Below are 72,089 nucleotides of genomic sequence, written 5' to 3' on the forward strand. Positions count from 1 at the left end.
CATGCCCTATAGGAATATCGATAAAGAGTATTGATATTAAGGGATGACCTGGTGCCTTATCAAAACTCCCAAGTAGGGAAACTTAGGGATAACAGTAGAGACAACCTGTAGACGAATCCACAGAGCGCTGCAGTGTCAGACTCCTGCTGCGGTGTGCATTCTGACACGGCAGTTATGATTGCGCCAACGGCAGCGCTCTGTGGATTTGTCTATATACTTTATCTTTAAATTAACACTGAGGACACAAAAAGGGAGACAGGGGATTCATTCATGTGGAGAAGAAGGAGTTGAAGTAGCTGATTACACATTCCAGTGACTGAAACAATGTGCAAGTGTCCCTTTATGTGTGGAATTTCTTTGCCTCCAAAAGGAATGTACAAATTAGCACAGTCAGGCTATATTAAAGCTGCAGCTTTGCTGTAGTGCAAAGACACACATGTAGCTATACCCTATGGCAGTGCTTCGCAACCTTATCAGGCCGTGACCCCCCAAAATAATCATATTTGAGTTTGAACTGGAGACCCCCCCCCCCACCCAGATAAGCACTTGGAATTGTAGGAGTTGAGGCATTACATTGTTTGACTCGGTTCCACAGACAAATATTGTGGGAAATATTCTTACTTACTTTCTTATATTATTTGACAATTTGGCCAATGTTTGAACAGTTTTTATAGTATAGTTTGTTGATTAATTTTGTTGCTGTAATGGACTTTTTCTTTCATTTTTTTTTTTTTCTCTTTGAGGTATTAAAAAGGTCTTAAAAGTCCTTATATTGTGACTTCACTGTCATCTGGGGACCCAAAAATTATGTGGGGACCCTCCTGGGAGTCTCGACAGGTTGAGAATCGCTGCCTTATACAGTAGGTACTTTATCTTTACAGTCAGATTAATCCATTTATGTGGAGAAAATGTAGTTGAAGTGGTGCATTATGCATTCCATTGGATTTACAAACCTATGTAAATGTCTCTGCCTCTAAATGGCAGATACAAGACAGACAGGGTGTTGAAGGTTGTGGCAGACAGCTCTCCAATTGTAGCAGAAAGATAAAGTAATTATTACTTATTACTTAACCACGAAAGCATCTGTGTCATTTTAGATTTTAGCTATTATATAGAAATAAAACGTTTTCAAAAATGTGTTAGGATTTAGAAAGCATTTTTTGAATCGGCCTCAGGTCTAAATGGGTTAAATACATCAAAGACAACCGTGATCATTGGATTGGACCCACACCAACAGCATTAGCCCAGCTCCTTACAACTATCTATATACAGTATTATCTAGCATCTGGATCATTTCAGTCAACAATAGCCACCGAAGCTGTAATATCACAGCCCACATTTGGCCGTGTGCTTCTGTCCCAGGAGAATCAGATTATTATGTCTCACAAAGGGGGTCATCTGTAATAGGCACCAAATCCTTATCTTTGTCATCTGTTTTCAGGAGTTCATAGTCAGACGCCGTATGCATTTATTAGCATGTCTGAAGCATGATAATAGGGTACTGTAAGTTAAATTAAATAAGCATAAGTTAAGTTAAGTATTCTTTTGGGGATTTTCAAATTGCCCAAGTATAAATGTAGGTGGGTCTGAAGCGGTTTCATACTAATAACCAAAGTAACTAGTAACTAAAGTTTTCAAATAATTATAGTGGAGTAAAAGTACAATATTTGTCTTTGAGATGTAGTGGAGTGGAAGCAAAATTATTGAAAATTGGAAATACTCCAGTAAAGTAAAAAATACCTCAAAATTGTACTTAAGTACAGTACTTGAGTAAATGTACTTACTACTTACTTTCCACCACTGCTGTTCAGTAATCTGTTCACTAAAACATTAGTGTACAAAGATGCATTTAAGAACCAAGTGGAATGTACCGCTGACCTGACCTGACCACGTAAGCATGAGACTGGAATGCTGCTCAGTCCAGCGTTGGTGACAGGGTGTCTGGAATCTAGATGGGTGACATTTGGAAGAATAGACTTTCACTTATAGGTCAACAAGGTTTTTAATTTCCTTCCTTTTGTGTAAGATCAGAGTAAGAAAGTCAGTCTGTGAACTTAAAAAGGATCCAATACGGTTCAGTTAAGTTAAAAAGCCTTTATTTATCCATGGCTTAGTTGCTATAAGCAAAGAACAAAAAAGGGAAACGCAGGTGACCTACGCGTTTCGGCACTACTGGCCTTCATCAGGGTCCACTGGTTATGACAGACACATCACGTCATGTTATAGCAACCTCAAACTGTCAATTATTAAATCATCTTTAGACTACACCAAGATCACATTACAAACTAGAAAAAGTGCTCCTCGGAGCACAAGTCTCCGCCAGGTCAGGTAGGTTATTATGGCCTCCTGGTGGCGCTATAATAGGCCAATGTGAAAAGGGTGCCATTTATTCCTAGGCTGTGCACGGCAATCGGACACTGCATGCATGATTTGAGGCATTTTGTTCTAAAAATGTGTTTTGCTAATTTTGACCTGCTGGTGGCGCTATAACATGGCAATGTTAAAAGGTTCCTCAACGTAGTGCAAATGTGCATTCAAAGTTTCACCACAATCGGACGCTGCGTTCATGATTTGCGGCATTTTGTTCAAAACGGGCCACTCCTGCAAACATTACATGTCAATGTTAGCCAATCAGGATGGAATATGAAAAATCAAACAGATCCGTCTTGATCACATGACTATAGAGATCATGTGTACCTATTTGCGTGAAATTTGGATCAAATCTGAAGGCTTGATATCAAAAAATTTGTTTTACATAAGTCTGCCTCCTGGTGGCGCTATAAAAGGCAAATGTGAAAAATGCAGGGCAAAGGTTTTTCCTTGGCCTCTAGAGAGTGTGCATACAAAGTTTTACACTGATCAGTGTAGTTATAGGTAAAAACACGAATCGGCCTGTTACAGCGCCACCATGAGGCTGATTTGAACATTTTCAAATGGCATTTCTTCCTCGGCCTAATGGGAATGTATGAGCAAAATTTCACGGAAATTGCATGCTGTGTTCATGATTTGAGGCATTTTGTTCGAAGCGGAGTACTCCTGCAAACTTTGAAAGCCAATTTTTGCCAATCAGGATGGAATATGAAAAATCTGAAATTAGCCGTTTCTTTTAATGACTATAGAGATACTGTGTACCGATTTGTGGGATTTTTGGCCAAAATCTGTAGGAGTACTGTCCAAAAATTTGTTTTGCAAAAAGCGGCCTCCTGGTGGCGCTATAACAGGCCCATGTGAAAAATTTGGGGCAGAGGTTCTGCTCTGGCATCCAGGGAGTGTGTGTGCACAGTTTCTCTGCGATCAAGCCAACGGTGCCAGAGATTAGCTGTACACAAAATGACAGAATGACGGACGGACACACACACGGACGGACGGACACACGGACGGACGGACAGGGGCGAAAACATACTCTCTCGCCATGCCTTTCGGCCTGGCGGAGACAAAACTACTAAGTATACACATATTCATATTTCAAATCCCCCCTTGTCCACACTCATGTCCAAGTTTCTGGTAGTGTATGACAAATAACAATAAGAAGTAACTAGATGGCAATAAAATCTGAGCGAAAGGGGCATATAACAACCTCAAAATGGGAGATGACCACAACATACAGAGTCGTTGCAATGCAGTGGGAAATGACCACAAAGTATATAGTGGATATATAACACATGAGTCCATTAGAGAAAGGGAGAGAAATCTATCTCATCATCACTTATATTCAAATGGTTGGGGGATGACTGCACAGTTAAGACGAGTATGTGATGGTTGAATGAGGATCTACTTATACAACCTGTATATCTGGTCAAGAGGAATCTCCTGAACGGCAGCTTAGAATATGATGAGCCAATTGAGAACTACCGTCCATATCCTAAGGCGACAAGATTGATGACCACTATGGTTAAAATAATGGATCTCATGTGATAATGACACAGTTACATTGCAGGCCATTTTACCTGCTGGACCTGTGCTGATTAGCAAAAACCAGTTCTTTGGTATTCTAAATTTTCCGACACCCTGCCCGCCGCTCCCTCCTTTTGCACTATAAAAGGTACTGGTGTCAAACCAGTGCTTCACTCAGCCCTCTCCTCTCCATCCAGAGCATAACCGCCACCAACCAGCTGAACTTCAGTCAACCATGTCTTCGTTCTGTGTGATCTGCAGCTCTCCCATGATGAAGTCTCTGCCATGTGGCATGTGCGGTCATGTTGGCTCCAAGAGAGCCGGCAGCATGTACGGCGGAGCAGGAGGTTTTGGCGTCCGCATCTCCCAGGCTACATCCGGCTGCGCTGAGGTTTCTGACCTGCATGGCATTGGCTACATCAACGACAACAAGAAGGCCACCATGAAGAACCTCAACAACCGCCTGGAGACCTACCTGGAGACGGTGAGCAGCCTGAAGACGACCAATGACGAGCTGGAGCTGAAGATCAATAAGTTCCAGATGGATAAGCCTAAGACGGACCTCAAGGTCTTCGAAGTTACCATTCACGACATTCAGGAAAAGGTGAGAACAGAGCTTCAATTGAGTTAATGCTGTAGCAACGGTATCAATCTCATAAACTCATATTATGCTGGTTTTCAGAACTGGTCACACTCGATTCTCTACTTTCAACCTGGCCATTCACTATTTTGGGCATGTCGTTATAGGCAGATTTTTACAAACGTTTTCCAATCTTCTTAACCATTTTCAATCATTTTCAAAACACTTTAAAAAAATCCTGAAAATAGCAGATTTACAAGCTCACAACACATTGCATGCTCACAACCCATAGCATCAGCTTGTAGATCTACTATTTTCACTATTCATCATACCACAAAGTATACTAGGGCTGTAAACAGAACTGGTCTACAGTTTCATGTGATGTTGGATAGTGTTTGTACAAAAATATGGCTTTGCTTTTATGAAGAATTGCACAATAGTTTGAACAATTCACATATCCACTGGGTATCAGGTGTTTCTATGCAATGGACTGGAAGTGCATGCATACCATGCATATGATATGCAAAACCATTTTTGGTTCTATTGTGACACATTCTGAGCTTGAAGATCGGCTATTTTCACAGGATAAAAACAGGGCTTAAGTGGTTGAGTTTAAATGCCGTAGCTGTAGGCTACTACTACGGTGGGCAACAACCTCTTTTTGATCTACTGTCTATCGAGTTGATAAAAAAAAGCTACCATTATTAACCATTATTTTTGATGTGCATAACACATTTCTCCCCTTACAGTTGGACTTTATCTTAACTGTAATAATTAATATTACATTATTGACAAATTATTTTTTGTGTTTTATGAAATTACTGAAATGTTTTCCAGAAAATTGACCTGAGTAGACTATTTTTAAACCTTTTGGAATGTTAAATGATATGCTTGTTGATCAGGTTAGGTCCATGTCACCAATACAGAGACACTACTAGCCTAAAATATTCCCCCCCTAAAGTACAACTGACTTAATTGGAGCCAAGAGGTCCCACTAACAGGATACTGGTTATGTAGGTAATGAGGCATTGTGCTAGCTTCCCTAGGAATGTTGAATACTAAAACCTTCACCAAAAACTAGTTGCGTTGCCAAATAAAACAAGACATACCAAGTCACCAGCTAAGGAACATTTCTATCTTGCTCTGTGGTTCTCAAAGTGTGGTCTGGGAACTCCCATGGGTCCTTGAGGTGGTAACAAAAAATAGCACTTTAGCCCTATTGTATACATCACAAGCTCACGACGCGTCTGCTATTATAAATACATTAAAACAATAACATTTTGAAAGATTTGGGCTCATTTTGGACATTTTTAACAACACAAATGGCCTCTTATGGCATACCATTTTTTCAGATGCGGGTCTTCGACTAAATACATATCAATCTGAGGGTGCCTGACATGTTTCACTGATCTAGCTGTTCAGCTGTTGACACTTCTACTGCTTCCTCACTTTAGATTTCCAAAGAGGTCCTTGACAACACTAAAACCCAACTGGATAATGACAATGTAAAGCTGGATTCACATGACTGGAAAGTCAAGTAAGTATATGCGGAGGAAACAGATGTCCAAAAGAAATTAACCATTTTAAGCTGTGGGTGAAGACACATTATTATAAATGTCTTGTGGTTTTGGTTGCATTTCCATTGGGTGAATGACAGCATAGGAACCGAGACAGAGAACAAGTAAAAGTGGTATAGTATGTTTGATGTATTTAATGTATTTATTTACCAGGGACAGCGCTAATTAATCAACATTTCAGTTTTCACATCCATGTAAATGAGCCAGCTAGAGTTAGCTGGTGAAATAACTATCAAAACAAAACAAACATACAGTATCAATACAATACAAGACAAGTAAACAGAGTGCAGTTGACTAGAGAACCTAAAGATTGACCTGGATATCGGCACCTGGACTGACTGGGTTACTAGGCTAACCCAGGTTGTCTATTTTCCAATACTGAAAGTTTAAAATAAGGCTAAAGTGGTAAAAACTTGACTTTGAGGCTAGAATAAATCATTTAGCTGGGGACCCCCTGGAACCCCCTCAAGGACCCCACTTTGATAACCATTGATATACTGTACTGTCTCCTTCTCCCAGGTATGAGAGTGAGCTGTCCATGCGTCAGTGTGTGGAGGCAGACATCGCTGCTCTGAAGATAGTTCAGGAAGAGCTGGATGTGGGGAGATCCAGTGTGGAGCTGCAGGATCTGGAGGAGGAGCTGAAGAGGCTGCATGAGCACCATGAAGAGGTAAATGTTTGGAGGTTGAAGATCACGCATGAATACTCAAAGCTAGGGGTCCTCAACGTTTTTCAGGCCAAGGACTCCTCAGCTGAGAGAGAGATGAAGCAGGGACCCCCACTACATTCTTTACAATTGTGTTGCAAATTAAGCCTTTTCATAGATTTCATAGATAGCTTCATTGACTATCATCAGTGTTGTGTAAATTCATGTATTTTGTTCATTTCAGACATTTAACCACATAAACCTTCAATACTTAGTTCTTCATTTGCTCCTTTCCCCCCCTACACCAAACCTCTTTGCCGAAAATAGCCGATCTACAAGCTCACAATGCGAGACGTTGTGGGCTTGTAGATGTGGCTAATGTTCCCCTCAGAATTGATTGATTGATGAACTTTGTTTAGTAAGACATGAGAATGGCAGTACATGGAAGTACAAATTCACAATACAAGGTCTACTAAACTGGGAGTCTCATTAAGCACTAAGCTTGTTTAAGATGAGATCCCCATGCACACATGACATATAAGAGACAGATAGATATACACACTACTATACAGAATGTCATACAATCAGTTTACAGGTTACTGGTATGAAGCGTGAAAAATATGTACAAGAGAAGAAAGAGAAAGGGGGGGTAGGGGGGTAGATTAGGACTTGGGGTAGGTTAAGACTTGGACAGGGGCCATTTTAGAATTGCAGCCTCCTGAAGGTGTATCTTTAGGGCAGTTTTGAAAGTGAGTAGGGTTTTACACTCCTTTAGAAGAGGGATGTACAAGTGGTTAAAGTAAAAAGAAATAACATCCTAACACACAAAGATTTGGCGGACCCCCTATAGTAGCTCTGAGGACCCCCTAGGGGTCCGGACCCCTGTTGAAGACCCCTGCTTAAAGCTGTTAGTTCTTATGGGTGTCCTAGTCTACCGGGGTGAACATTCTCCTATATTATGAACCATTGTACTTGACACTGGCCTGTCTCTGGCTCTTTTGACCCACAACAGTTTTCTTCTCTGTACAAAATGTCTATCCAATTGATGCAATATACTTGTGTATCCCTATATTTTGGACATGTCATCATAGGCTAAATATGAGGGAGGAAACATCCAAGTTGCTTTAAAGATATTATTTAAAAATATATATATTTTTAAAGTAATAAAAAAGAACAAAGAAATAGAGGCTTAAGTTTTAAGGCTTTTCACTATTTGTAGTATGACAAAGTCTATGGGGCTTAAGGGGGCACATTAACCTGCAGGCTTTTCCTTTCCTTTTTGCCATTTTGGTTGGTATGGTGTACCGGACAGTACCGATAAGCTGTCATTTTATTTAAATTTGTCATTTATTTTTAAATAATCAATTAAACCGATTAATTTGGTCAACCTTTGCACCCCTACAATACTGTAAATCATGTGTGGTTCTCCAGGACATGCGGAGGCAGGGTGAGCTGGGATCCCAGGTGAAAGTGGACGTTCATGCTGCCCCTCAGGATGACCTGGCCAAGGTCATGGTATCAATGAGAGAACACTACGAGAAGGTCATCACCCAGAACCGCCAGGAAGTGGAGTTATGGTTCAAGACTAAGGTAGGCTACACTACACCAGTGGTTCCCTAACATCTTCATGTCAGGGACCCCCAAATATTATGTATTTGGCCGCAAACGATCTGAAAATATTTTGTCCCAGGGACCCTCATAAAAGATTTGTGTTGTGAAAATAGCAGATCTGCAAGCTTGTAGATCGGCTATTTTTTAATAGCCAAAGTACAAAATAGGGTTAAAGCGGTTAAACAGTTTTTGCTGGGGACCCTCTGGAACCTACTCAAGGACCCCTGGGGTTCCTCGGAACCCACATTGAGAACCAGGGCACTACACCACACTAAATCCTATTTCACTTTGTTAAAAGTCATCAGATCCTCCTGTTTGTCAGAACGTGTGTTAAGCATGGTATTAACGTTGGTTTTCATCCACAGACCAACAAGCTGAACCAGGAAGTTGCTCAAACAACTGAGATCATCGATTTGTCTAAGAGTGAGATCATCAAGGTCAGACGTGAACTGCACAGTCTGGAGATCCAACTCCAGGCCGAGATCAGCAAGGTAAGACCCGGTTACAGGAGAATGGCTTGGTTCAATATCTCATGTCCTTCAACACAGCCATTTTGTTCATGTTTTTCATTTGCATTTCGATTGCACAAAGAAAAAAACTATAACTATCTCATATCGGGTGCTCCTTACGGTTTTTGTTTCCACTGACTTCATGGGAAACAGTTACCGTTGTGGTGATGACAGGAAAAGGCGACTGAACATTATCTTCTGACATTAATCCTGTTCCCGCCTCCCAGTAATGTTTTACAATCCATTTTATGATTCGTTTAATTATTCAAAAGGCCTTACCAGGCCGAACCGTAAGCCTGAAAGGTACCAAAATTGAACGAGAATTCAGAACTGGACACTTGGCAAATTGAAAGTCCTAAGTGCATGTTTTCCAACATTTGGCACCTAGAAAAGTGCTCTTATACAGTTACTTCCAATAATCCAGCCCCCTCTCTCCATCTATGAAACAGAAAGCATGTCAGGTAAACGTCCTGGAAGAGACCAAGTGCGGATTTGCCAACCTGCTGGCAGGTTACCAGAGACAGGTGTGTATCCTGGAGGAACAGCTAACCCTGCTCAGAGCTGACTTGGAGAACCAGGCACAGGACAAGACAAGGCTGGAGGAGGAGATCGCTGAGTACAGGAGACTGCTCAAAGAATACCTTGAAAACATTGACAGGTACAAAATGGCAGCGGATTTATCTTCAACAAACAAATGCTGGCGTTGGAGAGCTTGGACTCAAACGTTTGTATCAAGTTTCAATTTTTATATATATATATACATATATATATATATATATATATATATATATACTATGACTATTTGGGGGACTTGGCATGGAAAAGTCTGGGAATCCCTGATGTCTTGTACCCATCCTTTGTTCCATTTGGTCTCTCTCGCTGCAGAAACAAGAAAATCACGACCCCCGAGACCACCAAGAAGGAGATCACCACAGAGAAGAAGGACATGAAAACCACGACCCCCGAGACCACCAAGAAGGAGATCACCACAGAGAAGGAGGACATGAAAACCACGACCACCGAGACCACCAAGAAGGAGATCACCACAGAGGTGAAGGACAAGGATGGACACCTACTGTACAAAGACACCAAGAACAGCGTCGAAACCAAGGTTATAGAATAATGATTAATGATTCTTGATTAATGATTAATGATTTTCTTAATCATTTGACCAGTGATGTGTCTGCATTGTGTGGGCCCATTGTAAGCCTGATGTACTGCATTGTGTGTAAGCCTGATTCCTCAATAAAATCCACAGTGCCAGTGCTTCTTTCTTTCGTCTGAATTTGTTTATGAATGACCCTCAATAACGTATTGCAGTGGTTTTCAAACCTTTTTCGCCGAAGGCACATAAAAGGGCAAATTAAAATCTCAATACACACCTGTAATCATATCTCTGCAAAACAGCTTATATAATGTGTGTTGTCGCTCTTGGCACATGTATTAATGGCAATTAAAAAGTCTAACAAATTAAAGCAGCTCTATTATAACTTTCCTCTTCTACCCTATATATATGAGTGCATTATTTAAATATGCCTGGTATCCTCCCAGTCAAAACGAGTGCAAACTTCACCCAGCCGGTACATCAATAAGCCTCTTAAATGAGTGCACCCGCTCATTGAAATAGTAATTATGTCAATAACAATAACTGATGTATGGAATAAATGCATGAAGGAAAATGTTACGCACATTTCGCACAAGAAGAAAGAGACGCAGAGAAGTAATACTTAAGTAAAAGTATCAACACCCTATAGTAGAAATAGTCTGTTACAAGTACAAGTGGTTCTACCGAACTCTGCACTGCACACTTTACGGCTCATCAGCAACACTTATGCCAAGTTTGATGTCGATTGATCGGACGGTGCCCGAGTTATGGCCGGGACACACAGACAGACAGACTGACAGTCACACACAAGCAAGCACACACGCACGCACGCACGCATGCACGCACACACACACACACACACACACAGACTTTGTTAATGTATAGATGCTGTGAAGTTCCAGAGAGGAGGTGGTAGTGGGGTGTTGTGGTTAAGCAGGTTTCCATGTACTGTATGGAATGTGTGTCAGCAGTGTTTAGCTGGGAGGGAATTCGTCAAGAATCATCAAGATTGTGCAATTGGTGACAAGCTTTAGATTGTTGGCATGGTGTTAGGTATGGGCATAAGGTTTGCTAAATAACATACAAACAATGATGGCACATATTCCCTCTCAGCTTCACGCATTTTAAGCTCCCACCATCTTGAAAATTATGCCTTTCCAGAAGTTCAATTTTCCTACATTTTTGTTGGTTATTTAGCATACCCAATAGTAACAGAATACATTGACAAATCTCTTCTATCAATTATTTGGGGTTTCAACCATACCTATACCTATCTGATATTGGATTCATTGCAAACGGACCACTAGGGGGCGAGCCCAACTAGTTTGTGATGTTTTTTGAAAACCTTATGCCCATACCTAACACCATGCCAAAAATCTAAAACCTGTGCATGATTTTTATGAATTTCCTCACAGCTAGTTAAGCTGGAAATGCCAGTCAATCAGCCCTGCCTTTCTTTTTTGTCTTGTGTGTTACAGACACACTGTCGGAATATGATCCTGGAAGAGACAGAAAACTATTTGGTTTGTGTGTTTTGATTCAAGAGCATGGCAACCAGCTGCAGATTCAGAAGCTTAATGGGATAGGACTCATTTCTCTGTAGCAGTTAAGTGCAATGGGTTACCTGCAAGCCTGCAGTCCATTAGCTCTAATTAACCTAATTATTACCATAACTACATTGAATTGTAACAGGCTCCATATATACCCATGTTGTTTTGTTTTGGTTTTTACTTTTACATTGGAAAATTGTATATTTTCCGGTAATAATTATCTGATAATTCTTTTCTCTAGGTCACTTTCCTGTATATTCCTATGTTCTACCTTAAGCAAATTATGAGAATGTCAGTGATTTGTTTTCGTGTTGGCCTTTTCTTTTCACAGCTTAGTCCAGTGGAATTATCCATGGGAGGTTTTATCCCATAGACATATAAAGGTAGACGCCTCCTCCGGCCCTGAGAGGTCTGTATCGCAGGCTCCATTTTGGAGAAGGCAAGCTTCCTGACTACTGGCCAATCACAGCGGGTCTTTTCCAGGACGTGGCGGAATCTAGTTATATAAAAATATAACAGGATATTTTTATACAGTTTCTTTTTGAAACATGGAATAATCATTTGGAAAATGGTTGTGCTTGAAGACATGCGTTGAATACCAATAGGAGGGAGAATTCATGGTTAGTGCAGGAAGGTCAGAAGGACTCAAAATTCTAATGTAGATTCTTATTATAACAGCAGAGAAGGAAGGAAGAAGAAGAGCACCTGGACTTGGAAGAAGAGTCAGGGGTTTCAAGGGTAACAGGAGTTGTGCATGAGGGGGGTGTCACCAAGCAGCGAGATTTATGCACCTGCTGTTCCCAAGTTGATTCTTGGATTGTAGATCGGCTACTTTCGGACAGCTAATTTCTGCATCAGCTTGTGTAGATCAGCTATTTTCATCATTTGGGATATGATTATAGTGGAAATGGTGTGCGGATACATGCCGTGGAGCAACAAGTTGAGGTCAAAGATCAAGCAGGCCTGAAGCAGGCCTCAGAGGGATTGAGGAGGAAGGAGTTGTGAGTGCCGTAGAAGGAGAAGAGAAGACTGCAGCCTGCACATCAGACACCAGAGGTAGCCAGAGAGAAGCTGGGAGAAGACCCGCGAAGACCCGAGTCTACGAAGTTAAGCGAAGCACAGAGCTACGCTGAAGGGTTGAGAACTGATAAACAGTATATGAGAGAGCTATTCTGATGTGTATGAAATATAATCTAAGCTATTCAATGCAATGTTATCTTTGTGATGTATTATTGTGCATGACAAAGGTACAAGGTCATGGGGTCTGCGTCATAGCAATCTGGGAACCCATCGTCAAATAAAAAGGAAAATCAGCACCCTCTGCTGTTTTTCACTTTTCCATTTGACTCTGGGCGGAGCTGTACGGAGGATCCATGCTCACGGGAAACCGGGGTTTTGGTCTGCCCTCAGCCCTCCACTTCGGGTGGTCCGCCTATGTTTTCATTCCCACTAAATATATTTCTCCACGGAACACTAACACCATTTATCCCAAAGAACATGGATCGTTTTGGTTATAAGCCCACTTGTTTCTATGATGAAAGAGCAAGTTAAAATGTTACTGACTTTCCGTGGTTTTGTCAGCTCCGAGGACGCTATTGTTAAATGAGTTTCGGTTTGTTTCCAGTGGGAATAGAGCCGCACACATGTAAATCCCGCCCACTACATTTGATTGGGTAAAGCGCGGCCTGCTTCCCGATCTGAAGGCACGCCCACTTGTAGCCAATGTGCATGGGTTGTCAACACGGCTCCCAACAGATCCAAGCGCAGCTATGGATCTGTTCTTGAGAGATTAGCGTCATAGTAACCTTGAGCATTGTCACCTTCACATTGGAGACACTGACGCAACCCAGTGACTCAGAGGTCAGGAGACGGGGGGGAGAAAGCTGTTTTGAGATGATGCAATGGTTATTGAGGATGACTAAGAGGCAGGTGATAGGTAGAAGGAATAAGGTGGGTTGTACTATTGACAAGGTCATCAGGGGGTAGAAAAGGTGCTGCACAACGGCGCACAACAGGATTCCAACCCCAAGGACGGACGGGGCACGCCTGCCCCGAGGAGGATGAGACTTTAGGAGGAGGATGAGTTTACTGCCATACTTAGAATACTTGCAGATTCACTTTCAACTAAAGATTCTGGCATTGTCCGTCTTTTAGCTTGAATTGCTGTCTCTGGGAATATTCTTAGGATATTTTCAGGTTCAGATTCAGCTAAAATTCTGGCATCATCCGTCTTTTGGTTGAATAGCTGTCTGGCAATATTCACGTAGAGAAAGGCTTATCAACACAACATGTTTGGGAAGAAAACCACCTTTGGGAAGATTAGTAGGCACAGACTCTCAGACTATTCGGCCGAATATCGGGGGGCTGTCAAGGCTGAGAAGGGCCTGTACAACCCTTTATTCACCTATCTAAATTATATTATGTTATCAAGATACAGACTGGTAGGGATATTACTGCCAGGGACTTTCTTTTAATATTTTCAATTTGTAACAATTATTATACTGTCTGATGTATCTTTACCCTGTATCGCAAAATCATTTTAATAAATATTTGAATGAAACCTGAATAGTGTTCTATTCTGTCACAATGGATTTTATCCATTATTCACCATTCTCCTGGTTATAATGTAAAACAATAGTATTGTGAAACTTATGTATAAGCCTTAAAGGTTACCTTGACTAAAACTAATACCATCTCATTACCAAAAGTTTGAAAGGTTTGAAATAAACAATGAGACAACCAACAACTAATCCAAAAGCAGTTAATTGTGGTCATCTGAAGGCAATCCTATCTACGGGTGTTGGGTTGTTTGAAGATTGTAAGGGGGGAACCATGAAACATATATAAAAACATATATGTATATGTGGCTGTAGCACTCTCAGCAACTTTTGCCATAAGGCCTAACATGCCCTATAGGAATATCGATAAAGAGTATTGATATTAAGGGATGACCTGGTGCCTTATCAAAACTCCCAAGTAGGGAAACTTAGGGATAACAGTAGAGACAACCTGTAGACGAATCCACAGAGCGCTGCAGTGTCAGACTCCTGCTGCGGTGTGCATTCTGACACGGCAGTTATGATTGCGCCAACGGCAGCGCTCTGTGGATTTGTCTATATACTTTATCTTTAAATTAACACTGAGGACACAAAAAGGGAGACAGGGGATTCATTCATGTGGAGAAGAAGGAGTTGAAGTAGCTGATTACACATTCCAGTGACTGAAACAATGTGCAAGTGTCCCTTTATGTGTGGAATTTCTTTGCCTCCAAAAGGAATGTACAAATTAGCACAGTCAGGCTATATTAAAGCTGCAGCTTTGCTGTAGTGCAAAGACACACATGTAGCTATACCCTATGGCAGTGCTTCGCAACCTTATCAGGCCGTGACCCCCCAAAATAATCATATTTGAGTTTGAACTGGAGACCCCCCCCCCCACCCAGATAAGCACTTGGAATTGTAGGAGTTGAGGCATTACATTGTTTGACTCGGTTCCACAGACAAATATTGTGGGAAATATTCTTACTTACTTTCTTATATTATTTGACAATTTGGCCAATGTTTGAACAGTTTTTATAGTATAGTTTGTTGATTAATTTTGTTGCTGTAATGGACTTTTTCTTTCATTTTTTTTTTTTTCTCTTTGAGGTATTAAAAAGGTCTTAAAAGTCCTTATATTGTGACTTCACTGTCATCTGGGGACCCAAAAATTATGTGGGGACCCTCCTGGGAGTCTCGACAGGTTGAGAATCGCTGCCTTATACAGTAGGTACTTTATCTTTACAGTCAGATTAATCCATTTATGTGGAGAAAATGTAGTTGAAGTGGTGCATTATGCATTCCATTGGATTTACAAACCTATGTAAATGTCTCTGCCTCTAAATGGCAGATACAAGACAGACAGGGTGTTGAAGGTTGTGGCAGACAGCTCTCCAATTGTAGCAGAAAGATAAAGTAATTATTACTTATTACTTAACCACGAAAGCATCTGTGTCATTTTAGATTTTAGCTATTATATAGAAATAAAACGTTTTCAAAAATGTGTTAGGATTTAGAAAGCATTTTTTGAATCGGCCTCAGGTCTAAATGGGTTAAATACATCAAAGACAACCGTGATCATTGGATTGGACCCACACCAACAGCATTAGCCCAGCTCCTTACAACTATCTATATACAGTATTATCTAGCATCTGGATCATTTCAGTCAACAATAGCCACCGAAGCTGTAATATCACAGCCCACATTTGGCCGTGTGCTTCTGTCCCAGGAGAATCAGATTATTATGTCTCACAAAGGGGGTCATCTGTAATAGGCACCAAATCCTTATCTTTGTCATCTGTTTTCAGGAGTTCATAGTCAGACGCCGTATGCATTTATTAGCATGTCTGAAGCATGATAATAGGGTACTGTAAGTTAAATTAAATAAGCATAAGTTAAGTTAAGTATTCTTTTGGGGATTTTCAAATTGCCCAAGTATAAATGTAGGTGGGTCTGAAGCGGTTTCATACTAATAACCAAAGTAACTAGTAACTAAAGTTTTCAAATAATTATAGTGGAGTAAAAGTACAATATTTGTCTTTGAGATGTAGTGGAGTGGAAGCAAAATTATTGAAAATTGGAAATACTCCAGTAAAGTAAAAAATACCTCAAAATTGTACTTAAGTACAGTACTTGAGTAAATGTACTTACTACTTACTTTCCACCACTGCTGTTCAGTAATCTGTTCACTAAAACATTAGTGTACAAAGATGCATTTAAGAACCAAGTGGAATGTACCGCTGACCTGACCTGACCACGTAAGCATGAGACTGGAATGCTGCTCAGTCCAGCGTTGGTGACAGGGTGTCTGGAATCTAGATGGGTGACATTTGGAAGAATAGACTTTCACTTATAGGTCAACAAGGTTTTTAATTTCCTTCCTTTTGTGTAAGATCAGAGTAAGAAAGTCAGTCTGTGAACTTAAAAAGGATCCAATACGGTTCAGTTAAGTTAAAAAGCCTTTATTTATCCATGGCTTAGTTGCTATAAGCAAAGAACAAAAAAGGGAAACGCAGGTGACCTACGCGTTTCGGCACTACTGGCCTTCATCAGGGTCCACTGGTTATGACAGACACATCACGTCATGTTATAGCAACCTCAAACTGTCAATTATTAAATCATCTTTAGACTACACCAAGATCACATTACAAACTAGAAAAAGTGCTCCTCGGAGCACAAGTCTCCGCCAGGTCAGGTAGGTTATTATGGCCTCCTGGTGGCGCTATAATAGGCCAATGTGAAAAGGGTGCCATTTATTCCTAGGCTGTGCACGGCAATCGGACACTGCATGCATGATTTGAGGCATTTTGTTCTAAAAATGTGTTTTGCTAATTTTGACCTGCTGGTGGCGCTATAACATGGCAATGTTAAAAGGTTCCTCAACGTAGTGCAAATGTGCATTCAAAGTTTCACCACAATCGGACGCTGCGTTCATGATTTGCGGCATTTTGTTCAAAACGGGCCACTCCTGCAAACATTACATGTCAATGTTAGCCAATCAGGATGGAATATGAAAAATCAAACAGATCCGTCTTGATCACATGACTATAGAGATCATGTGTACCTATTTGCGTGAAATTTGGATCAAATCTGAAGGCTTGATATCAAAAAATTTGTTTTACATAAGTCTGCCTCCTGGTGGCGCTATAAAAGGCAAATGTGAAAAATGCAGGGCAAAGGTTTTTCCTTGGCCTCTAGAGAGTGTGCATACAAAGTTTTACACTGATCAGTGTAGTTATAGGTAAAAACACGAATCGGCCTGTTACAGCGCCACCATGAGGCTGATTTGAACATTTTCAAATGGCATTTCTTCCTCGGCCTAATGGGAATGTATGAGCAAAATTTCACGGAAATTGCATGCTGTGTTCATGATTTGAGGCATTTTGTTCGAAGCGGAGTACTCCTGCAAACTTTGAAAGCCAATTTTTGCCAATCAGGATGGAATATGAAAAATCTGAAATTAGCCGTTTCTTTTAATGACTATAGAGATACTGTGTACCGATTTGTGGGATTTTTGGCCAAAATCTGTAGGAGTACTGTCCAAAAATTTGTTTTGCAAAAAGCGGCCTCCTGGTGGCGCTATAACAGGCCCATGTGAAAAATTTGGGGCAGAGGTTCTGCTCTGGCATCCAGGGAGTGTGTGTGCACAGTTTCTCTGCGATCAAGCCAACGGTGCCAGAGATTAGCTGTACACAAAATGACAGAATGACGGACGGACACACACACGGACGGACGGACACACGGACGGACGGACAGGGGCGAAAACATACTCTCTCGCCATGCCTTTCGGCCTGGCGGAGACAAAACTACTAAGTATACACATATTCATATTTCAAATCCCCCCTTGTCCACACTCATGTCCAAGTTTCTGGTAGTGTATGACAAATAACAATAAGAAGTAACTAGATGGCAATAAAATCTGAGCGAAAGGGGCATATAACAACCTCAAAATGGGAGATGACCACAACATACAGAGTCGTTGCAATGCAGTGGGAAATGACCACAAAGTATATAGTGGATATATAACACATGAGTCCATTAGAGAAAGGGAGAGAAATCTATCTCATCATCACTTATATTCAAATGGTTGGGGGATGACTGCACAGTTAAGACGAGTATGTGATGGTTGAATGAGGATCTACTTATACAACCTGTATATCTGGTCAAGAGGAATCTCCTGAACGGCAGCTTAGAATATGATGAGCCAATTGAGAACTACCGTCCATATCCTAAGGCGACAAGATTGATGACCACTATGGTTAAAATAATGGATCTCATGTGATAATGACACAGTTACATTGCAGGCCATTTTACCTGCTGGACCTGTGCTGATTAGCAAAAACCAGTTCTTTGGTATTCTAAATTTTCCGACACCCTGCCCGCCGCTCCCTCCTTTTGCACTATAAAAGGTACTGGTGTCAAACCAGTGCTTCACTCAGCCCTCTCCTCTCCATCCAGAGCATAACCGCCACCAACCAGCTGAACTTCAGTCAACCATGTCTTCGTTCTGTGTGATCTGCAGCTCTCCCATGATGAAGTCTCTGCCATGTGGCATGTGCGGTCATGTTGGCTCCAAGAGAGCCGGCAGCATGTACGGCGGAGCAGGAGGTTTTGGCGTCCGCATCTCCCAGGCTACATCCGGCTGCGCTGAGGTTTCTGACCTGCATGGCATTGGCTACATCAACGACAACAAGAAGGCCACCATGAAGAACCTCAACAACCGCCTGGAGACCTACCTGGAGACGGTGAGCAGCCTGAAGACGACCAATGACGAGCTGGAGCTGAAGATCAATAAGTTCCAGATGGACAAGCCTAAGACGGACCTCAAGGTCTTCGAAGTTACCATTCACGACATTCAGGAAAAGGTGAGAACAGAGCTTCAATTGAGTTAATGCTGTAGCAACGGTATCAATCTCATAAACTCATATTATGCTGGTTTTCAGAACTGGTCACACTCGATTCTCTACTTTCAACCTGGCCATTCACTATTTTGGGCATGTCGTTATAGGCAGATTTTTACAAACGTTTTCCAATCTTCTTAACCATTTTCAATCATTTTCAAAACACTTTAAAAAAATCCTGAAAATAGCAGATTTACAAGCTCACAACACATTGCATGCTCACAACCCATAGCATCAGCTTGTAGATCTACTATTTTCACTATTCATCATACCACAAAGTATACTAGGGCTGTAAACAGAACTGGTCTACAGTTTCATGTGATGTTGGATAGTGTTTGTACAAAAATATGGCTTTGCTTTTATGAAGAATTGCACAATAGTTTGAACAATTCACATATCCACTGGGTATCAGGTGTTTCTATGCAATGGACTGGAAGTGCATGCATACCATGCATATGATATGCAAAACCATTTTTGGTTCTATTGTGACACATTCTGAGCTTGAAGATCGGCTATTTTCACAGGATAAAAACAGGGCTTAAGTGGTTGAGTTTAAATGCCGTAGCTGTAGGCTACTACTACGGTGGGCAACAACCTCTTTTTGATCTACTGTCTATCGAGTTGATAAAAAAACCATTATTAACCATTATTTTTGATGTGCATAACACATTTCTCCCCTTACAGTTGGACTTTATCTTAACTGTAATAATTAATATTACATTATTGACAAATTATTTTTTGTGTTTTATGAAATTACTGAAATGTTTTCCAGAAAATTTACCTGAGTAGACTATTTTTAAACCTTTTGGAATGTTAAATGATATGCTTGTTGATCAGGTTAGGTCCATGTCACCAATACAGAGACACTACTAGCCTAAAATATTCCCCCCCTAAAGTACAACTGACTTAATTGGAGCCAAGAGGTCCCACTAACAGGATACTGGTTATGTAGGTAATGAGGCATTGTGCTAGCTTCCCTAGGAATGTTGAATACTAAAACTGTTGGAATTTAATTTCACCTTATGACCCACACAAAGTACAGATACTTGTAGCACGGAGACAATAAGGAAAAAAACCAAACTCAGACAGGCAGCCATTGGGTATAATGAAACAATTGATTGTATTCAGATCAGAGAGACATTAGAAGGTTACAGTATATCACAGGTGTCCGCAACATCGGTCGCGTCTCTCCGCAGTGTAACAGAGCAAGCACGAGCTTTTAACATTGTCCAGTAACATAAACATATGACATCATAGGATGTGACATCAATCGTCCAGCCGTCGGAGGTGTAATCCTGCCATTGGTGGAGAGCGATGAGGTTCCGTTGTCGTCTGATGATGGTAGATGATGGTAGATGATGATTGTGTGACAGTTTATCTCTGGACAACAGCGTCCCCATGTCTGGGTCAAACACGTTTGACATCTCTGACCTGTCACTGGTCAGTGAAGATTTGGTGACACTAAGGGAGACAGCTGTAGAAGAGAAGAGAACACCCAGATACCGTGTTCCCAAAACAAGATTGCCGCAGAGAAAGCCTGCTTGCGTTTGACCTTGGCTTGCAGACACAGAGACTAAGAGTACAGAGTACTTTTACCATGACAAAAGTACAGGCCCATATGAGACCATAATTAATAGGACATTTTAAGGTTAAGGGACCCTAGACACATTATGATAATTCAGATAAGAGACCAAAATGACTCTATCAATCCTACATCTTATCATGATTTGGATAGGGTCAAAGGTCAAGCTGATTGTACCTTGTGACATTATTCAAAATCAAATCAGACAGGCAAAGATTTAAATGACTTAAGGCCAAAAATAAATGGTTAGTTGGATAACATACACATTTATACTTCTTCAAGAGGACTGTATAATTTATTTATTCAAATAGGAAGCAAAACAGGGCTATAGTTCATGAATTCCCAAGACACTCCACACGTTTCCACAAGTTTTCCCTTTGCAACTTTGCAAATAACTTTATTATAATTCAAAAAAAATCTCAGCTAATGTCACCGTCCCAAGCAAATCTTTTCAACATGTTTGGTTTAACTAAGACAGACAATTTTAGCACAGTTTAATGGCATGGCAGCAGAGAGATTGTAGGGAGGGACAACTCACCAGTCTGTAAGTTTTCATATTGAAATCTGACAAGAGACCTACGTCTCGGGTCATTGATTGTTTCTGTACACGTTCAGAAATAGAAAAGTTACCTTCCTCCTTGTGGAGCTGCGATCCTGTGCTCTTATCAAGATACAAGTATTTAAAATGGAACGGGACACTTCTGTACTATGTAAATTTGTACATCACTTTACACTTTATTTTGGGAAAAAACTTACGTGATATCATCTTAAAACTCAAGAAATACTTCCTGATTGCATGTAGGCATGTGGCATCAAACATCTGTCTATCCAAGACATAAGTTGAAATCTTATAGTTGTCCAGGAATTGGATTTATGGGGGGTGGATTACATTCTCATTCTAAAATGAAACAAACACAAAATGAAAATGAAACACAAAACACAGCATTTAAACATTAAATCATATCATATTTAAATCAAATATTCATCAAACTCCCCTCTATTTGACACCCATATATCTATAATATAGTGTGTGTCAGATGATTTGTTGATGAGAAAGGGGATGAGAAAAAAAATATGAAAAAAATTAAAGTTATAATTAAAACTTTTAAAATTAAAATATAACAATGAAAAATAAGGAATAAACATCTTTGTTCTGAAGAGTATATTGAAATGAGATAAGTACAGAAAAATAGCAAATCTGCAAGCTTACAAAAAAATCTTAAGTTAAAATGATAAAATCTTTTCAAAACTTTTTAAAATAAATCAAAAATGACTTTATAATAAACTTAATATTATAGTTAATGTTTCCCAATATTGATATAGAACAAATTGAATCTTATTGTGTGTTAATTTAACTGATCTATGTTTTAAATGGACTTCAATAGAGACTGAGCTACAGGATTAGGTTGCCATAGAAACGTGTCTAACATACCACTAACACTTCCTGCTGAAGGAATTATGGGAAATGGAGTCTCAAACCAGAAGGAATTATGGGAAATGGAGTTTTAAGAGACCAGAGTGACTTTGTTCTAACTGACTGGAGAATGACTAAAATTTTGACTAAAATGGTTAGAACTAGCGAGACAGACACACGCATTCCAACATTCACGCATGCCTGCATATCACTCATACATAGATAGCAGAGGGAGACAAAGATAAACAGATAGGCACCGTGGAACAGCTGGCGGACCCATAGAGAGAGAGAGAGAGAGATAGAGAGGAAAAAAAACATTCGTTCATTAATACACACAGACAGACATACAAACATACCGAACATAGATATCTTTCAGCAACAAACTAATTTTGGAATGAAAAAGATTTTAACCTGATTGGTTTACTTATTATTTTAAATTATATTCAAAATATTTTAAATAAATTAAAACTTATTTTTTAAGGCAAATATAATTATACTGATGGTTCAATGAATTTAAAACAGTGTTAATATATATATATATATATTTTAAACTTTTACAACAAGCCTTCATAGTTATAGTGTGATTATTATTCTTGTCTGTGGGCATAGCCTTGTTATGATACCAGCTCTGAACAAGAGAATGTAAACAGATAAGACATGGGAGAAGTGAGAGGCTGTAGGGAAGAGGGATTTAAAAGTTATTGTTAAAGCTCAATATATTAAATGGATGGATGATTTAACTACAGTGGTCAAAATAAAACAAACATATAAGACAAAACAAAAAAATGTACTGACAAGTAAGTAAAACACAAACTTCAAACGGACACACGGGCCGATGCAGAAGTTTCTGAATTAAAAGGAAGACAACCTGGCAATTGTCAATATGGGTCGGACATGTTAGTAATGTTCGGTATGCAGCTGGCTGGTAATATTTCGTACTAAGAGGGATGGTAAGGGTGGTACTGACATTGAAAACACAGATCTGCATACATGGTGTTACCTGTGGCGAGCAGGTAAATGTAGCCAGGATTGGAGAGTGACACTGAAACACTCTCCTCTTATGGGTTGATATGAGACCCGTTGTGTAACATTAACCCACATATAGCAAATAGGCAGTGTAAAAGGAGGGCTATATCTGACTGGGTTAATCTTAGGTCAAATATCAGTATAGAAGGAAAATTAGTACATTATGACAATTGTAAGGATATATTCATGCAGGCACACAGACAAACCCCCCACCTAGTGTAAAACTAATATTAGATAAATTCACCCGCACCGAAAACCAAAGCGTGAAAAAGTGGTATTTCGAGGTACAAAAAAATAAATCCATATATTTATATATATAGCCATGCATTGCTCGAACACCCAAGTTGAATTGTGGGTTATTCATAGACGCCTTGACATGCATATATATATAAATAAAGACAAATAACTGTAAGGAACAGCTGATAGTCAAACATCTGTGTAAAAAAAAACTTCGGGGTATCTCCGGTGGTCTCATAAACATATACAGAGACAAAGACAAACTATATAATGACCCAGGTAGATAAGAGAATTTATGAGACATTCAGGAATGTCCTCCCAGGAATAAAAGGTGATAAAACATTTTTACTTGACTCACTCCCTAGCGGAGTTATGTTAAACAGTAATTTACAAACAGGCTGATAATTATGAGACACAGGGTTCGGTAAAGACAATACATACAATAAAGAAAAAGGTATACTCATCAGAAGGTTCACAGGGAGAAGTTGTAGGTCCCAATCACTGGACCATGGTACAATAAAAAATAAAAATATATACTCATCAAATCTGATGTTGGTTCAGGGATCCCGACCCCGATGGCTGGACCATGTGGAATTTGAGACATGTCGAGGGTCCAGTCCAAAGGTCCAGCGATCGCGTCCAGGTCCAAAACAAAATAAATTGTGATACTGTTCAAAGTTAACCTTCATCTGAATAGAAGTGATAAGTCGTTACACCCAAGGCTGGTTCGTTTGATACGTATTAAAATATGGTCTGCCGGGGAAAGAGAGTCTGATAATAGCTCAGTTCCCCCCCGTACACCATATTTCAAACATATCCGGCTCGAAGGACCAATTGTTGGAATTTAATTTCACCTTATGACCCACACAAAGTACAGATACTTGTAGCACGGAGACAATAAGGAAAAAAACCAAACTCAGACAGGCAGCCATTGGGTATAATGAAACAATTGATTGTATTCAGATCAGAGAGACATTAGAAGGTTACAGTATATCACAGGTGTCCGCAACATCGGTCGCGTCTCTCCGCAGTGTAACAGAGCAAGCACGAGCTTTTAACATTGTCCAGTAACATAAACATATGACATCATAGGATGTGACATCAATCGTCCAGCCGTCGGAGGTGTAATCCTGCCATTGGTGGAGAGCGATGAGGTTCCGTTGTCGTCTGATGATGGTAGATGATGGTAGATGATGATTGTGTGACAGTTTATCTCTGGACAACAGCGTCCCCATGTCTGGGTCAAACACGTTTGACATCTCTGACCTGTCACTGGTCAGTGAAGATTTGGTGACACTAAGGGAGACAGCTGTAGAAGAGAAGAGAACACCCAGATACCGTGTTCCCAAAACAAGATTGCCGCAGAGAAAGCCTGCTTGCGTTTGACCTTGGCTTGCAGACACAGAGACTAAGAGTACAGAGTACTTTTACCATGACAAAAGTACAGGCCCATATGAGACCATAATTAATAGGACATTTTAAGGTTAAGGGACCCTAGACACATTATGATAATTCAGATAAGAGACCAAAATGACTCTATCAAAAACCTTCACCAAAAACTAGTTGCGTTGCCAAATAAAACAAGACATACCAAGTCACCAGCTAAGGAACATTTCTATCTTGCTCTGTGGTTCTCAAAGTGTGGTCTGGGAACTCCCATGGGTCCTTGAGGTGGTAACAAAAAATAGCACTTTAGCCCTATTGTATACATCACAAGCTCACGACGCGTCTGCTATTATAAATACATTAAAACAATAACATTTTGAAAGATTTGGGCTCATTTTGGACATTTTTAACAACACAAATGGCCTCTTATGGCATACCATTTTTTCAGATGCGGGTCTTCGACTAAATACATATCAATCTGAGGGTGCCTGACATGTTTCACTGATCTAGCTGTTCAGCTGTTGACACTTCTACTGCTTCCTCACTTTAGATTTCCAAAGAGGTCCTTGACAACACTAAAACCCAACTGGATAATGACAATGTAAAGCTGGATTCACATGACTGGAAAGTCAAGTAAGTATATGCGGAGGAAACAGATGTCCAAAAGAAATTAACCATTTTAAGCTGTGGGTGAAGACACATTATTATAAATGTCTTGTGGTTTTGGTTGCATTTCCATTGGGTGAATGACAGCATAGGAACCGAGACAGAGAACAAGTAAAAGTGGTATAGTATGTTTGATGTATTTAATGTATTTATTTACCAGGGACAGCGCTAATTAATCAACATTTCAGTTTTCACATCCATGTAAATGAGCCAGCTAGAGTTAGCTGGTGAAATAACTATCAAAACAAAACAAACATACAGTATCAATACAATACAAGACAAGTAAACAGAGTGCAGTTGACTAGAGAACCTAAAGATTGACCTGGATATCGGCACCTGGACTGACTGGGTTACTAGGCTAACCCAGGTTGTCTATTTTCCAATACTGAAAGTTTAAAATAAGGCTAAAGTGGTAAAAACTTGACTTTGAGGCTAGAATAAATCATTTAGCTGGGGACCCCCTGGAACCCCCTCAAGGACCCCACTTTGATAACCATTGATATACTGTACTGTCTCCTTCTCCCAGGTATGAGAGTGAGCTGTCCATGCGTCAGTGTGTGGAGGCAGACATCGCTGCTCTGAAGATAGTTCAGGAAGAGCTGGATGTGGGGAGATCCAGTGTGGAGCTGCAGGATCTGGAGGAGGAGCTGAAGAGGCTGCATGAGCACCATGAAGAGGTAAATGTTTGGAGGTTGAAGATCACGCATGAATACTCAAAGCTAGGGGTCCTCAACGTTTTTCAGGCCAAGGACTCCTCAGCTGAGAGAGAGATGAAGCAGGGACCCCCACTACATTCTTTACAATTGTGTTGCAAATTAAGCCTTTTCATAGATTTCATAGATAGCTTCATTGACTATCATCAGTGTTGTGTAAATTCATGTATTTTGTTCATTTCAGACATTTAACCACATAAACCTTCAATACTTAGTTCTTCATTTGCTCCTTTCCCCCCCTACACCAAACCTCTTTGCCGAAAATAGCCGATCTACAAGCTCACAATGCGAGACGTTGTGGGCTTGTAGATGTGGCTAATGTTCCCCTCAGAATTGATTGATTGATGAACTTTGTTTAGTAAGACATGAGAATGGCAGTACATGGAAGTACAAATTCACAATACAAGGTCTACTAAACTGGGAGTCTCATTAAGCACTAAGCTTGTTTAAGATGAGATCCCCATGCACACATGACATATAAGAGACAGATAGATATACACACTACTATACAGAATGTCATACAATCAGTTTACAGGTTACTGGTATGAAGCGTGAAAAATATGTACAAGAGAAGAAAGAGAAAGGGGGGGTAGGGGGGTAGATTAGGACTTGGGGTAGGTTAAGACTTGGACAGGGGCCATTTTAGAATTGCAGCCTCCTGAAGGTGTATCTTTAGGGCAGTTTTGAAAGTGAGTAGGGTTTTACACTCCTTTAGAAGAGGGATGTACAAGTGGTTAAAGTAAAAAGAAATAACATCCTAACACACAAAGATTTGGCGGACCCCCTATAGTAGCTCTGAGGACCCCCTAGGGGTCCGGACCCCTGTTGAAGACCCCTGCTTAAAGCTGTTAGTTCTTATGGGTGTCCTAGTCTACCGGGGTGAACATTCTCCTATATTATGAACCATTGTACTTGACACTGGCCTGTCTCTGGCTCTTTTGACCCACAACAGTTTTCTTCTCTGTACAAAATGTCTATCCAATTGATGCAATATACTTGTGTATCCCTATATTTTGGACATGTCATCATAGGCTAAATATGAGGGAGGAAACATCCAAGTTGCTTTAAAGATATTATTTAAAAATATATATATTTTTAAAGTAATAAAAAAGAACAAAGAAATAGAGGCTTAAGTTTTAAGGCTTTTCACTATTTGTAGTATGACAAAGTCTATGGGGCTTAAGGGGGCACATTAACCTGCAGGCTTTTCCTTTCCTTTTTGCCATTTTGGTTGGTATGGTGTACCGGACAGTACCGATAAGCTGTCATTTTATTTAAATTTGTCATTTATTTTTAAATAATCAATTAAACCGATTAATTTGGTCAACCTTTGCACCCCTACAATACTGTAAATCATGTGTGGTTCTCCAGGACATGCGGAGGCAGGGTGAGCTGGGATCCCAGGTGAAAGTGGACGTTCATGCTGCCCCTCAGGATGACCTGGCCAAGGTCATGGTATCAATGAGAGAACACTACGAGAAGGTCATCACCCAGAACCGCCAGGAAGTGGAGTTATGGTTCAAGACTAAGGTAGGCTACACTACACCAGTGGTTCCCTAACATCTTCATGTCAGGGACCCCCAAATATTATGTATTTGGCCGCAAACGATCTGAAAATATTTTGTCCCAGGGACCCTCATAAAAGATTTGTGTTGTGAAAATAGCAGATCTGCAAGCTTGTAGATCGGCTATTTTTTAATAGCCAAAGTACAAAATAGGGTTAAAGCGGTTAAACAGTTTTTGCTGGGGACCCTCTGGAACCTACTCAAGGACCCCTGGGGTTCCTCGGAACCCACATTGAGAACCAGGGCACTACACCACACTAAATCCTATTTCACTTTGTTAAAAGTCATCAGATCCTCCTGTTTGTCAGAACGTGTGTTAAGCATGGTATTAACGTTGGTTTTCATCCACAGACCAACAAGCTGAACCAGGAAGTTGCTCAAACAACTGAGATCATCGATTTGTCTAAGAGTGAGATCATCAAGGTCAGACGTGAACTGCACAGTCTGGAGATCCAACTCCAGGCCGAGATCAGCAAGGTAAGACCCGGTTACAGGAGAATGGCTTGGTTCAATATCTCATGTCCTTCAACACAGCCATTTTGTTCATGTTTTTCATTTGCATTTCGATTGCACAAAGAAAAAAACTATAACTATCTCATATCGGGTGCTCCTTACGGTTTTTGTTTCCACTGACTTCATGGGAAACAGTTACCGTTGTGGTGATGACAGGAAAAGGCGACTGAACATTATCTTCTGACATTAATCCTGTTCCCGCCTCCCAGTAATGTTTTACAATCCATTTTATGATTCGTTTAATTATTCAAAAGGCCTTACCAGGCCGAACCGTAAGCCTGAAAGGTACCAAAATTGAACGAGAATTCAGAACTGGACACTTGGCAAATTGAAAGTCCTAAGTGCATGTTTTCCAACATTTGGCACCTAGAAAAGTGCTCTTATACAGTTACTTCCAATAATCCAGCCCCCTCTCTCCATCTATGAAACAGAAAGCATGTCAGGTAAACGTCCTGGAAGAGACCAAGTGCGGATTTGCCAACCTGCTGGCAGGTTACCAGAGACAGGTGTGTATCCTGGAGGAACAGCTAACCCTGCTCAGAGCTGACTTGGAGAACCAGGCACAGGACAAGACAAGGCTGGAGGAGGAGATCGCTGAGTACAGGAGACTGCTCAAAGAATACCTTGAAAACATTGACAGGTACAAAATGGCAGCGGATTTATCTTCAACAAACAAATGCTGGCGTTGGAGAGCTTGGACTCAAACGTTTGTATCAAGTTTCAATTTTTATATATATATATACATATATATATATATATATATATATATATACTATGACTATTTGGGGGACTTGGCATGGAAAAGTCTGGGAATCCCTGATGTCTTGTACCCATCCTTTGTTCCATTTGGTCTCTCTCGCTGCAGAAACAAGAAAATCACGACCCCCGAGACCACCAAGAAGGAGATCACCACAGAGAAGAAGGACATGAAAACCACGACCCCCGAGACCACCAAGAAGGAGATCACCACAGAGAAGGAGGACATGAAAACCACGACCACCGAGACCACCAAGAAGGAGATCACCACAGAGGTGAAGGACAAGGATGGACACCTACTGTACAAAGACACCAAGAACAGCGTCGAAACCAAGGTTATAGAATAATGATTAATGATTCTTGATTAATGATTAATGATTTTCTTAATCATTTGACCAGTGATGTGTCTGCATTGTGTGGGCCCATTGGAAGCCTGATGTACTGCATTGTGTGTAAGCCTGATTCCTCAATAAAATCCACAGTGCCAGTGCTTCTTTCTTTCGTCTGAATTTGTTTATGAATGACCCTCAATAACGTATTGCAGTGGTTTTCAAACCTTTTTCGCCGAAGGCACATAAAAGGGCAAATTAAAATCTCAATACACACCTGTAATCATATCTCTGCAAAACAGCTTATATAATGTGTGTTGTCGCTCTTGGCACATGTATTAATGGCAATTAAAAAGTCTAACAAATTAAAGCAGCTCTATTATAACTTTCCTCTTCTACCCTATATATATGAGTGCATTATTTAAATATGCCTGGTATCCTCCCAGTCAAAACGAGTGCAAACTTCACCCAGCCGGTACATCAATAAGCCTCTTAAATGAGTGCACCCGCTCATTGAAATAGTAATTATGTCAATAACAATAACTGATGTATGGAATAAATGCATGAAGGAAAATGTTACGCACATTTCGCACAAGAAGAAAGAGACGCAGAGAAGTAATACTTAAGTAAAAGTATCAACACCCTATAGTAGAAATAGTCTGTTACAAGTACAAGTGGTTCTACCGAACTCTGCACTGCACACTTTACGGCTCATCAGCAACACTTATGCCAAGTTTGATGTCGATTGATCGGACGGTGCCCGAGTTATGGCCGGGACACACAGACAGACAGACTGACAGTCACACACAAGCAAGCACACACGCACGCACGCATGCACGCACACACACACACACACACACACAGACTTTGTTAATGTATAGATGCTGTGAAGTTCCAGAGAGGAGGTGGTAGTGGGGTGTTGTGGTTAAGCAGGTTTCCATGTACTGTATGGAATGTGTGTCAGCAGTGTTTAGCTGGGAGGGAATTCGTCAAGAATCATCAAGATTGTGCAATTGGTGACAAGCTTTAGATTGTTGGCATGGTGTTAGGTATGGGCATAAGGTTTGCTAAATAACATACAAACAATGATGGCACATATTCCCTCTCAGCTTCACGCATTTTAAGCTCCCACCATCTTGAAAATTATGCCTTTCCAGAAGTTCAATTTTCCTACATTTTTGTTGGTTATTTAGCATACCCAATAGTAACAGAATACATTGACAAATCTCTTCTATCAATTATTTGGGGTTTCAACCATACCTATACCTATCTGATATTGGATTCATTGCAAACGGACCACTAGGGGGCGAGCCCAACTAGTTTGTGATGTTTTTTGAAAACCTTATGCCCATACCTAACACCATGCCAAAAATCTAAAACCTGTGCATGATTTTTATGAATTTCCTCACAGCTAGTTAAGCTGGAAATGCCAGTCAATCAGCCCTGCCTTTCTTTTTTGTCTTGTGTGTTACAGACACACTGTCGGAATATGATCCTGGAAGAGACAGAAAACTATTTGGTTTGTGTGTTTTGATTCAAGAGCATGGCAACCAGCTGCAGATTCAGAAGCTTAATGGGATAGGACTCATTTCTCTGTAGCAGTTAAGTGCAATGGGTTACCTGCAAGCCTGCAGTCCATTAGCTCTAATTAACCTAATTATTACCATAACTACATTGAATTGTAACAGGCTCCATATATACCCATGTTGTTTTGTTTTGGTTTTTACTTTTACATTGGAAAATTGTATATTTTCCGGTAATAATTATCTGATAATTCTTTGCTCTAGGTCACTTTCCTGTATATTCCTATGTTCTACCTTAAGCAAATTATGAGAATGTCAGTGATTTGTTTTCGTGTTGGCCTTTTCTTTTCACAGCTTAGTCCAGTGGAATTATCCATGGGAGGTTTTATCCCATAGACATATAAAGGTAGACGCCTCCTCCGGCCCTGAGAGGTCTGTATCGCAGGCTCCATTTTGGAGAAGGCAAGCTTCCTGACTACTGGCCAATCACAGCGGGTCTTTTCCAGGACGTGGCGGAATCTAGTTATATAAAAATATAACAGGATATTTTTATACAGTTTCTTTTTGAAACATGGAATAATCATTTGGAAAATGGTTGTGCTTGAAGACATGCGTTGAATACCAATAGGAGGGAGAATTCATGGTTAGTGCAGGAAGGTCAGAAGGACTCAAAATTCTAATGTAGATTCTTATTATAACAGCAGAGAAGGAAGGAAGAAGAAGAGCACCTGGACTTGGAAGAAGAGTCAGGGGTTTCAAGGGTAACAGGAGTTGTGCATGAGGGGGGTGTCACCAAGCAGCGAGATTTATGCACCTGCTGTTCCCAAGTTGATTCTTGGATTGTAGATCGGCTACTTTCGGACAGCTAATTTCTGCATCAGCTTGTGTAGATCAGCTATTTTCATCATTTGGGATATGATTATAGTGGAAATGGTGTGCGGATACATGCCGTGGAGCAACAAGTTGAGGTCAAAGATCAAGCAGGCCTGAAGCAGGCCTCAGAGGGATTGAGGAGGAAGGAGTTGTGAGTGCCGTAGAAGGAGAAGAGAAGACTGCAGCCTGCACATCAGACACCAGAGGTAGCCAGAGAGAAGCTGGGAGAAGACCCGCGAAGACCCGAGTCTACGAAGTTAAGCGAAGCACAGAGCTACGCTGAAGGGTTGAGAACTGATAAACAGTATATGAGAGAGCTATTCTGATGTGTATGAAATATAATCTAAGCTATTCAATGCAATGTTATCTTTGTGATGTATTATTGTGCATGACAAAGGTACAAGGTCATGGGGTCTGCGTCATAGCAATCTGGGAACCCATCGTCAAATAAAAAGGAAAATCAGCACCCTCTGCTGTTTTTCACTTTTCCATTTGACTCTGGGCGGAGCTGTACGGAGGATCCATGCTCACGGGAAACCGGGGTTTTGGTCTGCCCTCAGCCCTCCACTTCGGGTGGTCCGCCTATGTTTTCATTCCCACTAAATATATTTCTCCACGGAACACTAACACCATTTATCCCAAAGAACATGGATCGTTTTGGTTATAAGCCCACTTGTTTCTATGATGAAAGAGCAAGTTAAAATGTTACTGACTTTCCGTGGTTTTGTCGGCTCCGAGGACGCTATTGTTAAATGAGTTTCGGTTTGTTTCCAGTGGGAATAGAGCCGCACACATGTAAATCCCGCCCACTACATTTGATTGGGTAAAGCGCGGCCTGCTTCCCGATCTGAAGGCACGCCCACTTGTAGCCAATGTGCATGGGTTGTCAACACGGCTCCCAACAGATCCAAGCGCAGCTATGGATCTGTTCTTGAGAGATTAGCGTCATAGTAACCTTGAGCATTGTCACCATCACATTGGAGACACTGACGCAACCCAGTGACTCAGAGGTCAGGAGACGGGGGGGAGAAAGCTGTTTTGAGATGATGCAATGGTTATTGAGGATGACTAAGAGGCAGGTGATAGGTAGAAGGAATAAGGTGGGTTGTACTATTGACAAGGTCATCAGGGGGTAGAAAAGGTGCTGCACAACGGCGCACAACAGGATTCCAACCCCAAGGACGGACGGGGCACGCCTGCCCCGAGGAGGATGAGACTTTAGGAGGAGGATGAGTTTACTGCCATACTTAGAATACTTGCAGATTCACTTTCAACTAAAGATTCTGGCATTGTCCGTCTTTTAGCTTGAATTGCTGTCTCTGGGAATATTCTTAGGATATTTTCAGGTTCAGATTCAGCTAAAATTCTGGCATCATCCGTCTTTTGGTTGAATAGCTGTCTGGCAATATTCACGTAGAGAAAGGCTTATCAACACAACATGTTTGGGAAGAAAACCACCTTTGGGAAGATTAGTAGGCACAGACTCTCAGACTATTCGGCCGAATATCGGGGGGCTGTCAAGGCTGAGAAGGGCCTGTACAACCCTTTATTCACCTATCTAAATTATATTATGTTATCAAGATACAGACTGGTAGGGATATTACTGCCAGGGACTTTCTTTTAATATTTTCAATTTGTAACAATTATTATACTGTCTGATGTATCTTTACCCTGTATCGCAAAATCATTTTAATAAATATTTGAATGAAACCTGAATAGTGTTCTATTCTGTCACAATGGATTTTATCCATTATTCACCATTCTCCTGGTTATAATGTAAAACAATAGTATTGTGAAACTTATGTATAAGCCTTAAAGGTTACCTTGACTAAAACTAATACCATCTCATTACCAAAAGTTTGAAAGGTTTGAAATAAACAATGAGACAACCAACAACTAATCCAAAAGCAGTTAATTGTGGTCATCTGAAGGCAATCCTATCTACGGGTGTTGGGTTGTTTGAAGATTGTAAGGGGGGAACCATGAAACATATATAAAAACATATATGTATATGTGGCTGTAGCACTCTCAGCAACTTTTGCCATAAGGCCTAACATGCCCTATAGGAATATCGATAAAGAGTATTGATATTAAGGGATGACCTGGTGCCTTATCAAAACTCCCAAGTAGGGAAACTTAGGGATAACAGTAGAGACAACCTGTAGACGAATCCACAGAGCGCTGCAGTGTCAGACTCCTGCTGCGGTGTGCATTCTGACACGGCAGTTATGATTGCGCCAACGGCAGCGCTCTGTGGATTTGTCTATATACTTTATCTTTAAATTAACACTGAGGACACAAAAAGGGAGACAGGGGATTCATTCATGTGGAGAAGAAGGAGTTGAAGTAGCTGATTACACATTCCAGTGACTGAAACAATGTGCAAGTGTCCCTTTATGTGTGGAATTTCTTTGCCTCCAAAAGGAATGTACAAATTAGCACAGTCAGGCTATATTAAAGCTGCAGCTTTGCTGTAGTGCAAAGACACACATGTAGCTATACCCTATGGCAGTGCTTCGCAACCTTATCAGGCCGTGACCCCCCAAAATAATCATATTTGAGTTTGAACTGGAGACCCCCCCCCCCACCCAGATAAGCACTTGGAATTGTAGGAGTTGAGGCATTACATTGTTTGACTCGGTTCCACAGACAAATATTGTGGGAAATATTCTTACTTACTTTCTTATATTATTTGACAATTTGGCCAATGTTTGAACAGTTTTTATAGTATAGTTTGTTGATTAATTTTGTTGCTGTAATGGACTTTTTCTTTCATTTTTTTTTTTTTCTCTTTGAGGTATTAAAAAGGTCTTAAAAGTCCTTATATTGTGACTTCACTGTCATCTGGGGACCCAAAAATTATGTGGGGACCCTCCTGGGAGTCTCGACAGGTTGAGAATCGCTGCCTTATACAGTAGGTACTTTATCTTTACAGTCAGATTAATCCATTTATGTGGAGAAAATGTAGTTGAAGTGGTGCATTATGCATTCCATTGGATTTACAAACCTATGTAAATGTCTCTGCCTCTAAATGGCAGATACAAGACAGACAGGGTGTTGAAGGTTGTGGCAGACAGCTCTCCAATTGTAGCAGAAAGATAAAGTAATTATTACTTATTACTTAACCACGAAAGCATCTGTGTCATTTTAGATTTTAGCTATTATATAGAAATAAAACGTTTTCAAAAATGTGTTAGGATTTAGAAAGCATTTTTTGAATCGGCCTCAGGTCTAAATGGGTTAAATACATCAAAGACAACCGTGATCATTGGATTGGACCCACACCAACAGCATTAGCCCAGCTCCTTACAACTATCTATATACAGTATTATCTAGCATCTGGATCATTTCAGTCAACAATAGCCACCGAAGCTGTAATATCACAGCCCACATTTGGCCGTGTGCTTCTGTCCCAGGAGAATCAGATTATTATGTCTCACAAAGGGGGTCATCTGTAATAGGCACCAAATCCTTATCTTTGTCATCTGTTTTCAGGAGTTCATAGTCAGACGCCGTATGCATTTATTAGCATGTCTGAAGCATGATAATAGGGTACTGTAAGTTAAATTAAATAAGCATAAGTTAAGTTAAGTATTCTTTTGGGGATTTTCAAATTGCCCAAGTATAAATGTAGGTGGGTCTGAAGCGGTTTCATACTAATAACCAAAGTAACTAGTAACTAAAGTTTTCAAATAATTATAGTGGAGTAAAAGTACAATATTTGTCTTTGAGATGTAGTGGAGTGGAAGCAAAATTATTGAAAATTGGAAATACTCCAGTAAAGTAAAAAATACCTCAAAATTGTACTTAAGTACAGTACTTGAGTAAATGTACTTACTACTTACTTTCCACCACTGCTGTTCAGTAATCTGTTCACTAAAACATTAGTGTACAAAGATGCATTTAAGAACCAAGTGGAATGTACCGCTGACCTGACCTGACCACGTAAGCATGAGACTGGAATGCTGCTCAGTCCAGCGTTGGTGACAGGGTGTCTGGAATCTAGATGGGTGACATTTGGAAGAATAGACTTTCACTTATAGGTCAACAAGGTTTTTAATTTCCTTCCTTTTGTGTAAGATCAGAGTAAGAAAGTCAGTCTGTGAACTTAAAAAGGATCCAATACGGTTCAGTTAAGTTAAAAAGCCTTTATTTATCCATGGCTTAGTTTCTATAAGCAAAGAACAAAAAAGGGAAACGCAGGTGACCTATGCGTTTCAGCCCTACTGGCCTTCATCAGGGTCCACTGGTTATGACAGACACATCAGGTCATTTTATAGCAACCACAAACTGTCAATTATTAAATCATCTTTAGACTACACCAAGATCACATTACAAAAAATACTAAATATACACATATTCACATTTCAAATCCCCCATTGTCCACACTCATGTCCAAGTTTCTGGTAGTGTATGACAAATAACAATAAGTAGTAACTAGATGGCAAGAAAATCTGAGCGAAAAGGGCATATAACAACCCAAAAATGGGATATGACCACAACATACAGAGTCGTTGCCATACAGTGGGAAATGAGTTGACCACAGTGTATATAGTGGATATATATAACACATGAGTCCATTATAGAAAGGGAGAGAAATCTATCTCATCATCACTTATATTCAAATGGTTGGGGGATGACTGCACAGTTAAGACGAGTATGTGATGGTTGAATGAGGATCTACTTATACAACCTGTATATCTGGTCAAGAGGAATCTCCTGAAAAGCAGCTTAGAATATGATAAGCAAACTGAGAACTACCGTCCATACATATGATAACGACACAGTTACATTGCAGGCCATTTTACCTGCTGGACCTGTGCTGATTAGCAAAAAACAGTTCTTTGGTATTCTAAATGTTCGACACCCTGCCCGCCGCTCATTCCTTTTGCACTATAAAAGGTACTGGTGTCAAACCAGTGCTTCACTCAGCCCTCTCCTCTCCATCCAGAGCATAACCGCCACCAACCAGCTGAACTTCAGTCAACCATGTCTTCGTTCTGTGTGATCTGCAGCTCTCCCATGATGAAGTCTCTGCCATGTGGCATGTGCGGTCATGTTGGCTCCAAGAGAGCCGGCAGCATGTACGGCGGAGCAGGAGGTTTTGGCGTCCGCATCTCCCAGGCTACATCCGGCTGCGCTGAGGTTTCTGACCTGTATGGCATTGGCTACATCAACGACAACAAGAAGGCCACCATGAAGAACCTCAACAACCGCCTGGAGACCTACCTGGAGACGGTGAGCAGCCTGAAGACGACCAATGAAGAGCTGGAGCTGAAGATCAAAAAGTTCCAGATGGACAAGCCTAAGACGGACCTCAAGGTCTTCGAAGTTACCATTCACGACATTCAGGAAAAGGTGAGAACAGAGCTTCAATTGAGTTAATGCTGTAGCAACGGTATCAATCTCATAAACTCATATTATGCTGGTTTTCAGAACTGGTCACACTCGATTCTCTACTTTCAACCTGGCCATTCACTATTTTGGGCATGTCGTTATAGGCAGATTTTTACAAACGTTTTCCAATCTTCTTAACCATTTTTCAATCATTTTCAAAACACTTAAAAAATGTTTTAAAAAATCCTGAAAATAGCAGATTTACAAGCTCACAACACATTGCATGCTCAAAACCCATAGCATCAGCTTGTAGATCTACTATTTTCACTATTCATCATACCACAAAGTATACTAGGGCTGTAAACAGAACTGGTCTACAGTTTCATGTGATGTTGGATAGTGTTTGTACAAAAATATGGCTTTGCTTTTATGAAGAATTGCACAATAGTTTGAACAATTCACATATCCACTGGGTATCAGGTGTTTCTATGCAATGGACTGGAAGTGCATGCATACCATGCATATGATATGCAAAACCATTTTTGGTTCTATTTGTGTGACTTATTGTGACACATTCTGAGCTTGAAGATCGGCTATTTTCACAGGATAAAAACAGGGCTTAAGTGGTTGAGTTTAAATGCCGTAGCTGTAGGCTACTACTACGGTGGGCAACAACCTCTTTTTGATCTACTGTCTATCGAGTTGATAAAAAAAAGCTACCATTATTAACCATTATTGTTGATGTGCATAACACATTTCTCCCCTTACAGTTGGACTTTATCTTAACTGTAATAATTAATATTACATTATTGACAAATTATTTTTTGTGTTTTATGAAATTACTGAAATGTTTTCCAGAAAATTGACCTGAGTAGACTATTTTTAAACCTTTTGGAATGTTAAATGATATGCTTGTTGATCAGGTTAGGTCCATGTCACCAATACAGAGACACTACTAGCCTAAAATATTCCCCCCCTAAAGTACAACTGACTTAATGGGAGCCAAGAGGTCCCACTAACAGGATACTGGTTATGTAGGTAATGAGGCATTGTGCTAGCTTCCCTAGGAATGTTGAATACTAAAACCTTCACCAAAAACTAGTTGCGTTGCCAAATAAAACAAGACATACCAAGTCACCAGCTAAGGAACATTTCTATCTTGCTCTGTGGTTCTCAAAGTGTGGTCTGGGAACCCCCATGGGTCCTTGAGGTGGTAACAAAAAATAGCACTTTAGCCCTATTGTATACATCACAAGCTCACGACGCGTCTGCTATTATAAATACATTAAAACAATAACATTTTGAAAGATTTGGGCTCATTTTGGACATTTTTAACAACACAAATACCATTTTTTCAGATGCGGGTCTTCGACCAAATACATATCAATCTGAGGGTGCCTGACATGTTTCACTGATCTAGCTGTTCAGCTGTTGACACTTCTACTGCTTCCTCACTTTAGATTTCCAAAGAGGTCCTTGACAACACTAAAATCCAACTGGATAATGACAATGTAAAGCTGGATTCACATGACTGGAAAGTCAAGTAAGTATATGCGGAGGAAACAGATGTCCAAAAAAAATTAACCATTTTAAGCTGTGGGTGAAGACACATTATTATAAATGTCTTGTGGTTTTGGTTGTATTTCCATTGGGTGAATGACAGCATAGGAACCGAGACAGAGAACAAGTAAAGTGGTATAGTATGTTTGATGTATTTAATGTATTTATTTACCAGGGACAGTGCTAATTAATCAACATTTCAGTTTTCACATCCATGTAAATGAGCCAGCTAGAGTTAGCTGGTGAAATAACTATCAAAACAAAACAAACATACAGTATCAATACAATACAAGACAAGTAAACAGAGTGCAGTTGACTAGAGAACCTAAAGATTGACCTGGATATCGGCACCTGGACTGACTGGGTTACTAGGCTAACCCAGGTTGTCTATTTTCCAATACTGAAAGTTTAAAATAAGGCTAAAGTGGTAAAAACTTGACTTTGAGGCTAGAATAAATCATTTAGCTGGGGACCCCCTGGAACCCCCTCAAGGACCCCACTTTGATAACCATTGATATACTGTACTGTCTCCTTCTCCCAGGTATGAGAGTGAGCTGTCCATGCGTCAGTGTGTGGAGGCAGACATCGCTGCTCTGAAGATAGTTCAGGAAGAGCTGGATGTGGGGAGATCCAGTGTGGAGCTACAGGATCTGGAGGAGGAGCTGAAGAGGCTGCATGAGCACCATGATGAGGTAAATGTTTGGAGGTTGAAGATCACGCATGAATACTCAAAGCCATGGGTTATCAACGTTTTTCAGGCCAAGGACTCCTCAGCTGAGAGAGAGATGAAGCAGGGACCCCCACTACATTGTTTACAATTGTGTTGCAAATTAAACCTTTTCATAGATTTCATAGATAGCTTCATTGACCATCATCAGGGTTGTGTAAATTAATGTATTTTGTTCATTTCAGACATTTAACCATATAAACCTATATCAATACTTAGTTCTTCATTTGCTCCTCCCCCCCCTACACCAAACCTCTTTGCCGAAAATAGCCGATCTACAAGCTCACAATGCGAGACGTTGTGGGCTTGTAGATCTGCTATTTTTGGCTAATGTTCCCCTCAGAATTGATTGATTGATTGATGAACTTTATTTAGTAAGACATGGAAGTACAAATTCACAATACAAGGTCTACTAAATTGGGAGTCTCATTAAGCACTAAGCTTGTTTAAGATGAGATCCCCTTGCACACAAATCATGATGACATAAGAGACAGACAGATATACACACTACTATACAGAATATGTCATACAATCAGTTTACAGGTTACTGGTATGAAGCGTGAAAAATATGTACAAGAGAAGAAAGAGAAAGGGGGGGGTAGGGGGGTAGATTAGGACTTGGGGTAGGTTAAGACTTAGACAGGGGCCATTTTAGAATTGCAGCCTCCTGAAGGTGTATCTTTAGGGCAGTTTTAAAAGTGAGTAGGGTTTTACACTCCTTTAGAAGAGGGATGTACAAGTGGTTAAAGTAAAAAGAAATAACATCCTAACACACAAAGATTTGGCGGACCCCCTATAGTAGCTCTGAGGACCCCCTAGGGGTCCGGACCCCTGTTGAAGACCCCTGCTTAAAGCTGTTAGTTCTTATGGGTGTCCTTGTCTGCCGGGGTGAACATTCTCCTATATTATGAACCATTGTACTTGACACTGGCCTGTCTCTGGCTCTTTTGACCCACAACAGTTTTATTCTCTGTACAAAATGTCTATCCAATTGATGCAATATACTTGGGCATTATTAAAGGGATTGGTGTATCCCTATATTTTGGACATGTCATCATAGGCTAAATATGAGGGAGGAAACATCCAGAAAGATATTGTAAAAAATATATCTTTTTTTAAAGTAATAAAAAAGAACACAGAAATAGAGGCTTAAGTTTTAAGGCTTTTCACTATTTGTAGTATGTAAGTCTATGGGGCTTAAGGGGGCACATTAACCTGCAGGCTTTTCCTTTCCTTTTTGCCATTTTGGTTGGTATGGTGTACCGGACAGTACCGATAAGCTGTCATTTTATTTACATTTGTCATTTATTTTTAAATAATCAATTAAACCGATTAATTTGGTTAACTTTTGCACCCCGACAATACTGTAAATCATGTGTGGTTCTCCAGGACATGCGGAGGCAGGGTGAGCTGGGATCCCAGGTGAAAGTGGACGTTCATGCTGCCCCTCAGGATGACCTGGCCAAGGTCATGGTATCAATGAGAGAACACTACGAGAAGGTCATCACCCAGAACCGCCAGGAAGTGGAGTTATGGTTCAAGACTAAGGTAGGCTACACTACACCAGTGGTTCCCTAACATCTTCATGTCAGGGACCCCCAAATATTATGTATTTGGCCGCAAACCATCTGAAAATATTTTGTCCCAGGGACCCTCATAAAAGATTTGTGTTGTGAAAATAGCAGATCTGCAAGCTTGTAGATCGGCTATTTTTGAATAGCCAAAGTACAAAATAGGGTTAAAGCGGTTAAACAGTTTTTGCTGGGGACCCTCTGGAACCTACTCAAGGACCCCTGGGGTTCCTTGGACCCCACATTGAGAACCAGGGCACTACACCACACTAAATCCTATTTCACTTTGTTAAAAGTCATCAGATCCTCCTGTTTGTCAGAACGTGTGTTAAGCATCGTATTAACGTTGGTTTTCATCCACAGACCGACAAGCTGAAACAGGAAGTTGCTCAAACAACTGAGATCATCGATTTGTCTAAGAGTGAGATCATCAAGGTCAGACGTGAACTGCACAGTCTGGAGATCCAACTCCAGGCCGAGATCAGCAAGGTAAGACCCGGTTACAGGAGAATGGCTTGGTTCAGTATCTCATGTCCTTTAACACTGCCATTTTGTTCATGTTTTTCATATGCATTTCGATTGCACAAAGAAAAAAACTATAACTATCTCATATCGGGTGCTCCTTACGGTTTTTGTTTCCACTGACTTCATGGGAAACAGTTACCGTTGTGGTGATGACAGGAAAAGGTGACTGACATTATCTTCTGACATTAATCCTGTTCCCGCCTCCCAGTAATGTTTTACAATCCATTTTATGATTCGTTTAATTATTCAAAAGGCCTTACCAGGCCGAACCGTAAGCCTGAAAGGTACCAAAATTGAACGAGAATTCAGAACTGGACACTTGGCAAATTGAAAGTCCTAAGTGCATGTTTTCCAACATTTGGCACCTAGAAAAGTGCTCTTATACAGTAACTTCCAATAATCCAGCCCCCTCTCTCCATCTATGAAACAGAAAGCATGTCAGGTAAACGTCCTGGAAGAGACCAAGTGCGGATTTGCCAACCTGCTGGCAGGTTACCAGAGACAGGTGTGTATCCTGGAGGAACAGCTAACCCTGCTCAGAGCTGACTTGGAGAACCAGGCACAGGACAAGACCAAGCTGGAGATGGAGATTGCCGAGTACAGGAGACTGCTCAACGCATACCTTGAAAACATTGACAGGTACAAAATGGCAGCGGATTTATCTCCAACAAACAAATGCTGGCGTTGGAGAGCTTGGACTCAAACGTTTGTATCAAGTTTCAATTTTTATATATATATACATATATATATATATATATACTATGACTATTTGGGGGACTCTGCATGGAAAAGTCTGGGAAACCCTGATGTCTTGTACCCATCCTTTGTTCCATTTGGTCTCTCTCGCTGCAGAAACAAGAAAATCACGACCCCCGAGACCACCAAGAAGGAGATCACCACAGAGAAGGAGGACATGAAAACCACGACCCCCGAGACCACCAAGAAGGAGATCACCACAGAGAAGGAGGACATGAAAACCACGACCACCAAGACCACCAAGAAGGAGATCACCACAGAGGTGAAGGACGAGGATGGACACCTACTGTCCACAGACACCAAGACCAACATCAAACAAGAGGTTACGAATAATGATTCATGATTCTTGATTAATGATTAATGATTTTCATAATCATTTGACCAGTGATGTGTCTGCATTGTGTGGGCCCATTGGAAGCCTGATGTACTGCATTGTGTGTAAGACTGATTCCTCAATAAAATCCACAGTGCCAGTGCTTCTTTCTTTCGTCTGAATTTGTTTATGAATGACCCTCAATAACGTATTGCAGTGGTTTTCAAACCTTTTTCGCCGAAGGCACATAAAAGGGCAAATGAAAATCTCAATACACACCTGTAATCATATCTCTGCAAAACAGCTTATATAATTTGTGTTGTCGCTCTTGGCACATGTATTAATGGCAATTAAAATGTCTAACAAATTAAAGCAGCTCTATTATAACTTTCCTCTTCTACCCTAGATATATGAGTGCATTATTTAAATATGCCTGGTATCCTCCCAGTCAAAACGAGTGCAAACTTCACCCAGCCGGTACATCAATAAGCCTCTTAAATGAGTGCACCCGCTCATTGAAATAGTAATTATGTCAATAACAATAACTGATGTATGGAATAAATGCATGAAGGAAAATGTTACGCACATTTCGCACAAGAAGAAAGAGACGCAGAGAAGTAAAACTTAAGTAAAAGTATCAACACCCTATAGTAGAAATAGTCTGTTACAAGTACAAGTGGTTCTACCGAACTCTGCACTGCACACTGCACTTATGCCAAGTTTGATGTCGATTGATCGGACGGTGCCCGAGTTATGGCCGGGACACACAGACAGACAGACTGACAGTCACACACAAGCAAGCACGCACGCACGCACGCACGCACGCACACCAACACACACAGACTTTGTTAATGTATAGATGCTGTGAAGTTCCAGAGAGGAGGTGGTAGTGGGGTGTTGTGGTTAAGCAGTTTTCCATGTACTGTATGGAATGTGTGTCAGCAGTGTTTAGCTGGGAGGGAATTCGTCAAGAATCATCAAGATTGTGCAATTGGTGACAAGCTTTAGATTGTTGGCAAGGTGTTAGGTATGGGCATAAGGTTTGCTAAATAACATACAAACAATGATGGCATATATTCCCTCTCAGCTTCACGCATTTTAAGCTCCCACCATCTTGAAAATTATGCCTTTCCAGAAGTTCAATTTTCCTACATTTTTGTTGGTTATTTAGCATTAGCCTGGTAAACCCTCCCTCCGGAAATCTCATTTCTATTTGATTCCTGGAGTGAGTCTGGCCTGATCCGCCTTTCTGCAATATTGGCTGTGTACGCCAAACGGACGAGCCTATCAGCGTCGTCGCTCATTGTTCTGTGATTGACAGCTTACGTTGGCCAATCAGGTGGCGAGTTCGAGTGAGCCCAAAACACGAACGGCAGCCATCTTTTTCTTGTCCGCTATATTCTCAGCTATTTTTTTACTTCAAAAAGCTCTCTAACTTCTACTTTGAGGCACGGAATTTACTTATAAGATATCGTTTGGATAGAATTTAGTTGTTTAACTTCATATATATGGTCAATTAATCATGACAAAGCCTATTTAAAAATAAAAATTTAGAGAACCGGTAGGGGCGGGCAGTGACACCCATGTATCCGAATAAGGCAACCCATTTTGGGCATGGCTGTCTCAAAAGTCCCGTTGCGTCACATTAAGACTGGTGAACTGCTGATTGGCTGAAGGGGAAAAATTATCATTGGCTGAAGGGGTTGTCAGTCAACGGTATTACTCCCGCCCAACTCCAGCACAGCCAATATTGCAGAAAGGCGGATCAGGCCAGACTCACTCCAGGAATCAAATAGAAATGAGATTTCCGGAGGGAGGGTTTACCAGGCTAATTTAGCATACCCAATAGTAACAGAATACATTGACAAATCTCTTCTATCAATTATTTGGGGTTTCATCCATACCTATACCTATCTGATATTGGATTCATTGCAAACGGACCACTAGGGGGCGAGCCCAACTAGTTTGTGATGTTTTTTGAAAACCTTATGCCCATACCTAACACCATGCCAAAAATCTAAAACCTGTGCATGATTTTTATGAATTTCCTCACAGCTAGTTAAGCTGGAAATGCCAGTCAATCAGCCCTGCCTTTCTTTTTTGTCTTGTGTGTTACAGACACACTGTCGGAATATGATCCTGGAAGAGACAGAAAACTCTTTGGTTTGTGTGTTTTGATTCAAGAGCATGGCAACCAGCTGCAGATTCAGAAGCTTAATGGGATAGGACTCATTTCTCTGTAGCAGTTATGTGCAATGGGTTACCTGCAAGCCTGCAGTCCATTAGCTCTAATTAACCTAATTATTACCATAACTACATTGAATTGTAACAGGCTCCATATATACCTATGTTGTTTTGGTTTGGTTTTTAGTTGTCTTTTACATTGGAAATTTGTATATTTTCCGGTAATAATGATCTGATAATTCTTTGCTCTAGGTCACTTTCCTGTATATTCCTATGTTCTACCTTAAGCAAATTGTGAGAATGTCAGTGATTTGTTTTCGTGTTGGCCTTTTCTTTTCACAGCTTAGTCCAGTGGAATTATCCATGGGAGGTTTTATCCCATAGACATATAAAGGTAGACGCCTCCTCCGGCCCTGAGAGGTCTGTATCGCAGGCTCCATTTTGGAGAAGGCAAGCTTCCTGACTACTGGCCAATCACAGCGGGTCTTTTCCAGGACGTGGCGGAATCTAGTTATATAAAAATATAACAGGATATTTTTATACAGTTTCTTTTTGAAACATGGAATAATCATTTGGAAAATGGTTGTGCTTGGAGACATGCGTTGAATACCAATAGGAGGGAGAATTCATGGTTAGTGCAGAAAGGTCAGAAGGACTCAAAATTCTAATGTAGATTCTTATTATAACAGCAGAGAAGGAAGGAAGAAGAAGAGCACCGGGACTTGGAAGAAGAGTCAGGGGTTTCAAGGGTAACAGGAGTTGTGCATGAGGGGGGTGTCACCAAGCAGCGAGATTTATGCACCCGCTGTTCCCATGTTGATTCTTGGATTGTAGATCGGCTACTTTCGGACAGCTAATTTCTGCATCAGCTTGTGTAGATCAGCTATTTTCATCATTTGGGATATGAATATAGTGGAAATGGTGTGCGGATACATGCCGTGGAGCAACAAGTTGAGGTCAAAGATCAAGCAGGCCTGAAGCAGGCCTCAGAGGGATTGAGGAGGAAGGAGTTGTGAGTGCCGTAGAAGGAGAAGAGAAGACTGCAGCCTGCACATCAGACACCAGAGGTAGCCAGAGAGAAGCTGGGAGAAGACCCGCGAAGACCCGAGTCTACGAAGTTAAGCGAAGCACAGAGCTACGCTGAAGGGTTGAGAACTGACAAACAGTATATGAGAGAGCTATTCTGATGTGTATGAAATATAATCTAAGCTATTCAATGCAATGTTATCTTTGTGATGTATTATTGTGCATGACAAAGGTACAAGGTCATGGGGTCTGCGTCATAGCAATCTGGGAACCCATCGTCAAATAAAAAGGAAAATCAGCGCCCTCTGCTGTTTTTCACTTTTCCATTTGACTCTGGGCGGAGCTGTACGGAGGATCCATGCTCACGGGAAACCGGGGTTTTGGTCTGCCCTCAGCCCTCCACTTCGGGTGGTCCGCCTATGTTTTCATTCCCACTAAAAATATTTCTCCACGTTACACTAACACCATTTATCCCAAAGAACATGGATCGTTTTGGTTATAAGCCCACTTGTTTCTATGATGAAAGAGTAAGTTAAAATGTTACTGACTTTCCGTGGTTTTGTCGGCTCCGAGGACGCTATTGTTAAATGAGTTTCGGTTTGTTTCCAGTGGGAATAGAGCCGCACACATGTAAATCCCGCCCACTACATTTGATTGGGTAAAGCGCGGCCTGCTTCCCGATCTGAAGGCACGCCCACTTGTAGCCAATGTGCATGGGTTGTCAACACGGCTCCCAACAGATCCAAGCGCAGCTATGGATCTGTTCTTGAGAGATTAGCGTCATAGTAGTCTGGGAGGAATTGCGTCGGAGCTTGGACAGCAGGGGCGCGGCCACTGCGTTGTGATTCAAATCAACAGCCAATGAAGAAAAGGGGGCGGGATCCACATGCACTGGGTGTTGCATCTAAATAGGATCGACGGGAAGCAATTTCCCCTTGAGAAATTGTGGCCGCCATTGTTGTGTACTGCTGTTTGCCTCTCGTCGGACTTTTTAGACGAGTTGCACAGCTCTCAGACCGGTAAGAGGCGTGTCCGCTCAGATTCGGAGCGTAAGTTACATCCCGCCCACAAATACCAGGGCTCTGGCCCAGAAGTTCCTAGCCGAGCTGGCGAAAACTTCTGGGAACTCAGATTAGCGTCATAGTAACCTTGAGCATTGTCACCTTCACATTGGAGACACTGACGCAACCCAGTGACTCAGAGGTCAGGAGACAGGGGGGAGAAAGCTGTTTTGAGATGATGCAATGTTTATTGAGGATGACTAAGAGGCAGGTGATAGGTAGAAGGAATAAGGTGGGTTGTACTATTGACAAGGTCATCAGGGGGTAGAAAAGGTGTTGCACAACGGCGCACAACAGGATTCCAACCCCAAGGACGGACGGGGCACGCCTGCCCCGAGGAGGATGAGACTTTAGGAGGAGGATGAGTTTACTGCCATACTTAGAATACTTGCAGATTCACTTTCAACTAAAGATTCTGGCATTATCCGTCTTTTAGCTTGAATTGCTGTCTCTGGGAATATTCTTAGGATATTTTCAGGTTCAGATTCAGCTAAAATTCTGGCATCATCCGTCTTTTGGTTGAATAGCTGTCTGGCAATATTCACGTAGAGGGCTTATCAACACAACATGTTAAGAACATGAAATCCATCGGGAGCAAAGGACCCAAAGTCGGCCAAACCACCTTTGGGAAGATTAGTAGGCACACTGGCACAGACTCTCAGACTATTCGGCCGAATATCGGGGGGCTGTCAAGGCTGAGAAGGGCCTGTACAACCCTTTATTCACCTATCTAAATTATATTATGTTATCAAGATACAGACTGGTAGGGATATTACTGCCAGGGACTTTCTTTTAATATTTTCAATTTGTAACAATTAATTCCAAAAGGAATGTACAAATTAGCACAGTCAGGCTATATTAAAGCTGCAGCTTTGCTGAAGTGCAAAGACACACCTGTAGCTATACCCTATGGCAGTGCTTCTCAACCTTTACAGGCCGTGACCCCCCAAAATAATAATCAATTTGAACTGGAGCCACAGGTTGAGAATCGCTGCCTTATACAGTAGGTACTTTATCTTTACAGTCAGATTAATCCATTTATGTGGAGAAAATGTAGTTGAAGTGGTGCATTATGCATTCCATTGGATTTACAAACCTATGTAAATGTCTCTGCCTCTAAATGGCAGATACAAGACAGACAGGGTGTTGAAGGTTGTGGCATGGCGAGAATCAAGAAATAATCCAATTGTAGCAGAAAGATAAAGTAATTATTACTTAACCACGAAAGCATCTGTGTCATTTTAGATTTTAGCTATATAAAAATAAAACTTTTTCAAAAATGTCTTAGGATTTAGAAAGCTTTTTTTGAATCTGCCTCAGGTCTAAATGGGTTAAATACATCAAAGACAACCGTGATCATTGGATTGGACCCACACCAACTATCTATATACAGTATTATCTAGCATCTGGATCATTTGAGTCAACAATAGCCACCGCAGCTGTAATATCAAAGCCCACATTTGGCCGTGTGCTTCTGTCCCAGGAGAATCCGAGAATTATGTCACACAAAGGGGGTCATCTGTAATAGGCACCAAATCCTTATCTTTGTCATCTGTTTTCAGGAGTTCACAGTGGCGCGGGAAGGGGGGGGCTATGGGGGCTGCAGCCCCCCTGGTGATGGGAGCAGCCCCCCTGGTGATGGGAAGAAAAAAAAAAAAGAAAAAAAAGTTTTATTTTTTATAATATATATATATTTTATGGATCATAGCAGTCTGTTACGGTCATGGATGAACTTCAACCTGGTGTTTGCACTGTCTTTCTGCCTTTTTGTGTGGGGAAAAACACAGAAAACCCCCAAAAAATCACAAAAAAAAAACAAGGACTTCCCGCGCGCCTGGGAGTTCATAGTGCGACGCTTTATGCATTTATTAGCATGTCTGAAGCATGATAATAGGGTACTGTAAGTTCAATTAAATTAGCATAAGTTAAGTTAAGTTTTCTTTTGGGGAAATGTGTCCCCTGCATTCGACCCATCCTAACTTCTTGGGAGCAGTAAGCAGCCACAGAGCAGCAGGGACAGCCTCCAGTACCTTGACCAAAGGAAAATGGCGCACATTTCAAACAAGGAGAAAGAGACGCAGAGAAAGAGCATGGTGACAAAGTTAGAACAACATGAAGGGGATGATTTGGGGCAATTTGTAACTTTGCTGAGCAAATGTTATAAAAGTATGTATATCAATATTTATACATGTCCAGTACTGTTCAGCAGTGATGGAAGAAGTACTCACATGTCTTACTTAAGTAAATGTATCATTAACCTATAGTAGAAATAGTCTGTTACAAGTACAAGTCCCGTATTACAATTTACTTGCTTAAAATTACAAGGTACACAGGTATTGGCATCAAAATACTCTTAAAGTACCAAAAGTAAAAGTACTAATTTTTTTGGAAAATGGCAGATCTACAAGCTCACAACGAGTCGCCAAGCGATGCGTTGTGAGCTTGTAGATCGCTATTTTCAAATTGCCCAAGTATAAATATAGGTGGGTCTGAAGCGGTTTCATAATAATAATCAAAGTAACTAGTAACTCAAGTATTCAAATAATTATAGTGGAGTAAAAGTACAATATTTGTCTTTGAGATGTAGTGGAGTATAAGGAAAATTATTTATAATACTCCAGTAAAGTAAAAATACCTCAAAATTGTACTTATGTACTTTAGTACTTGAGTAAATGTACTTACTAATACAGTACTTTCCACCACTGCTGTTCAGTACTCTGTTCACTAAAACATTAGTGTACTGTACAAAGATGCATTTAGGAACCAAGTGGAATGTACCGCTGACCTGACCACATAAGCATGAGACTGGAATGCTGCTCAGTCCAGCGTTGGTGACAGGGTGTCTGGAATCTAGATGGGTGACATTTGGAAGAATAGACTTTCACTTATAGGTCAACAAGGTTTTTAAGTTCCTTCCTTTTGTGTAAAAAAAAAAAAAATAACTTGAGGAGTCCATTAGAGAAAGCGAGAGAAAGCTATCTCATCATCACTTATATTCAAATGGTGGGGGATGACTGCACCGTTAAGACCTTAGTATGTGATGGTTGAATGAGGATCTACTATACAACCTGTATATCTGGTCAAGAGGAATCTCCTAAACAGGGGCTTAGCCACGGGTGAGCATAGGTAGGCCTGGGCCCTGCACCCACCTGGCTGTTGTGCCCACCAAAAATATATATATATATATATATATATATATATATATATATATATATATATATATATATATATATATATATATATATATATATATATATATATATATATATATATATATATATATTCAGTCATTTTTATAAGTGCATATATATATAAATGTTTTTTTATTAATCAATATAATTACATAGTGTGCCCATTTAAAGAATAACTCTTATGTTGTTATGCTCATCTGGAAAACGGAATTCTTCATAATGGATTAACAGTTAATAAATACATAAATAATATAATTAATAGATAATAATTCAATATAAATTTCATGGATTTTTTTATTTAGATTTCATAGATTTCTATGCATTTCAGGAGTTTGGGAGGCTGGCTCCCCCAAAATAATTAAATAACCCTAACAACCCTAACAACCCTAACCCTAAAACCGAAATAAAGTATCAAAAAAACTCCCAAATCCGCACAAAACCGCCCAAAAAAATCGTGAGTGCCCACCCGCAAATGCCCAGGCCCAGCTGCTGCCAGCGTTCTGGCTACGCCCCTGCTCCTAAAAGACAGCTTAGAATACGAAAAGCCACCTGATAACTACCGTCCATATCCTCAGGCGCCAAGACTAATGACCACTATGGTTAATCTAATGGACCTCATGTGATAATGACACAGTTACATTGCAGGCCATTTTACCTGCTGGACCTCTGCTGATTAGCAAAAAACTGTTATTTGGCATTCTAAACGTTCCGACACGGCGACACCCTAACCGCCCCTCCCTCATTTTTCACTACAAAACGTACTGGTGTCAAGCCAGTGCTTCACTCAGCCCTCTCCTCTCCATCCAGAGCATAACCGCCACAGTAGTAGTAGAGGCTACTACTCGCCACCAACCAGCTGAACTTCAGTCAACCATGTCTTCTTTCTGTGTGATCTGCAGCTCTCCCATGATGAAGTCTCTACCATGTGGCATGTGCGGTCATGTTGGCTCCAAGAGAGCCGGCAGCATGTACGGCGGAGCAGGAGGTTTTGGCGTTCGCATATCCCAGGCCACGTCCACACTCCGTACTACGTCCGGCTGTGTTGAGGTTTCTGACCTGTATGGCATTGACTACATCAACGACAACAAGAAGGCCACCATGAAGAACCTCAACAACCGCCTGGAGACCTACCTGGACAAGGTGCGCAGCCTGAAGACAACCAATGACGAGCTGGAGCTGAAGATCAATGAGTTCCTGAAGCAGAGGGTCATGCCTGAGACGCACTGCACCACCTTCAAAGTCAAGATTCAACAAATTCAGGACCAGGTGAAAAAAGAACTTCTATTGAGTTAATGCTGTAGCAACGGTATCAATCTCAAACTCATATTATGCTGTTTTTCAGAACTGGTCACACTCGATTCTCTACTTTCAACCTAGCTATTCTATTTTGGACATGTCGTTAGAGGCAGAGTTTTACAAATGTTTTCCAACCTTTTTAAACATTTTCAATCATTTTCAAAACACTTAAAAAAAAAAGAAAATCCTGAAAATAGCATATTTACAAGCTTACAACACATTGCATGCTGACAACCCATAGCAGCTTGTAGATCTACTATTTCCACTATTCATCATACGACAAAGTATACTAGGGCTGTAAACAGAACGGGTCTACAGTGTCAAGTGATGTTGAATAGTGTTTGTACAAAGATATGGCTTTGCTTGTATAAAGAATTGCACAATAGTTTGAACAATTCACATATCCACTGGGTATCAGGTTTTTCTATGCAATGGACTGGAAGTGCATGCATACTATGCATATGATATGCCAAAACATTTTTGGTTCTATTAAAGTTACAGTTTCAGGTAGAATACATAGATGACAGCCGAGCTCTAGATCAAAGATATTTTCTTTCTGGTGGTTGACAGAGGCGTCCTCTATTATAAAATAAAATAAAAGTCTGAACATTTTGAAAGAGTTTTAGCAACACAAAATGCCTCGGCACACTATATTTTCAGATGGGGTCTTTGACCAAATACACATCACTTTTGGGGTCCCTTATATGAACATGTTTCACTGATCTAGCTGTTCAGCTGTTGACACGTCTACTGCTTCCTCACTTTAGATTTCCAAAGAGGTCCTTGGCAACACTGCAATCTACCTGGCAAATGACGTTGCAAAGCTGGATTCAGATGACTTTAAAGTCAAGTTAGTACGGGGAGGAAACAGATGTCCAAACAAACAACTAAATACTGCTTTGTTTTCTTAAAATAATTAAACAATTTTCAGCTGTGAAGACACATTATTATAAATGTCTTGTGGTTTTGGTTGTATTTCCATTCGGTGAATGACATGCAGCATAGGAACCGAGACAGAGAACAAGTAATAGTATGTTTGAGGCTGCATTTAGGCCTCTTTGTGATTGCTAGCTATATTAGTAGATATAAATATGCTGTGCAATTGTGCATTCTAATCACATATAAAACTGCTTATAGATAGACTTACTAATGTATTTATTTACCAGGGACCGTGCTAATTAATCAACATTTCAGTTTTGTTTATGTAAATGAGCCAGAGTTGGCAACGAGTACAATGTTCATCTGTAGTCTCTGACCAGGCTGTTAAAAGTGGTGATATAACTATCAAAACAAAACATACATACAGTATCAATACAATACAAGTAAACAGAGTGCAGTTGACTAGAGAACCTAAAGATTGACATGGATATAGGGGGAACCTGGACTGACTGGGTTACTAGGCTAACCCAGGTCGCCCATTTTCCAATACTGAAAGTTTAAAATAAGGCTAAAGTGGTAAAAACTTGACTTTGAGGCTAGAATAAATCATTTAGCTGGGGACCCCCTGGAACCCCCTCAAGGACCCCACTTTGATAACCATTGATATACTGTACTGTCTCCTTCTCCCAGGTATGAGAGTGAGCTGTCCATGCGTCAGTGTGTGGAGACAGACATCGCTGCTCTGAAGATAGTTCAGGAAGAGCTGGATGTGGGGAGATCCAGTGTGGAGCTACAGGATCTGGAGGAGGAGCTGAAGAGGCTGCATGAGAACCATCATGAGGTAAATGTTTGGAGGTTGAAGATCACGCATGAATACTCAAAGCCATGGGTTATCAACGATGAAGCAGGGGCCCCCACTACATCCATATATACAATTGGCAAGTGGCAAGTGCGGCTGTTCGTCTGTTTGTCTGGGTCTCCAAAAAGTTAAGTTTCGGTTTAAGTTTGCGATTTATCAGTGACTTATATAAAGTTACGTTTCGGTTTCAGTTTCAGCTCCGGGTGTTGCCACAAAAAAAAACGAGAAAACAAGCACCGGTGTTGCAATGAACGTCTACACGCTCTACTGTCTCTGTCTCCGATGTGCGGGCCAGGCTACTAGAAGGGAGGGCCGCTAGACGGCCCGAACCTCTACTCATGCACGTGCACACATAGACATGAAAGGGGGCTTGAGCCCCTGCCCTTTTACCCGTCGCTAAAAAAGTGCCCTCCAGACTGGAAAAAAAAAAAAAAAGGAAGAAAAGTTCAACTGCCCCAAGCGGGCTAACGGTAAGGCTGACGGAAATGCCAGTGGATGTGTTGGATGCAGCTCAAAGTGAACTTTTCTCAGGTATCTAGTTTGTCGCCGTACAACCTTCCTAGCCCGTGTTATTAAAGAAAATCGGCGATCGAAAATCGGCGAAAGTGGCCGTTTTCAAGATGTTTTGGCCATTATCTCTGGAACGGAATGTCCAATCTGCTCAGTTCAAAGCTTGTTGGGTGCGTGACTTTGAGGCCATTAAGGACGCAGCGATACCTTTTCGGGTTTTTGGACCTAAAAGTATGATAATTGTCCGTGAAACAAAATCCAAAAAGTGCCCTTTTGAAATTCAAGCCCCTGCCTCTACAAATCCTTCTGCACGTCCCTGCTCTAGTTTTGTTTACAATTGTGTTGCAGATTAAACTTCATATCATCAGTGTGGTTTAAGTTAATGTTTTTTGTTCATTTCAGACATTTAAACCCATGAACCTTCAATACTTAGTACTTGATTTGCTCCTTTCCCCCCCTACACCAAGCTGTCATTTCATCTGAATGTAACATTTATTTTTAAATAATCAATTAATCCGATTAATTTGGTTAACTTTTGCACCCCTACAATACTGTAAATCATGTGTGGTTCTCCAGGACATGCGGAGGCAGGGTGAGCTGGGATCCCAGGTGAAAGTGGACGTTCATGCTGCCCCTCAGGATGACCTGGCCAAGGTCATGGTATCAATGAGAGAACACTACGAGAAGGTCATCACCCAGAACCGCCAGGAAGTGGAGGCATGGTTCAAGACTAAGGTAGGCTACACTACATCTTCATGTCAGGGACCCCCAAATATTATGTATTTGGCCGCAAACCATCTGAAAATATTTTATCCCAGGGACCCTCATAAAAGATTTGTGTTGTGAAAATAGCAGATCTGCAAGCTTGTAGATCGGCTATTTTTGAATAGCCAAAGTACAAAATAGGGTTAAAGCGGTTAAACAGTTTTTGCTGGGGACCCCCTGGAACCTACTCAAGGACCCCTGGGGTTCCTCGGACCCCACATTGAGAACCAGGGCACTACACCACACTAAATCCTATTTCACTTTGTTAAAAGTCATCAGATCCTCCTGTTTATCATAACGTGTGTTAAGCATCCTATTAACGTTGGTTTTCATCCACAGACCGACAAGCTGAACCAGGAAGTTGCTCAAAGAACTGTGATCCTCGATTTGTCTAAGAGTGAGATCATCGAGGTCAGGCGTGAACTGCACAGTCTGGAGATCGACCGCCAGGCCGAGATCAGCAAGGTAAGACCCGGTTACAGGAGAATGGCTTGGTTCAGTATCTCGTGTCCTTTAACACTGCCATTTTGTTTATGTTTTTCATATGCGTTTTGATTGCACAAAGAAAAAAACTATAACTATCCCATATCGGGTGCTCCTTACGGTTTTTGTTTCCACTGAGTTATACCGTTGTGGTGATGACAGGAAAAGGCGACTGACATTATCTTCTGACATTAATCCTGTTCCCGCCTCCCAGTAATGTTTTACAATCCATTTTATGATTTGTTTAATTATTCAAAAGGCCTTGCCAGGCCGAACCGTAAGCCTCAAAGGTACCTAAATTGAATGAGAACTCAGAACTGGACACTTGGCAAATTGAAAGTCCTAAATGCCTGTTTTCCAACATTTGGCACCTAGAAAAGTGCTCTTATACAGTAATTTCCAATAATCCAGCCCCCTCTCTCCATCTATGAAACAGAAAGCATGTCGGGTAAACCTCCTGGAAGAGACCAAGTGTGGATTTGCCAACAAGCTGGCAGGTTACCAGAGACAGGTGTGTATCCTGGAGGAACAGCTAACCCTGCTCAGAGCTGACTTGGAGAACCAGGCACAGGACAAGACAAGGCTGGAGGAGGAGATCGCTGAGTACAGGAGACTGCTCAACGCATACCTTAAAAACATTGACAGGTACAAAATGGCAACAGATTTAGCCTCTACAAACAAATGCTGGTGCATACATACATACACACACACACACAGTATATATTCGGTTCTTAAGTCTTCTGACGTCATTTTGTAGTCCGACGTCACGTCCGGGTCCAAAAGGCACCAGCGCCGGCGTCCACTCTTCATTGTAAACAAACATGTTGGAACCCGTAAATCTTTTTACAATAACCTCCTTTTTCAGAAATGAACCATTGAGGGTTAATAAGGGTCTTAATGCTAATATCATAGACAGTAAAAAGTAGGCTAATATATATATTTATATTTGTATTTATTTATTATTATTATTAACATTATAATATATATGTTTTTATATTTATTCATATATATATATTTATATATAGATGTATATAAAAAATGATTTCCTCTTCTTTTTGTCGTTGCCAGGAAAGCGGTAGAATGACACTTTAGTCGTTATTTTAGTCTCAGATCTGTTAAAACAGCGAGGGACACAGCACTGCGCATATTGGGAAAATACACACTTGGACTCGGAAGTTATTCTAGCGGGGCGCAACATCACGTCTTAACAACCGAATTAGTGGGCGCAGGCAGAGACTATGACTATTTGGGGGTTTTGGCATGGAAAAGTCTGGGAAGCCCTGATGTCTTGTACCATCCTTTGTTCCATTTGGTCTCTCTCTCAGCAGTACCAAGCAAACCAAGCCCATCGAACAGGAGCCGGAGAAGAAAGACCCTGACAGGTACAAAATGGCAGCAGATTTACCCTATAAACAAATGCTGGCGTTAGTGAGCTTGGATTCAAACCTTTGTAACAAGTTTCAATTTCAAGTTAATTTATAGTTAATTTGTTAAGTTAATTTGTTTATATATATAAATAGATATATATTGGGGGGCACAGGCAGAGACTATGACTATTTGGGGAACTTGGCACGGAAAAGTCTGCGAAGCTCTGGTGTCTTGTACCCATCCTTTGTTCCATTTGGTCTCTCTCTCAGCAGTACCAAGCAAACCGAGACCATCGAACAGGAGCCGGAGAAGAAAGACACTGACAGGTACAAAATGGCAACAGATTTAGCCTCAATTTCAAGTTAATTTGTAGTTAATTTGTTTTGTGTATGTATGTATGTATGTACGTATGTATATATGTATATATACAAAATGCCAGCATATTTATCCTCTACATCTAATAAATGGTAAATGGTGTATTTATATAGCGCTTTTATCCAAAGCGCTTTACATAGATTGTGCATTACATTCACCCACTCACACACACATTCATACACCGATGGAGGAGGAAACCATGCAAGGCACCAACTTGCTCATCGGGAACAATTAGGGGTTCAGTGTGTTGCTCAAGGACACTTTGACACTAACTCATCTGGGGGAACCCGGGATCGAACTGGAAACCTCACGGCTTCCATCCGTCCACTCAACCCCTGAGCCACTGTTGCCCCCAATGCTGATGAGTAACTTTAAAACACCTATGTTATCATTTTCCTGCATGTCCCGGTTATATATATACATAAAATAATAATAATAAAGGTTTTGTCCCCATTCTCAAGAATGGGTGATATATATTGGGGGGTGCAGGCAGAGACTATGACTATTTGGGGGAAAAGTCTGCGAAGCCCTGGTGTCTTGTACCCATCCTTTGTTCCATTTGGTGTCTCTCTCTGCAGTGACAAGAAATTCAAGACCCCCAAGGTAAAGATCATCATACAGGAGTTGGACGGGGATGGAAACGTACTCTGCAGTGACCACCAGACCAGAACCAACAACAAGGTCGTGGAGTGATGTGTCTGCATTGTGTGGGCCCATTGGAAGCCTGATACTGCATTGTGTGTAAGCCTGATTCCTCAATAAAATCCACAGTGCCAGTGCTTCTTTGTTTTGTCTGAGTTTGTTTATGAATGACCCTCAATAACGTATTGCAGTGGTTTTCAAACTTTTTGTGCCGAAGGCACATGAAAGGGCAAGTTAAAATCTCAATACACACCTGTAATCATATCTGTTTAAAACAGCCTCTATAACGTGTGTTATCGCTCTTGGCACATTTATTAATGGCAATTAAAAAGTTTAACAAATTAAAGCAGCACTATGTAACTTTCCTCTTCTACCCTGGTTAATACAATTTAGGATTTGAACCTGGTTTCATGCATTCATTCATTCAAGATTATTTATTCTCGAAATTACACTGAGTAATTAAACTCATTTGCAGTGTCGTCGAGTAATACAATACGGTGCAATTCAACAACATCACAGTTTAAAAATACATTACATCTGGGAATTGGAAAATAAAAGGCATACAGTACATGTGAGATATAGAAGTTACAAAGACAGCATTTTTCAAAATTCTAAAAACAATTACACATTGTGGTGACCTGTTTGGTCACCAGAGTTCTAAAACGACTCAAGGGTACTAGAGTGGTTAATTTCAATGTAGTCTGCAGGTCATTCCATGACATGTGGTAGGACCACAGAAGCTAAAAGCAGGTCTACCAAATTCAGAGTTACATTGGGCACCTTAAATGTGAGAAAACTACTCGAGCGGGTTTGATAGGGTCCAGCGGGGGCCCAGTCCAAAAATGATGAGATGTACACCGTAGCTAGGACAATATCCAAGCATGTCTTTATACAAGAACAGATGCCAGTTAAGTTCTCGTCTCTCTGCCAAGGAGAGCCATCCAACCTTGTTATATAAAGTGCTGAAATTTTTACCATTGAGCTGACAGCGCCAGCCTGCTTGCTTGGGGGATACATTGAATCTTGACTATCAGGTAAAAATGTGTGTCAGATCCTGTATCTAGGTGAGACACAGTGGCGTAGCGTAGTGACGGCGGGCCCTGATGCAGGCTGTTTTGGACGGCCCCCGATCCTCCAGTGCACGCTACCCCCCCCCCCCCACACACACACACACACACACACACACCCAAAGTTCAAGTGGTAACGTTTAATGTACATGTGTCCATCTTTATGATTAACGATTATTCAAATGCATTGTTGTTAATTTGTGGTAGGACACTTGCCACACCTCCATCTTGCTTGTTTATCCGGCCCTCTCGTTTGAAAGTGTCTGTGGCTCTTTTAACTCGTAATTTCCCGTCTTGTTTTGACTGTACGTAGTTGTTACAGGCAGGCAACCAGTTGAACCAAAGACCAGTTAATCCGAAACACCGGCGACTGCAGTACCAACAACTTCACAGCAACACCAGAGACAACACTAACTCTGTCCTTCCGGCGGGCGCCGTGAAGGGCCCTTCACAATAAAGTGTCTCCCCTTTACCTCCCAATGAACCACATTTTCCGGTTATTATTGACAGGAAATGTAGTCTTAGTCGCGGTAACCAGCGTGTGTGTTTGTGGGAGAGAGAGCCACAAGAGAGAGAGAGAGCGAGCGAGCGAGAGAGAGAGAAAGAGAGCCTGTTTACCACCGTGGATAGGAGCGGGGCCCCTATCCATGGGCCCTGATGCGGCTGCATCGCCTATACCTACGCCACTGGTGAGACATGACCTTTGACACAAACTAAATCTTTCAATACAAGAGCAGGGAGACAAAATACAACCACTCCAATTGTGTCAATCGAGTTATATTGTATAACGGAAAAAAAAAAATTCATAAAAATAAAAAATAAACTTAGTGAGGCAGGAAAACTGGGGAAAAAATACATAAAAAGTGAAAATAGAGGCTACAAACCCACATTCTTAAAAATGTGTATGTGTGTGTGTGGGGGGGGGGGGTTAATAAAAAAAAAACATGTGCAACCCACGAGTCCTGGGTAAATAAAATGTGCAGGCTCGCTCGCCTCATTGCATTCTCTGTTAATGCAACCAAACTATTGATATTCATAGGTTCCCCCAAAGTTATAGACCTAACTGTATATGAACTAACTGTGAGTCAATAGTGCCCTCTTCTGTCAAAATGGAGAAACTGCAGTTCCATTCCCTTGTGCACCCATAAGGGGTGCTAATGACTAGTAATATGAAAAGAAAGCAACCTCCTTTATGATTTCCTCTGTATGACATCCCCCTGCCATGTTAAGAACACATTTCACAAAGGGATAAATCGCTGTCTCATCTAATTGTAAATTGCCGATATCAATATTTGCGGCATGGCTGGTATTCTTATCACCTTGTGTATTATTATTATTATTATTGTTATTATTATTATTATTATTATTATCGCTGCCTTTGGCCATGAGTAAAAAAGTAAATAAAATAAATTGGCAGTTAAGTGTAAATACCGGTCATTTTTAATCATTGATACAGTATTAATTATAATTTCTCATTAATACTGTATTAATGAGAAACTATTGGAGTATTGATAATATTCATTAAACAATGAACATAATAGGCCTACTTTAACCTCTAGTCTAGGCTCTAAATATCATCTTCACAATGGTAACTGTTACTTTGAATAGGCTACACACATACACGTCTTTGAATGGCACACTGTTTGTAGGGAGATTGGGGAAACTATAAGCACACTCAAATAATAGGTCGTTTTTTAAATAAATACAAATGTCACTGATTCAGAGTTCCTGTATAATGATGGAGTAAAGACGTATGAGTTGGATACTAAAAACTGGGGAAGTAAGGTCATGCAGCTTTCTTTCTGTGCTTAGCCCCCATGTTCCACTTATACCTAATGTATCCTATGAAATGAAAATAACACATTTACAAGGCAGCTAGCTCACCAGCTCAGTGCCTTGTGGTTAGAGTGTAAGTCCTGGGATTGGGAGGCCAGGGTTCCGAGTCATACGAAAGACTAATGGGCGTAGTGCATGGTGCATGCGCAGAGCAAGTTCTGTCAGGCAGTTGCTGCTGGCCGACCATTGGTCGGTCTCAGCTCCATGCTTCTATTCTCAACCAATCACGTACTCACTTCATAACAGAGCACCCTATTTAAATCAAGGAAGCTTACGTAAGACAGGCGCGAGCTGGACGCCGTCGCCGGGGATGCACCATGACGCTCATGGGTGGCAAACCTCGCAGCGGAAGTCCGGTGAACCACCAGATCATGAACAAACATTATTTCTGAATGATTGTGACCTTTGTCATATAATCGGTTGAGGAATATAAAAGAAGACATATCACAGGTTGTTTTCTAATCACTTGCTTTTCGATGTGCACAGTACATAGTTTTATTGAGCTATCTAAACAGCGGCAGGTATCGTTTCTGGCTCGGAGGCAACGCAAGATTTGGTTGGCAGACAGGAAATGGTGGACAGTCTCACGATACTTGGCACGTTCAGAAACGTATTTTGTGATCTTTAGATACCACTATACAATTATACAGAGTACACATCGAAAAGCAACAGCGGAAAACAATGTGTGATATGTCTTCTTTTATTTTCCTGAGCCGAGTATTTTATAAAGGTCTCAATCGTTCAGAAATAGTGTTTGTTCATAAGCTGTCCAGTCGGCTCTCATGGACCCCAATGTTATTTCACCGAACTTCCGGTGTGAGTCTGCCGCCCAGAGCGATGAATCTGCCGGCTGGAATTGCTGGATGGAGAAATTTACGTAGTATCTCTTCCTTAAATAAGTTTCCTTGATTTGCTGCTTTCTGCTGCCCACTGCTGTCTGTTCTGCTGCTGCTGCGGCTGCTGCTTTAAAACGTGCTGCTCACCCTCCAACACAGCTACCACCTGTCATTGTCTCCGCAGGCCGAAAGGCATGGCCGAGACTATGTTTTGTGTGTGTCCGTCGCCCCCTCCGTCTGTGAGCAGAGCAGAACCTCTGTTCCCAAAAAAAATGCGTCACGCAATTCGGTACACAGTATCTCTATAGTCATTAAACGAAACGGGTCTTTCAGATTCTTCAGATTCCATCCTGATTGGCTAAGAATGGCTTCCAAAGACTGCAGGAATGCTCCGTTTTGAACAAAATGCCTGAAATCATGAATACAGTGTGCACTTACCGTGAAATTTTGCACGCACTATTCCCCGAAGAAATGCCACTTAAAAAAAACTAAAAAAAATCATGGTGGCCGATTCGTGTTTTAACCTATAACTGGACCGATCTGTGTAAAACTGTGTATGCACACTCTCTAGAGGCCAATTTTTTCACATCTACTTTTTATAGCGCCACCAGGAGGCCGACTTATGTAAAACACATTTTTGGATATTACTCCTTCAGATTTAATCCAAATCCTTTATTCCATCCTGATTGGCGAATTCAGAACATTGCTGGCCCACACTAACCTACCTGGCCTGGCGGAGACCTGTGCTCCGAGGAGCACTTTTTCTAGTTTTGGATCTACTTTTATATAGGGGATTTGGAGTCCCTATTGGTAGGGAGATGTAATGTGCTTTCTCAGTACCTAAAAGCAGATCCAATTTATATCGCCAAACGAAAATAAATATATTGCTCATTTTATATTCAATAAAAATATTTTATCCATTTGAGTTTTCCTTACTGAATAAAATAAATGGTAACCAGTGCCTTCCTGCTTGGCACTCAACATCAAAGGTTGGATTGAGGGTAAGTACCTGTGTCCCTGTGACATACTAGCATAATGTCGAGAGGGTATACTTGTACATCAAGCTTCCTACAGGAACAGGAGATATAGGCACCTGAACTATGGGCCGAACGGCTCGGGAGCCTTTTGCTTCCCAAGGCTTACTTACTTACAAGGCAGCTCACAACGCAATGTGACGTGTTATGCATGACACCGTCGTGCGTCAAAGTATAAATCAACCCGTAATATGACACAGTTCAGTGCAGGCCTGCCAACTTTTCACCGCCAATCTGAGCTTATAATATATAGATGAAACAGTGCCAAAAACGGACTCATCTGCTACAGCAACAGGAGCTGACGTCTCCACTAGCCTAGCCTGCATCTCATTGCCTCACGTCTTTCCTTCATCCCTTTTTATTGAAAATGTTTTATTTTATATCCATACTAGTGAATTAGCTTATGCTAGATGACAACAAGTTCTGTTAAGGCTCAATCGCTCACACAAAATGTGCATGTGTAGTCAGTGCCAAGTCTGAGAGCTTTTGGGAGGACCCAAAACATAGCCTATGATGTTTTGATCCACAAAACTGTATTATTTTTAGGGCCTTAATGTGTGGAATGACTGATGATGTATAACCCTGGATCTTTGGGAACCAGGAGACCTGGTACTGCCAGACCCCTAGTGGTTGAAATCTGAATGGCCGGACTTCGCATGACGTGTGTGCAGAGAAAAAGAGGGACCGACCGACCGACCGACAAAGCCTCATCATGTAGGCCGACCCCTTGGGTCTGGCAAATAATGCAAATAAATTAAATGAATTATACGTTTCCCCCTTTTTTTTATCCTGGGGTCGGGGTTGTAAGATGCTGCTTAGTTCAGGGGCGTCATTTGGAGTCTCAGGAGATGGCAATGGCCAACCCCTACTGTTCACATTTAATCGCAAATTCTGTTCTTTTATGCATGTTTTGCAGGCGGCAAGCAATCTCCGCTGGATTTGAAGCCCATTTCCTGAATCTCCTGAAAGTGTGCAGTTCCCATTAATGGCCCAGCAGATGTCGCTATTTCACCTCCTGCAGGCTCCAGAAGGATTTGCTCTAAGTGAACACCAGACTTTACACTTGATTTTATTACCTTAGTAAACAATTTCATAAACACTTTGTTTTCAATCGCTAGCTTTTTAAAATCATCATGATATGCGTTTAGTAATTGATGGTCCTATTCATTTTAAAATGAATGATAAAGTAGGGTATGCTTCTAGGGCTATTGGTTCTACTGAGTGAAGACCCGCCCTCGCTGCGGTTGCAGCCAATAGCAGTCGTTTCCGTTTTCTTTTCGGGACCGGGAGTTCAAAGATGGCGGATTTGAATTTGCCAAAAAAGTGGCTTCAAAACGGGTCTGTAGAAACCACAGGGCTCCCTCCATCCATATCATTTTACAGTCCGCAACACCTTTTTGCTGATTAATCTGATTTCAGATTAATGCCGAGTGCATCTCAATCCATGGCCATCCATCTAAATGTGACGTTATAGATATGTGTTTGCTTGTCTGCAACCACAGATTTATGTATCACTTTCAAGCTGGCATCCCTATTTTGGGCATGTCATTATAGAACATTTTCTCTGGCTTAAGTGGTAACTTATTTTTGCCACTCCTTTTCTGAAAGTTGGCCTCTGGCTTAGTTTGTGCCTCTTTTCCTTTTTCTGTTGGTAGTCATGGCTCCCAGTTCCCACCTAATGTCGTGTGGGAGATCCGACTGTTTCAAACCATACTTAATAACTGACAGCTTGCATAACGTCTTGAGACTAGGAGTTAAGTCTAAGATGTACAGGTCAAGGGGTGTGCACCCTCCAAAGATGATACGATCTCCCACCACGCAACTGCATATTCCAGACCTCCAAGACAGGCGTTTCCCCCTGTGTTTAAGTTTCTTCCAGGACAAGGCCTCTGGATTGAATTTCCATAGATCATTCAAGCTCCCATGGAAAGTGTCACCACCAAATATGTACATCTCTCCATTGTACACAATGGCTGAATGGCCCTCACGGCCTCGTGGAAGAATACGTGCAGAAGGCGTGCTCAGCCAGCGGTTGGTCTCTGTGTCAAACACAATTATGTTGTTGTAGTGATCATCATCCTGGTCCCCTGTGCCCCCAAATACAAACATCTTTGTCCCAATGATGGTGGCAGAGTGACATTCTGAAGCAGGTGCTGGAGTGCCTCTAGTGTTAATTAAAGACCAGATCATTGCGGTGGTGTCCAATTTGTAGATGTCATTGGTGCATCCAGCCAGCTTGACTCCTCCAAAGACATACATGACCTTCCCCAAGACACAGGCGGAGTGGCCACACCTTGCCTCTGGAACAGTCCCAGAAACGTTGGGCTTGAACCATCTGTGGGTGTCGACATCAAATGCATAAAGCACATTGCAGAAGTCCCCTGGGTCAGTAAACCCTCCCCAGATGTGGACGGTATCGTCTATCAGCACAGTTGTGTGGTAACGCAAGGAGGGAGCTCTTCCAGTCGTCACTGTGGGCAACATCCAGCGCAAAGCCACTGTGTTGAAGACATGCACGTGAATCTGATCCATGAATCTGTTCCACTTCTTTGGAGGGTCATATCCTCCAAAGAAGTAAACCTTTTGCCCCACTACCACAACAGCATGGATGTCTGAAATTCCCTTTGTTCCTTTCAGATAGACCGTCCAGCGGTACATTTTACACCAGGTTACACCTTGGATAAATGTGAAGTAATTAAGCCTGACACTTTAAAGGAATGTTGGATGGAATCCCATTCTGCGTGCTATCACTTATTGGTACAAGAGCACAAATGTCACTTGAAGCTTAGCCAATCCACAAAAACGACAGGCTTAGTTTGCCAATCAGGGAAGACGATGCCTATTCCATAATGTGGCTTACTGATTGCCAGATCAACTGCAGCCCTGGTAGGCTCTGGAAATCCCCCATGCCACGCAGCACACTCTGTTCAAGATGGTCACTGTGCATAAAGGTGACTCCACCAAACAGACTACTTCAGACTGTTGGCAAAAGTTGGCATTTAGTTCAGCACAAACTGTCGGCCAATGCGCACATTGTTGTACTAATGCCTGTTGTACTAATGCCCATAATAATAAATGTATACAATTGTAAACAAATACTGTACTGTACATATACACGTATACAGGTGTGCACTGGTTTTACATTGTTTTATTTTAATGTGCAGTGTTCTCCTCTTTGTTTATTCTATGTTTATATTGTGCACCTTGGTGAAAGCTGAAGTTTGATGCAGGCCGTCTGACAGGGAATGTGGTTTTTCAGTGAAACCATAAGCTGTCATGCGGCCAAACCCCTGAGGGTTAGAAACTGCTTTCTGTGCAGCTCTGTCTGAGGACAGACGCCTTTATCCTTTCACTCTTCAAAAGCAACGTCATGAAACAGCCAACATTAGGATTTGTCAGTCAACAGCTTGATGAACGTTCTGAGAACTCAAATTTTCTTTCACTTGTAAAAGACTGCACCTACTCTACTGTAAAAATGATTTATTAGTGTATGTATGGAATGCAGGTGTAGGTGAAGTGAAGTAACCCAGGGCAGGATGACTCTCATGCCTGATTTTTACTTCACTGAACGACTTGATATGCATATATCCATTCATGTATTAATTGGCGATCGATGGATATTCGTTCACTGGTGATTGACTGCACATAATTAACCATTCATGCAGAGACCCGGTGCGGATGTCTTGTCTCGGAGGCATTTCATTTAACGTTCACTAGTAAAGACCGCACTTTCAACAAAGTAGATTAAAAGGTTATTGAAAAGAGACATAGTATGGTCCATATGGATGCGTCACATGCATGGCATGGGGCGTGCAGCACAAACTTGAGAAATTCACATATGAGCATGCACGATTATTTAAGAGCACACTGTACGCAAGACTAGAGCGTGCAGCTTAGACAGTCAATGACATGAGGGAGACGACCAAGGCTGGAGTTTCCAGGGAGGGACGTGGACCTCGATGCGTTTGGCTTTGGGGCCCATGCATGGCATGAGCCTAAAGGCCAGTCCACAGCGATGATTCTGGCTTTGGGGCCCATGCATGGCATGAGCCTAAAGGCCAGTCCACAACGATGATTCTGGCTTTGGGGCCCATGCATGGCATGAGCCTAAAGGCCAGTCCACAGCGATGATTCTGGCTTTGGGGCCCATGCATGGCATGAGCCTAAAGGCCAGTCCACAACGATGATTCTGGCTTTGGGGCCCATGCATTAACCTCACTCCGTCACATTTTGTTTCACAGCCTATACTTCCATCTGAGACTCCGGTCGCAGAATCGATGACAGACGGAGTTTCATTTTTTCAAGCTACTAGGCAGGTGATTGGATGATCCCGCCCCTAGCAGCCGCTGATTGGTTCGTAAACGCAGCGGTTCGGGCAGCTTTACTCCGTGAGCAATCCCAGACTCCTTCCTGAAATGAAATGCAAATGAGATTTCCGGAGGGAGGGGGGTTTACCAGGCTACCCATGCATGGCATGAGCCTAAAGGTCAGTCCACAGCGATGATTCTGGCTTTGGGGCCCATGCATGGCATGAGCCTAAAGGTCAGTCCACAGCGATGATTCTGGCTTTGGGGCCCATGCATGGCATGAGCCTAAAGGTCAGTCCACAGCGGTGATTCGCGACGCAACTCCTTGCAACATGCAACTAATTGCAACTACTTGCAACCATTATCCCAGTCCATTGGTGTGGACTGTCCTTAAAGTGGTGGATATTTTCCAGACCCCATCCATGGTGGAAAAAGTACTCAAATTCTTTACTTAAGTAAAAGTACCAATACTGCAATATAGAAATACTCTGTTACAAGTAAAAGTCCAGAATTCAAAATTGACTTGAGTAAAAGTACAAAAGTATTGGTAACAAAATATACTTAAAGTACCAAAAGTAAAAGTACTAAAACATTTGAAAATAGCCGATCTACAAGCTCACAACGTGTCGCGATGCGACGCGTTGTGAGCTTGTAGATCGGCTATTTAAATAAGTTTAAATAAATAGCCTATGTTTAAAATAGGGCTAAAGTGCTTAATGTATGTTTTATAATATCATAATTTATATCTGAAAAGTAACTAGTAACTAAAGTTCTCAAATAATTGTAGTGGAGTAAAAGTGCAATATTTCCCTCTGAGATGTAGTGGAGTAGAAGTAAAAGTATTGGAAATTGGAAATACTCAAGTAAAGCACAAATACCTAAAATTACAGTACTTAAGTAAATGTACTTAGTTACTTCCCACCACTGACCCCATCTAGTACCTAGAGAGGGTAAAAGAATGGGGTTACAAAATACAGTGCACACTGACATATTGGCACAACTGAATTCCCCCCAGGGATCAATAAATGTTTATTAAATCAAATGAGTTAGTAGGCTAAGTGCATCTTCGGCTAGTACATTAATCTAAATCCAGTGCGTGTGTGAGCTGTTTGCACTATTCACGGGGTGTGCCATTTTGTTATGTATCAAATAGATTACAGGTTTAATACTATATGACGCTTTGCATGCTTTGAAACTGTGGTGTGATTGTGTCACGTCTTCGTGTTGGGACAGATGGTGGCTTAAAGGTTAAGGATGTTTGTGGCAAGACGATAATCGCTTTCCCTTACACCCCATAGTTTATCTATAACTGCCATATAGCCTGAAGGTCACAGATCTGATACCCAACCAGACATGTTTTTTTGTTTGTTTTTATTTTTTTTGTATCTTGAGCAACACACTGAACTTCAACCCACTAATGCACTGTAAGCCACACAATTAGTTGGCCTTCGTCCAACATAATACTGTTACAGTACCGCTGAAAACTGAGCAGACCAGTGCCCTGAATGTTGCATTCACTTGCAGTGAATCACTTCAAGTGATGATGGGATGCACACTGAAGCATTTCATGACATATAACAGATCAAGAACTGCTTGATCAAGTTGTTTTGTATCCAGTAGAAGTAATCTGTCCCATCACTGCCATCAGATGTTGTTTTTTCACATTTGTTTTGCCAGGGAAGGCTGAATAAGCACAGATGTGTTTTTTTTACATCAACACATTGCTTCAGTTTCCACACCCATTCACACCTGGAATGTACTGTGCAGTAGCTTGAAGTACTGTAAGCGGGACGGCTGTAGCTTATTGGGTAGAGGCGTGTCATAATCAGAAGGTTGCAGGTTAATCCCCCAATCCGTCCAGTATACAGTATTGTGGCCTGAGCAAGACCATCTAGGCAGCCATCAGCTGGGTGAAGCTAAAACTGAATTTCCCCTGCAGGATTAATGAAGGTCTATCCTTAAGCAACACTTTCCGTGTCCTGAAACTCAAACAAGTAGTGGTGGGGCAATTCTAGGGATAATTGTCGAGGTCAAGGTGGTAGTGGAAGAAAGGAATTTAATTTCCCACTTTTCCCACCCAGTCCAGGGACTCGAACCATAACCACAAGGCCATGATGTAATCACAGTACAGACCCCCATGGAGACATGCTCCTCTGTCCCTGAAGATATTATTACTTATTTGTCAACCAAGAGATTAGTGGACACTAATCACCTCAACCACGGAATGACAATTTCGGCCATTCATTGTCTCCGCCAGGCCGAAAGGCACCCTGTCCGTCCCTCCGCCCGCCCGTCCGTCCGTGTGTCATTCTGTCTGTCTGTGTACAGCTAATCTCCGGCACTGTTGGCTTGATTGCAGCAAAACTGTGCGCACACACACACACTCCCTGGATGCCAATTCAGATCCTCTGCTCCACATTTTTCACATGGGCCTGTTATAGCGCCACCAGAAGGCCGCTTTTTGCAAAACAAATTTTTGACAGTACTCCTACAGATTTTGTCCAAACATCACGCAAATCGCTACACAGTATCTCTATAGTCATTAAACGAAACTTGTCTTTCAGATTTTTCGTATTCCATCCTGATTGGCTAAAAATGGCTTCCAAAGTTGGCAGGAGTACTCTGTTTTGAACAAAATGCCTCAAATCATGAACACAGCATGCAATTTCCGTGGAATTTCGCACACACATTCCCACTATGCAGAGGAAGAAATGCCACTTGAAAATGTTTAAATCAGCCTCATGGTGGCGCTATAACAGGCCGATTCGTGTTTTTACCTATAACTGCACCGATCTGTGTAAAACTTTGTATGCGCACTCCCTAGAAGCCAAGGAAAAACCTTTGCCCTGCATTTTTCACATCTGCCTTTTATAGTGCCACCAGGAGGCCGACTTATGTAAAACACATTTTTTTATATTACTCCTTCCGATTTTATTGTTTGTTTCATTTTTCATATTCCATCGTGATTGGCTAAGATTCACACCTAAAGTTTACAGTAGTGGCTTGTTTTGAACAAAATGCCGCAAATCATGAACGCAGCGTCCGATTGCGGTCAAACTTTGAACACACATTCACACTATGTTGAGGAACAAATGCCACCCTTTTAACATTGGCTTGTTATAGCGCCACCAGCAGGTCATATTTGCAAAACACATTTATGGAACAAAATGCCTCAAATCATGAATGCAGTGTCCGAAACTTGGTCTCCCCCCCCCACACACACTTTACACCAGAAAAAAGTGACCTTTTGGTACCTACCAAAAAGTGACCCTTTCAAATGGCCCGGATTTACAGAGGTCTATGTCTAAAAAAAAATTAATGCAAATTTTCTCTAACAAACACACACACACACACACACACACACACACACACACACACACACACACACACACACACACACACACACACACACACACACACACACACACACACACACACACACACACACACACACACACACACACACACACACAATATAATAGTGTAGATTCAAATCAGCCTTCAATTCCAGAGCCACAAACCAACAGTCGCTGAACATGTTTCACTGCCACACCGGGCCCCAACATGGCAGCAACAGAGCTACTGTACATCTTGAATCACATCAGCACATGACACGAACAGCATCAAACACGAACAACACACAACAAAAACATCATACAACACAAACTGCAGCAGCAGAAGCAGCATCCAGCAAAGGAAAAGGAAACATTAGGTATGTCACAATTATTACTTAATCACCTGATCGCAAGTATTTGAGATAATCGCAATACCTTTTCGGATAATCGACATAATCATTTCCATGTTGAAAAATGTCCATATGTTTTCAAACATTTAAAAAAAAAAGGAAATAGCAGACTGCTATTTCCACTATTCATGTTTTTTTTCCATGTTCTCCACTTCATGTTTTTTTTTCAAGTATAGTTATTGAGTTATGCAAGTTATTTGTCATATCTGACCCGTGCACCTTTTGTTTATGAAGACAGACACATTTTTATTAATAATGTTCAGTGTAAGACGCAATAATTAATTAATTCGGCCTAGTTAATCACAATTATTTGAACGAAAATTAAAAAGTCAAGTAAAATGTCATAATCGTGACAGCCCTAAAGAGGTTCCTACTTTGAGCCGTCTTCATCAGCCGTCTTCAGGGGAAACCCCGAGAAGGACAAGGTCTTCGGCCGTTCGACCGTGCGGACCAAGTCTTCGGAGGAATCCCCCATGCAGACAAACCCATGGATAGAGAGAGATCTCCAGATCTCGTTCTCTAGGGCAGGGCATCCTCGGATGAGCCTTCCAGCGGGCGTCTCCCGTCATCTCCATCCTCCGTACATCTGGTTGGCTTCACCAGTACTTTACATATCCTTCCTCCGTACATCTGGTTGGCTTCACCAGTACTTTACATCTCTCTGGTTAGCTTCACCAGTACTTTATTAGAGGTGGATGGTCTGGGAGGGTGTTACACTGTAGGTGAGAACCTCAGTCTTCAAGGCATTTACGATGCAGATGTCATCTGCATCGTCATATGTACGTGTGTGGGGGTGAATGTGGGTGGGTGGGTGGGTGTGTGTGTGGGGTGTGTTTGTGTGTGTGTGTTTATAAAATTAAAAAAAAGACTACATTAGAGAGTCATCTAGACCTCCTAGTTGTAGTAGTGAAGCCCAGTTCTTGCTCCCCTCCTCCACTGATAGCCTGTCTTCATAGTCCACGCTTATAATGAAGAGAAGGGGGGAGGGGGGGTGTCCCCTGCAACACCTCTGCCAGCCTTGAGTATCTGAATGAAAGAAAGAAAGAAAGAAAGAAGAAAGAAAGATTAATTCAAGTAACCGAGAGCCACATACGTATACTGTATCCTGTCACAACAGCCTACGTATACTGTATCTGTCATAACTGCATAACATACACAGCCTAGTATATGTATACTGTATCCTGTCACAACATATACAGCCTAGTATATGTATACTGTATCCAGTCACAACATACAGCCTAGTATTACGTATACTGTACCCTGTCACAGCATACACAACCTAGTATACGTATACTGTATCCTGTCACAGCATACACAACCTAGTATACGTATACTGTATCCTGTCACAGCATGTATACTGTATCCTGTCACAACATACACAGCCTAGTAATACTGTATGTATACTGTATTCTGTCACAACATACAGCCTAGTATACGTATACTGTATCCTGTCACAGCATACACAGCCTAGTATATGTATACTGTATCCTGTCACAACATATACAGCCTAGTATACGTATACTGTATCCTGTCACAGCATACACAGCCTAGTATACGTAGAGCTTGTAGATCGGCTATTTCACAATGTTTGCCTCTTTCTTACGTAATATTTGACCATTTGACGAAGTCATTACATTGTAACTTTATAAATGTGCAAATACCCAGTATACACTTATAGGGCATAGCACTGGCGGCCATTTTTAGGTGTCACATATAGAAAACCCATGAATTTTTCCCATGGAGATTTCCGAAAATATTTTTTATAAATTATGTTAAGCCTGGAAACAAGCCATCCAGGATCCTGATGAATGTGTAAAGTGATTTATTAGGCCCAGTGGTGCAAAAAGCACTAAAAATCTTTACTTGAGTAAAAGTACCAATACAGCAATTTTGAAATACTCTATTACAAGTACAAGTCTGGTATTCAAACTTTACTTCAGTAAAAGGTACAAAAGTATTGGCATCAAAATATACTTAAAGTAACAAAAGTAAAAGTACTCATTATGCACAAAGCGTAAACGATGTGACGCGTTGTGAGTTTGTAGATCGGCTATTTTCAAATAGCCTAACTATATAGGCTATAGGGCTGAAGTGGTATGTTTTGTAATAATAATCCAAATCTACAAAGTAACTAGTAACCAAAGTTTTCAAATAATTGTAGTGGAGTAAAATATTTGTCCCTGGGATGTAGTGGAGTAGAAGTAAAAGTATTGAACATTTAAAATACTCCAGTAAAGTAAAAGCTCCTCAAAATTGTACAGTACTTGAGTACATGTACTTAGTTACTCTACACCACTGACTAGGCCTGCATAGCCTGTCTTAGCATCACAATCAAACACAGCT

At 41.2% G+C, this 72,089-nt stretch overlaps 2 protein-coding genes across 2 annotated transcripts; both read left to right on the forward strand.

Annotated features, from left to right (window-relative positions):
* Positions 1-4,129: 4,129 nt before the first annotated feature.
* LOC308099391 (keratin, type I cytoskeletal 19-like) lies at positions 4,130-9,940 on the forward strand (the record flags this gene model as incomplete). Its single annotated transcript, XM_080448133.1, has 7 exons — positions 4,130-4,498; positions 5,929-6,011; positions 6,571-6,721; positions 8,129-8,287; positions 8,674-8,799; positions 9,267-9,475; positions 9,703-9,940. The coding sequence occupies 7 exons, from the start codon at positions 4,130-4,132 to the stop codon at positions 9,938-9,940; spliced, it is 1,335 nt and encodes a 444-aa protein (XP_080304259.1).
* An 8,565-nt stretch (positions 9,941-18,505) lies between these two features.
* Positions 18,506-29,115, forward strand: LOC308099392 (keratin, type I cytoskeletal 19-like; the record flags this gene model as incomplete). The annotated part of the gene is made up of 7 exons (XM_080448134.1): positions 18,506-18,874; positions 25,106-25,188; positions 25,748-25,898; positions 27,306-27,464; positions 27,851-27,976; positions 28,444-28,652; positions 28,878-29,115. The coding sequence occupies 7 exons, from the start codon at positions 18,506-18,508 to the stop codon at positions 29,113-29,115; spliced, it is 1,335 nt and encodes a 444-aa protein (XP_080304260.1).
* Between the last annotated feature and the right edge of the window lie 42,974 nt (positions 29,116-72,089).

This window comes from Gymnoscopelus braueri, assembly GCF_963280865.1.
Source record: "Gymnoscopelus braueri genome assembly, chromosome: 13".
In the NCBI taxonomy this organism is placed as follows: domain Eukaryota; kingdom Metazoa; phylum Chordata; class Actinopteri; order Myctophiformes; family Myctophidae; genus Gymnoscopelus; species Gymnoscopelus braueri.